The sequence below is a fragment of the Lycorma delicatula genome, chromosome 12, assembly GCF_047948215.1.
Source record: "Lycorma delicatula isolate Av1 chromosome 12, ASM4794821v1, whole genome shotgun sequence".
Lineage (NCBI taxonomy): Eukaryota > Metazoa > Arthropoda > Insecta > Hemiptera > Fulgoridae > Lycorma > Lycorma delicatula.
This window is the reverse complement of record NC_134466.1, coordinates 72,226,569-72,294,169: the sequence shown is the minus strand read 5'-3', so window position 1 is coordinate 72,294,169 and position 67,601 is coordinate 72,226,569. Positions and strand designations below refer to the sequence as shown.

Genomic DNA, 67,601 nt, shown 5'->3' with positions numbered 1-67,601 from the left:
TTAAGTCTACTGTAATGGTATTCATTTCATATTTAGTGCCCATCTAAACTTTCTAGCATTTGCATCTATAATAATTTTGTAATTTTCAGAAATCATGAAATTGATGTTGAGTAATTGAAACAGAAAAATCAGTTTTAGATAAAAAGTTAAATATATCTTCAGAAACCTTTGTAAGTAAATAAAGAAATCAGAAAACTTTTTTATGGAAATTACATTATAGTTTTCTGGGTAAAAGCTGAATATAACAACAGTTACATATATTCCTGCTTTAACATGGATATAGTTATCCTGAAATTTGGGAAAAATCTTACTGTAAATGCTTTGTATCAATCATAATGTGATCTTAAATAGAGGTGACTGCAAAATTTCTTTTGCAGCCTCTGTGTATGTATAAAATGATGTGTTACAAAAAAATTACCGAGTTACGATGGAATTGAATTTTTAAGGCTTACTGGGATTCAAGGAAGGGTTCCAATTAAAAAAAGACAGTTCTTTGCGTTCTGCATTCAAGTAAGACCAAAAGAAAAACGTAGAGGTATAGATTGTACAAAACCAAAAGAAAACTCTTTTTTTACAGTTTAAACATAAGTGATGTAAAAGAAAGGGCGTGTAAAGTGATGTTTTTAAACATATTATCTATATATATTACAGTCATAGTTAATGCAATTTAAAAACAAGAACCTGGAGGGATCACAGAAATAGACAAAAGAGGATGGCATACACTTGTCACGGAAAAATCCGAAGAAATAATTCAAAATGTTCTTCAAAACATGTTATCCCAAAATATGAGAGATACATAAATGTTATTCCAAAACACGAGAGCCACTATTCACACTTAAAAACTGAGAAACAGTTTTTAATTCCTGATATAGATGTAGAGAAATTGCACTCATCGTATCAAGAATTCTGTACTGAAAGTAAAATAAAGAAAATGTGGCAAACATATATATATATATTTAGCAAAAAATTCAACTTGTCATTTAAGCAGCACAAACAGATACCTGTGATTCATTTATAGCAAAAGTAAAGGGTGAATTAACTTCAGATAGTAAAAAATCTATCCAAAGTAATTTTAATTGCACCTTAAGGACCACAGAAGCGGTATGAACAAAAAAAGTAAAGACGCTCAAAATGCAAAGAACAGCCATACAGTAAAGTGTTGACAGCCGATTTACAAAAATGTTTACCAGTACCACTGTTAACAAACAGCATAAGATTCTACTGCAGGAAGTTGTAGACATTTAATTTCACAATTTATCATTCCAATGATGTGACTTCATTTTGTATGATGTAGGATGAATCTTAGCTTAGGCAGGATTGGTGGAAATGAAATAGCTTCTTGCATTCTAAAATGGACTGAACAAAACATTTCCCATTCAGAAATTGAAGAAATAGTATTACAGTCAGATAGTTGCAGTTGCTACGGCCAGATAAAAAACTGGGCTTTATGTATTCTACTGTACTTTACACAGATATCCACAGAAAAAGCTTATGTCATAATTCCTGTTAAAAGGGAATGTGCACGTGGAAGTGGACATCCGTGCGTCTATAGAATGAAACAAGAAGAACATAATGAATTACTTAAATATATTGACACCTATGGAGTGGCAGCAGCTGCTTCGCCAATGTTCAAAAAAGTATTACATTTGCAATGTGAAATTACACGTTTCAAGAATCTTAAATCGCCGGTAAGACATCTCAGTTTATATACAGAAATGTTTTTAATAAGCAGCCAATACTCTTGTCACAATTTGTTCACGTTAAAGTTTAGCAAGAAAGTATTAGTGAATTATTATATAAATATGAAATTGATGTGGACAAAGAATTTCTTTCAGTTAATTTACGATTAAATTTGACAAAGAATGACATCAAGTTTTCAGATGTACTTGATGTCATTAATAGTCGGCCCAAAAACGATATCAAGATTAAAATACATAGACCTGTTAAGTCTACTTTAAGTATTCGTTCATCAGATTGACAAATAATAATAATGTTTTATCAAAACATATGTAACTGCAGTGAAGTAAACCTGAAGAAGAAAGTGATGAAGACTATAGGAAACAATTATTTTCAATGAAAAATTTACTTTAGAATATTAGTTTTATTAATAAATTGTATTTGAATATGTGGTAGATTTTCTGCTATTTAATCATTTTTTATTATTAATTTTGAATTTTTGTGCATTTTTATCACGCAGTAGATAATAATGGTACTGAAGAAATGATTATATTTTTTAGTTCTTGTAAAATTTTTTTGAGAGTTCGTAACTATATTATGTTTTACTACACTTTTTTGTATGAGCAAAATAATTTTATAATAGTTTTTTAATTATCTGTTTCTTTTCATTGTAACAGTGTTACAATATTGTAAAATCTTTTTATTGCAGTTTTTTTTGTTTCTTGGCTGAAACAATCATGAGGTTGAGTTGGACTGATATTATCTTTTATGAATGGTGTTTTTTAATAAAATATTTTTTTGCAAAATAAAGTTTAATTTTCATCAGACTCGTACTGCTTTTCTTTCACAAACCACTGGACATGATGTTAGAATTCATTTTAAAAAAAAATGTTAAGTATGTAGAGGTAGAGACACCATGTCCATTTTTTTTTTTCAGTATAAAACAAAATTTAATAAGTGTGCAATAGTATCTATTAAAGTAGACCTAAATAAGGTATTTTAGTAGAAAAAGTTATGGAAGGATAGTGATGAGCAAAGTAAATTAGAAAAAGCGAATTTCAAAACTTCCAACTGCTCTATTATAAAAATGGAGATGGTGTCATACACCTGTGGGCTATAGAAATGATAGATAATAACAGTGGATAGTTATGTAGAAAAGGGTGTGAATAATGGTTCAGTTTTGGGTTAAAACCTAAGAAAAAATTTTCTCATTTTTGTTCATAGGATAAAATGAAGACATTTTAGGATGAAAATAAGGTATTTGAGGAAGTAAATAAAGAATGAATGTGAGTTTCATGTGTTTTTTATCTAAAAATTTGAATAAAAACTATCAAAAACTGTGTTGTAACTGTAAAGAAAATTACTGTAAAAGAAAAAAAATGGCTTTGCAAAACACAATATTTTAGATTTGGCTTATAAAAACTACAGTAAATTGCCTGTAAAATTTTTAGGGAATTTATAACTGGTAAATAAATTTTATTATAAACTAAATACTGCAATATATATTTAAAACAGAAACAGAATCACTTCATTAATGGAAAATATTTTAAACAATAATCAGTTTTATTACAGAAAAGTAAAAGGGAAAGCTCTAAATCAAACTGTTTAATAGTATTATTTAAATATCGCTAGTTATGTAAAAAAATATTAAAAAAACAAAATTTTAATATTTATAAATAATTTTGAAAAAATAAATTACTACTTGACAAATTTAAAATTGCTCCGTTTCTTCGCACAGTAGAATATTATGTGTCAAAATTAGTCGGGTCTGATGTTTCAATAAATTCAAGTTTTTATCGTTCAGTGGTCTAAAATTAAATAGATTTTATTAGAAATTAATAGAAGTGAATTCAAACAAATATTGTTAGTCAATTTAATGAAGTTAATGTACTTATATTTTCCATGTAAAATATTTAATTTCTGACAACCGTTTGTATTCTATAACAGATTGGTGAGAAATTACTAGATATTCAGTTTCATATTTTAGGCATATCCCATATGAAACAATCATCTTAATAATTAATAACTTAATTTTTACATGCAGAGAACCGTTTTTCAATTATTATTGTTTATAGCATTACTGACAAAAACAAGTGGAGGAGACTGAGACCTCGTTCTCATTTTTTATTAAACTGCATCGTATGCACAATAACAATTAAAGTGGTAATGTTGGTTCAGCTGCTGCACCGTGCATTTTCTTTTTGGTTCTGCAATTAGTACATTTACAATCCTGCTTCTTAAGTGGAACCATAAGCGTTTCATAATAAGCACATGCTTAAGGGGTTCTTATGCAAATCCCGTAAGTCAATCCATAGCAAAAGTAGATAAGAAATAATATTATAGTTCATTAATAGCAGAACATATCTGCCAACATTTCATAGTCCATAAAAACAAACGATAAACAAATAAAAAACTATAAACAAACAGACAATTAAAAAAAAAATAATCAAGCAATAGCTAGTTGAACAAAGAACGAAACGGTTTGTGGCTAGCAATAAACAAAAATAACATCATAGATTTGTGATTTAATTGAAAACTGTCATATAGTAGTCCCTAAATCTAAGACATATTGATGTTTCAATGTTCGGACGTCCTCGCTTTTATCAACAAGGTTGATCGCAAAGTGTTTGACATGGTTTTCTTAACATCGGTATTTAACACTGTACTGATTCACAAACCAGCGGAAGTTCTGGATATTCATTATCTCATCGCTTTGCATGAACCGTGGTGTCCCTGTGATTATTATTGTTACCGTGTTTTGGAAGCGTAGTATTATATCTACGTTACTGTTACTTTCATTCCCGCACAACTACACACCGTAAGTCCAGATCGGTTGTCCAGTCCAGTTACTGCACACTCTGTGGGATCAAGACACCACGTGTAGACAGTCCAATGTCATTTGCAGCTCCAGTGAGACTACTATGCGGTCTTTGTTAACGGCAAGGATAGCAGTGTCATCGGCAAATGCAGTGACGATGAACCTTCGGGTTGAAAGATCCGCTGTGAATATTGAATATAGCACAGGACCTAGAACAGAGCCCTGAGGAACAGTCGAACTAATGTTGAAAAAAACCTTGATAGCTAACCATCTTACCCGAGAGAAACGTTCCTAATGATAATTCCGTAAGGCAAGGTAGTAGAGTCGAAGTTTTAATTTATAGAACAAGGCAAGCAATTGTACCTTGAGAAAGCGCTATTGTATAGCTAAGAATGCCGCCGAGCAGAATTGTCTTTTCTCCAGACATTCACCGATGACAATGATTCTGTGAGATTGTTCGACGGTGGAGCGGCTGTAGAAGCAAAATTGGTGTTACCTCCCCCACCCGCCAAATCTGGTTTAGGCTTAGGGTGAGAGGCCGATTTGACTGAAAGAAGAAACCTCTTGTTAAGGCTTCCCTGGTTTCCAGATCATTACCACCTGAAATACCTTACATTCCGCTGGGAAGTAAGACGGTATTCAAGAGATCCTTAATGTTCGTGATGTCATTAAGGGGTAGCATAACAAGCATTTTATACGTCGCTAAATGAAACCGAGACTTTCTTCAGTCGCTTTCAACCGAAGGTCTTAAGGATCTCGACAAGGATGTTACATCCTTGTCGAGATCAGCTTACTGACTGATTTTGGTCTCTCTAAGAAGTTTGTGTTATCCTCATCGCTATGAGCCTCTTCATCGTGTAGTCGAGAAGTTTCGCCTATATTTGAAGCAAACTGGTTTTCCCTTTGTCATTCCACATCCATTACGCCCCTGCAGTACAGGTAGCATCGTAGCCCCATCGTGACTTTCCATAAGATGCCACCACCCCTATTAAATTGTTAACGATTATTTTTTTTACGATCTCCGATCGTAAAAAAAATTATTATAAATAATAATTCAATAACAAAAAAATTATGAAAAAAAATCAGAAGTTAACTTTTCATTTTAAAAAATGTTTATATGTAATTTAATAGGCGTACAAGGAAGTCATGTGAACCCAGATCAGATTATTTTGCGAAATAGTAACAAACTCAGATTTTACATATATAATACATATTTTACATATATATACATATGAAGCTATCAGATGTTACAAATAATTATAAAAAATATTTTATATAAATACTAGCTGACTCGGCAATGCTTCGCCATTGCTAGATTTGAAAAAAAAAATATATATATATATATATTAAATGAACACAAATGAAAGTTGATAAAACATTACGGACTTCACAAAATGTAACCTTCCCCCTAATATACTCGTATATTCTGAATATAAGCCAAATCGGACCGTAAATACAATTTTCCAAAATATCTTGACCCCCAACGCCATTTAGCGGATTTTACTAAAATATTAAGTTTTTGTTTTGAACAAAATTACGTTTTATTTTTGAAATAAACAAATAGCCGAGTTTGGGAGAAAATTTATGTTGTAATTACAGTTAATATTTAATTCCATGAAATATTAACTGTATTTATTGTTAATTCTAGTATCAAATTAAGTACAGGGTCCGGCATATAAACCTGACGATTTTTGAGGGATAATAAGTAAACTGTATTTCGTAGTTAAAACATTTAATATATCAAATTAAAGATCAATTTATAGTGAATTACTTACATAGATTTTTTTATTTGAATATTATGTCGGCCAAATGTTTTCCATTATTCTAAAATTTGACATTGTTCGCTCAATCATCGCTTGTGGAACCGCTTTAATTTCTCGTCGAGTGGCCTCCTTGAGTTCTGCAATCGACTGTGGTCGACTGCTGAAGACTTTATGTAACAGCCAGATCAGGCGAACGCGCTGGCCAAGGAATGTCGCCAAATCGGGAAATCAAACGTCCAGGAAAGGTTTCTCGCAGAACATCCGTTGCGATTCTCGCCGTACGGGCGGTGGCACCGTCCTGTTGAAACCAAATTTCATGTCCTTGAAAATCATTCGGTTTCGGTCGCAGAAATTCATACTTTTTTGATTAAAATTCTCAATTTGATGTAATTCTTATTTTTTTACTTTTTAGAGGGTTTTTCTACTTTCTTTCCTTCTAACATTAATAAATGTTAATATTAATATTAGTTAAAAGCTTTTTTAAAAAATAATTTTTTCTACGTATCAAATATATTTTTTCTGTTTTTTTTTTGTTTTTGTTATTGAATTATTATTTATCGTAAAACTTTTTTTACAATCGGAGGTTAACAATTATAAATAAATCGATATATTTCATTTTAAAAAAATGTTAAAAAAGGAGATGAAGTCGGATTTGAAACGATGTGCCTTCCCCTTGTAAGATTCAAATATTTGAATAATTAAAATTTTATTTGGTCATAACTGGAATCGATGAAAATAAGTACCGCTTACGATATATTATTGAAAAGCTCTCGATGAGGGCTTATTATTATAGTTAAAAGTCCAAAATCCAATTTTTTGGATTTGGGCTTTTTTGAACATTTTTGGTCAAGTCGATTGCAATCGAAAGGGGAGATACACAACTAGATTTTACAACAGTCCTAAATCCAAAATTTCAACATCCTACTGCTAGTAGTTTTTGATTTACGCGAGATACATTCGTACGTACAGACCTCACGCCGAAACTAGTCAAAATGGATATTTCCGTTGAAATTTGAAAACCGAACTTTTTCGCGATCGCTTTATTTCCTTTACTTCGTACAAGGAAGTAAAAAACAATAATCGAATGAATTCCCCAAAGATAGAAATACGTTAGTCAAATTTGAAGAAAATCAGTTCGGTGTATACCGAAACATATACACTCGTTTTTGACATGATCACCGTGCTTCCTCTTTAATATATCTATACATTTATACACGTATATCTTTATTCGCCGAGAAAATAAAATTGTAACCGCTCGATGTATATACTAGATATTGTGACATTGAATTAATTAATCTGCTATGCGAGCGTAGCAGGTTAATTAAAAAAAATGCAACTGAAGTTACCAAGAAAACAGATTCTGCACATTAAATCAACTATGACGTCAAAACTTATGAAAAGTGCCGATTCATTACTACAGTTAGCTGTTTCTAGTAAAAATAAGCTTCCGATGCGTATATACTCCTTCTAAGAAATTGTGATTGCGGATTTTTGGAAAAAAATAATATTTTCTATTTAAGAAAATTTTCGCGTAATTATACCGTTAATTATTTTTCGATATTAAATATTATTTACGTAAACTCGTGAGGCAAGAAAAGAGATTATGTTAAAACTACAAATAATTATTATTGTCATTTTTGGTTTTACTTTTGTGAAAATAAATTCATTACATAATCTGTTAAATTGTGTAAGAGTAAAGAATGAAATAAGTTTAACGTTCAATATCAGTGGTTTTAACAACATTTACGGGGACTTTAAATACGGTGAAGGTCAAATTATCCCTGCTTATGCACCAGCAACACCCTTCACGTATATTGAATTCATAAGTCCCGATATAGACGCTGCTTATGAGGTAGATATATAATTATTTTTTCAGCAAAATTTATCGTAATTTTATTTTTATTAAATTTAAATATTAAAAAATAATTAATCTATTAATGCAATCAATTTTTTTTAAAATTGTTAAAGTTTTTAAAATTTGTTTTTCTAAAATTAAATTAGATAATGAAAAGAACAATCTATTAATATATTTCAGTTATAATATTTATTAAATAAAAAAAAATCAATTTCTGCGGAATAACTGGATGCCGTTATTAACATTTACGTTTTGGGGTCAAACTACGAGCGATATCTTTAAAGTAAAGACTGCTGGGAAATTTCTCTTCGTAAGGTTGGCGAACCTGCATCGTTCATAACTACGCTAGTAATGTACACACTGCATGATTGTCTGTAAGTTGTCGCGTTGTACTATCTTTGATTACGTGCGAGTTATTACGTTATAAATTGAATAGGAAAATCCATGTTGCAGTCGACTGTGAAATACGTGGAGTCATACGTTTTCTAAACCACCAAAACGTTAAAGCCGGCTGAGATTCATAGGCAGTTGGTAATGTAATAAATGAAAGAAACGTCCGAAAATGGAATGAAAGGTTTAGAAACAACAGAATTAATGTGCACGATAAAGAATGTTCGGGAAGGCCCTCGATATTCACCGAGGACTTTTTGAAACGCGTCGATAATGAAATCACAAAAGATCGTCGCTCAACGATTTCCGACCTGGCCCTTCTTTTTCGTGGCGTTTCAAGAGCTGTTATCGGTTCCGTTGTTCACAACTGTTTAGGCTTCAGAAAGGTTTGTGCACGTCGGGTGTCGCATGTCTTAACGGAACGTCACAAAAAATCCAAACGGGATCAACTTTGGTATTTTTGATGCGCTACACAGAAAAAGGTGATGAGTTCCTTAATTCGATCGGCGATAAAACGTGGATCGCATATTACACGCCAGAGAGAAAACGACAGTCAAGTGAATGACGTCATCCTCGATCACCAACCAGACCGACAAAGGTCAAGCCACAGCCATTTGGACTCTGATGGCCACAGTCTTTTGGGATCGGTTTGGCATACTGCTGGTCGATTTCACGCCACGTGGAACGACTATAAATGCAGAAGCCTGCGGCGAAACTCTACGTAAGTTACGGGACGCCATTCAAAATCGGCGACGTGGGCGGCTGACCGACAGCGTCGTCCTGCTGCACGATAATGCACGTCCACACGTTGCGTGTCCGACACGTGATTTACTGAGAACATTTTGATCACATCGTATTGTCCGGACTTGCTCCTTTTGATTACGTTTGGGAAATTGAAAGAACTTTTAGAGGTAAGCGATTCGCGGGTGACGATGAACTTAAAAATGCTGTTAATCAGTGGCTAAATGGACTGGCGACAGAAGAATACGACGTGGGTATATTGAAGCCGGTGTATCGCTACGATAAATGTCTTAATTAATGTGGAGATTATATAAAGAATTAGTATAATGTATGTAGTTTAAGATAAATAAAAAATATTTATAAAATTTTCAGAATTAATTTTTTTTACAATTAATCGATCTTTACTTTAGAGATAACCTGTCATAGTTTATCTATAACAAAGTATGTATGTACCTATGTGTGTCGCACTGCTTTTGACCTTGTATCTCAGCATTGATAAAACAGATTTTCTTCAAATTTGGCTCAAATATTTCTATGTATGGGTCATGCATCCTATAATTTTTTTTTCAAAATTTGGAAGCGGTTGGGGGATATTGCAAAAAACCAATTTCGATCATCTTTAGATGCATTTTAAAAAAACTTTATTAAAGCCAATTTCTTACATACAATATAATATATATAATCGTGACATATTGTCACGATTTTTACTTCGTACAAGGAAGTATTGAGATCGCGAAAAAGTTTGGTCTTCAGATTTCATCTCCTTTTTTCTTTTTTTTAACTTTCGTTTTACTTCCTTGTACGAAGTAAAGGAAGTATTGTAATGGCGAAAAATTTCGATTTTCAGATTTCAACGGAGATATCCATTTTGACTAATTTCAGCGTGACGTCTGTGCGTATATATATATATATATATATCGCATAACTCAAAAACGGTTACCCGTAGGATGTTAAAATTATGGATTTAGGATACTGTTGTAACATCTAGTTGTGCACCTCCCTTTTTGATTGCAATCAAAATTAAAATTAGATTTTAATTAATGAAATATTTGGATCTTAAAGTAAAGGCACATCGGTGCGCATTTAACCTTTTAATTTTTCTTTTTTTATTTAAAAATATTGATTTACTAACCTTTTTTAATATTAACCTGTGATTGTAAAAAAAATGATTAAAAAAATATTCAATAATAACAATAAAAAAAAAATATGAAAAAAATATTTAATAGGCATTACATACAGGGTAGGATCAAAAAGTAGTAGGACTGAATTAATTAAAATTTTTTTTTCCTGAACTAATCGGTACAAAGGGACTACACCTTAGTAGTCCTCGAAATAGCACCCTTGTGCTTCGACACAACGCGTATAACGCGATTCCCAGTGCGCTTACGCCTTATGGAACTCGCTTTCCGGGATCCCCTTCAGAGATGCTGTCACGGCCTCTCGGACGTCTTCTACGGAACTGTATCGGTTTCCCGTGAGGTCCCGTTTGAGCCGAGGAAAGAGGAACAAGTCCGGCAGTGCCAGATCTGGACTGTAGGAGAGGTGAGGCAACGCGGCAACTCTGTGCTTGGCCAGAAACTCCCTCAGTAGCAGCGCCGTGTGGCACGTCGCGTTGTCGTGGTGAAGCTTCCAAGAATCGGCGATGTCTGGCAGCACGCCGAGGACGCGTTTGCGCAACCTGTTAAGCACGTTCGTGTAAAACCGGCATTCACAGTCTGTCGAGGGGGTACGAACTTCGGACATATTTTTATCGATCCTTGAAGTTGACGGGCGACCGGCGCGCCGGTCGTCTTCGACGAGCTCCCGCCCCTCCCGGAACAGTTTATGTCACTCGAACGCTGTTGAGCGGCTCATGGCAGCATCCCTGAGGCGTCCTTAATCGTTCTGAAGGTCTCCGTCACGGTTTTTCCGAGTTTGACGCAGAATTTGATGGCGTAGCGCCGCTCGAGATTTTTATCCATCTCGGATCCCGACGAAACTTCTTAACAGAGGTTCACGGAAATGGACGTGCTTACTCTCCGCTAGCCCGCAGGCGACTGAAAAAAATATCGGTCTCTTCGGAAGGCTTCCCGCTAACACGCTCAGGCGGTCCGACTTCCTTCCACCGCTCCATTCGCGCTATATAAATTCAGTCCTACTACTTTTTGATCCTACGCTGTATGTGTATACGGAATAAATTTGGTGAAACATCTGATTATTTAATATTAATTGAAAATTATAATTTATAATCGTATCGATTTTGTATTTTTTTTTCTTAGCAAATTCTTATAAAAATTGTATATTGCTTTTAAAAAACCATTTTATTTAATTATTTGATAAAAAAATAAAATACATTTTTGAATTTTATTCAATTTAAAGCGGTCGTTGAACATTCTTTTAGCTTGTGCGTAATACGCACAAGATTTCCGTATAAATAAAAGTTAATAATAATTGAACTATTCTGTTTAGTGAACTCTTATACTCTATACGGTTAAAAATATTAATTTTGACCTTACGGTGTAGAATAACCGGTTTTTATTATCGGATTATTTGGTAAACGATTTATTTAAAGAGAAATCAATGGACTTTTACTCTAAACTAATATTTCATTTAAAATTGTTGAATTAATAATCGTATAAATATTTCAGCGATCGTGTAACCGTCCACTTTTATTTCAGAATTGAAGGATCGTATCTCGCTTTCAATTTAAATATGTTTAAATGAAGTTCAACAAAAAATGTGTATATGTCATTTAATAGGCGTACAAGGAAGTCATGTAGTGCCCGCATCAGATTTTTTATATTATCGTAATTGATTTAAGCGAGACGTTTTTAGTACTTACACTAAAAGAAGTAGTTTTGAGAATGGAGATACTCCGAATCGTATCGACTACCAACGTTAGAGTGACAATGCTAGGACGCGCGGAAGACAACGCTCAAATCTATTACAATATATACGTATAAATGATAGAAATTTTTTTTTTTAACTCCCTTCTGTTTAAATATTTTTGGATGTTTAAATTTCATATATACAGCTATAAAGAAATGTTTAAATCTTTTTAAAATTATGAACACCGGACCTAACATGCAGGACAATTTCTGAAGTTTTTTTTCTTATTTTGCCCTTTATTGAAGGGGGTGTTAGATATAGCAAAAAATTTACTTGAGCGAATTTGTTAAGCTTGAATAGTTTTATATATAGATTAATACATAATTTTTTTACTTTTATATTCAGATTATACGTAATAATATAATGTAATAAAAGCTGTGTACGTGGTTGTACGACTGACAGGCGTTGCCGAGAAAATGAGCAATCATTAGCATAATTTTTGAAGTGCGTTGCAGGAATTCATTTGAAATAAATATATAACTGGGCGGGCTATATTTTAGCGATAAAATTTCCCTTTTTTTTTCATAACAAATTTATTTTCCGACGTTTATTTTACATTTTTTACGACGTGAAGATTTTTTCTGTATTTTTTAAATATCTTGTCAAAAAATATATAAGCAAATTTTCCACTGATATTTGGCCTCAAGAATTTCCATTCTGATACTTTTTGACGTGACAACGTCTTATAAATCGATGGACGCCGGCAGCACGCACGAAAAAGCACGACTCATCGTCCCGTTCCGAGCGTGCAAGAGAGAGGCACGATCGGCCTAAGCGTTCGGTTTGTGCCGCATCTATCTCTCTTCCGCTCGATTGGCCCGTGCGTCCGAGTAGAAGATAGACAGCGGCAGCACACAACTTGCATCTACACGTGAACTGTTTTCGTCGACTGTTAATAAAGTAAAGTGAAAAGTTAATGTGGTTTTCATTATTTATTACACAACAATTGCGGCAATAAAGGAAAACAATTCTTACATTTTAAATATCTAATTAGCGATATAATGTCACGTATTTATTTTTATTATTAAAAAAAAGTAGCATCGGTCGGCGAGTGCAGTAATAATAGGTTATGTTACAATCGACTAAAAAATTAGGAATGATTCATATAAACAACGGTATGAAAAGTTAACTGCTTTTCTTTATTATTCGATGGAAAAAATGATTGTGCGTAAAGGATCGTTATCGATGTAAGATTAAAAATTAATTTTTAAACATGTGTTTACTTCATAAGAATAACAAGTTTTTTTTGCGACATTGCAATCAAATGTCTTTGAAAGACGTTGTCACGCTCAAATCTCGTGCGAAACGTAGTTCCACACAAACCAATTTTTTAAAGGATTTTTACTTCCTTGTACAAGGTAAAAGATATATTCTGATCGCGAAAAATTTAGGTTTTCAGATTTCAACGTAAATATCCATTTTGACGACCCTGAATCCATCTTGACTAGTTTTGGCGTGACGTCTCTACGTACGTACGTATGTATCTCGCATAGCTCAAAAACGATTAGCCGTAGGATGTTGAAATTTTGGATTTAGGACTGTTGTAACATCTAGTTGTTCACCTCCCCTTTTGATTGCAATCGACTGAATCAAACGTAACCAAAAATGCCGAAAATAAAAAAAAATATGTGGATTTTGAACTTTTTCTTAACTTCAGTAATAAACCCTCATCGGGAGCTTTTCAACGATATATCGTAAGTGGTACTTATTTTCATCGGTTCCAGAGTTATAACCGAATAAATGTTTTATTAATGAATAATTTGCTCTTACAAGGGGAAGGTACATCGGTTAGAATCCGACTTTTAGCATTTTTTTTTTTTTTTTTTAATTAAATATATTGATATATTAATAATTATTAACATGTGATTATAAAAAACCTGTACGATAAATAATAATAAAAAAAATATCAGAATTATTAATTAAATAAAATTTTATATACTTTTCACGTTAAAATATTATGTAATTGTAATTTAATATGCGTACAAGGAAGATGTGGTGCCTTCATCAGATTTTTTTTTGATTTTTTATTTATTTATTTTGTTATATTTCAAACAAGCCTCTGATGAAATGACATTCAATTTTGAATCTAAACTGTGTAATTTATGATATGAATTTTACTGAAATGGAATTGTTTCATAAAATCTTTTGTTTGCTTCCGCTTTCAGAAACGAAAAACTACTTTATTCATGTTAAATATATGGATAAAGACCAAAGGTGTAATATGTTATATAGTTTGTTCTTTAGTGAATTTAAACGTAAGTATGTAATGTCATTCTGTACTTTTATAAAATCTTTCTACAATCACAGCGTTAATTTATATTTTTATTCTAATTATTAAATTACTCGTAAAGCTAGATTAAATAAGTAAATATAGAATCCAGTACATTTCTATGAAATGTTGTTGAAAGTTTTATTGCTTTTATTATTAAAAAGCACGATTTATATTAGGTATTTTAGTCTATTGTTGTCACGCGAGAGGTTTCACAAACTTTTCGTGAAACGAGTTTTTGTTGTGCGTTACAAAAAACGAGTGATACTAATTATGTGCAACGTTGTGCAATCAAGTTTTGTGTTGCTACTGTAACGTTTTCAAAATTGAAAAGGGCGTATGGAGATGACTTTCTCTGTCAAAAACTGCAGCCGTCACTGATACCATCGAAAACGTTCACCAAATGGTACCGGACGACCGGGGTTAGAGAGGTAGCAAAGGGTATGGGCATATCTAAACGACGTATTTGTCATATATTAACTGAAAAATTGAATACGCGAAGCTATCTGCGCGTTGGGTGCCGCGTTTGCTCGCTTTGGGCCAAAAACGCAAACGAATGAACATTTCCAAGGCTCTGCCGGAACAGTTTCAGCAAAACGAGTCAGATTTTTTCCTTCGACTCAGAACTGTAGATGAAACGTGGATCCACCGCTACACTCCTGAGGCGAAACAACATTCAAAACAGTGGACTCCAAAGGGTGAACTTGCTCCGAAAAAAGCGAAGACGGTTCCATCGGCCGGGAAGGTGATGGCGACTGTTTTTGGGATGGGAGAGTAACGGAATTTTGTTTATCGATTATCTTCAGAAAGGTAAAACAATAACGGGGCAGTATTACGCATATTTAATTGACAAGCTGAAGGCAGATATTGAAGAAGAAAGTGCTTTGTCATCAGGACAATGGGCCTGCGCTCACACTTCGACATTCGCCATAGCTAAAATTCACAAATCGGATTTTGAATCGGTCGACTACTCCCCGTATTCACTAGATCTGGCCCCAAGTGACTTTTTCTTGTTTCGCTTGGAGGAAAGAGATTTTCATCGGACGAGAAGGTTATCGCATATGTAAACGCCTATTTTGTGGAGAAAGACGCTAGCTGTAAAACGGTGTAATAACCTACAGTCTTTGCGGTTCGCATTTTGTAATTTGATAATTTTTCAAGATATAGACACCGTTTTTTGTATTTTACTTCCTTGTAGTTTATCTAATCGAAAAATGATAGCTGTAAGAATTATTGTTACTGTAAACATTTTGTCGATTAAAATATATACATTTTTCATATTTCGTATTATTTTTACCGGTTATAAATTTTTTTTTCAGATTGATCAGCTGAAAGAAGGATTCTCCTATTACGACATACTCCAACAAAATAAACTTATACGTAAGTTTATTGAATATAGTTACGTCTTATTCAGTATTATATATTATTAAAATATCTAAATAATAAATTTAGTAATTATTGTATTTATTTAAATAATCAAAACATTACTGTTAATTAGTCGAGGTTAGCGATCGAAACGAGCGTAGGTTAAGTTTGGTCGATTCTATTTATAATGCTTATATTTTTAATATGCAAAATATGTTAATATTGAGAATGTTTAAAACACTATGTTAGTGTGTTATCGGGTTATTTCTCCAACCCGGTTATTGTTAATATCAATATTTCCTGCTATACTGAGTTAATTTCAGGTGAAAAAAAATTGCAAAAAAGGGGGGGTTCCCCCCCTTTTTTGCAATTTTTTTTCCCAGTTTACAATTACCCAGTTTTGGGTTAGCTATTTTTTTCTCTATAACAATTATAATTACAATCAACTCTCCTGCGGAGCCATAAGTAAGTTTCCTAACAAAAGCACGTGACGAGAAGGTCCTTAAGGAACCCCCAAAATAAATAAACAAAAAACAGAATTTTATTTATTTAATAAATAAATAAACAGTTGCAAGCAAACTTAAAAATATGAAATTTCAAGCTCGATCGTAAGTCACAAACCGTTAATTTCAGCGCCGTATAGTCCACAAAACAAACATTAATAACAAATAAAAAAAGAAAAGGAAGAAGTAACAAGAAATTGTATACGGCATCACTAAACCGGACGGCGTTAGATTCCAAACTGTTACGCAGACCCTAAGTCGGGTACTTGGGTTCGTTTCAACCGTCGGACGTCACTGCTGTTATCGAGCAGATTAATTGCAAAGCAGTTTACATGATTCTGAAGCCTCTGCAAGTATTTGACATTGCGCTGTTGTGCGATCTCACGAACCGATGGGAGCTCCAGATAATCCTGAATCTCATCGTTCCGCGTGAACCACGGAGCTTCGGCAATTACCCTCGCTACTTTGTTCTGACATCGTCGTGTAATTTCCACATTACTAGTACTAGCCTTTCCCCGCAATTCCACACCGTACGTCCAGATCGGCCTTGTAAATTAAGATCTTGTTGGATAGCGTGAGGCCTGCGTTCCTCCGTACCAGCCGATGAAGTTCCCTGTACGTTGCGTTTAGCTGTTTGCTCAGCGTAAACACGTGTCATGTGAGGATCGGGTTAGCTTGAGAAAAAATTTCGTAATAATTTCTGATGAAAAAATAAAACTACAATGTAAATAAAGAGTGAATGGAATAATTTTATATGTTTTAGATGTAAATTATAAGAGATAAATATGAAAAATTAAAAAACACGACTGCCAAAAACAACATTGCTCCTTAATATAGTATAATTAAAGAGCGACCGGGATCAAAATTTTGTTATAGGATCATTTTTAAAAATTTTTTAAATCTTTATATATAGTCGAAGAGACCACCGGCGGCATCACGCATTTAAATTTGTTCAGCGACTGAGCTGGTTCGGTGGTCAAACACAGATACATATACCCTAAATACATTACAATCCTTTATGGGCAGTCGTGTAAAAACTGAATAAAAACGTTCAACCTGTATATCTATAGCAAATTATAGAGATAACAGTACGTATAATAATTTTCAAAAAAACGTTTTAACAGAAAAAAAAATCCTTCGCAAAATACAATTTTTTAGATTTGTGTTGTAAAAGCTTCGATAAATTTTGTAAACAACGAATGATTTTAAAAAAAACATTTTAAATAATTTAAAACTGGGAAAATCTATGTTTTGCGTTATAAACTAATTCCCGCGTTATATATTTAAATCAACAACAGTATCGATTATTGGAAAATATTTTAAAATAAAAATCAGTTTTATTGCGTATAAGAAGAAAGGAAAGCTAAATCAAATTATTTAAATATACTTTGCGCTATGTTAAAAAAAATATTAAGAAACGAAATTTTAATGTTTTTGAAATAATTTTAAAAAAATTAATTGCTATTTGATGAAATTAAAATACCTCTGTTTCTTCGTGCAGTACAGTATTTCGTGTCAAAATTAGTCGAATTGATTTTTGAATAAATTTAAGATTTTATCGTTCAGCGATCGAAAATTAAATAGATTATATTAGAAATGAATTCACACAACTATTACAGTCAATTTAACGATGTCGATTTACTCGGATTTTCTGTCAAAAATATTTTATATCGGAACAACCATTTTTTATATTTTATAATAGATTTGTGAAAAATTACTAAACATTCAGTTGTAAGACCTCTATTTTCATCGACATTTTAGGCAAAACACATATGAAACAATCATATTCATCTTAATTTAAGTTCCTACTATTTCAGTATAGATTATTTTTAGATGCACATCCTGATCCCGTAGCAGAATGACAGTTGCGGTCGCCCCCCCCCCCCCACCGTAACAAGCCATTATGTGTTTTACCGGAGGTCATCTTCAAAACCTCGGCAAAAGGTACCTCTTAGCCACGTTCTTGCCTCAGTCAGGATTTCACCGATGCGAATACATGTTACATTCCCATCGATGTACTAATATCTCTAAAAAACAAAAAAACTAAAAAAACACATCTTACGTTAGTCTTGAACAAGACTGAGAAAACAAAGTAAGGAACAAAATAGGAAATGGACTGAAATGCACTATCTACCCGAAGGTAAAAGAAGTAGGTTCAACGCGCAGTTACAGTAAAACAAACCGACAACAAAAAATTTGCATATACAAAACAAGAACGCGAGAAAGCCCAGGCGGCCTAAATCCCCTTTATATCCCTTTCTTTTGCCAAATAGTGCGGGAAATTCTCAACTATTATCCATTCGGTCTGGTTTCGCCAATCGACGTGGAGATCCAACGCCGACTCGATAGTATCGAGCCGACAGATAGTCTCCGTGCGTATCGATTCGTATTTTGATCAAACGTACAGAACATGATGGACATCATCTAATTGTCCGCATTGCGGACACGCATCAGGCCGAAAACCAGGAGGAGCTGACCGTGAGACTTCGTTTCTCGTTTTTTATTTCGCCGCGTCGCACACGCATTAGCAGTGTTGGTTGAGCCGTTACGCCGTACGCAGTCGCAATTTTAAAGCTACGTATATTGATGATCGAAAAATATATCAAAAAAGAAAAATAGATCTTTTTTTGGTAGAAAGTTTAATTTGAAAAGATGCAAGCGGTCTCCGAATTCGTTTACACCAACGGTTTATCCGCAATGGAATATCATTAAGTAACATAATCTGGTTGTTAGCAAATTAAAATTTACAAAACGCAACCTCTTAAAACGGCCAGTTTGTTGTAACGGTGAAACATTCTAGTCCTATGTTATTTCCAGGTAATAAAGATATTCATGCAAAATTTCAGCTCAATCAGTTGAATAGTTTTTTGTGTGAGAGTAACTAACTCGCAGAAACCACAAGATTATATATATATATATATACACAAGGGTTATTTTTTTTCAAGGTCCGATCGGTCACGAAATTAAAACCGCAGTGAAAATAAAAAAGTTTTTATTTGTAACAAGTATTTATATAGTTATGCTATATCTCTACATAGCCGCCACTCCGATTTAGACATCTGTCGTAGTGCGGTACCAACTTTCCAATACCTTCATCGTAGAACGGAGCCGCCTGTGTTTTCAGCCGTGTTTCTACGCCGGTCTGCAGCTCGATGTCTGTCAAAATGTTGTCCTCCTAGCCGGCGTTTCATGTGAGCAAAGAGGTGAAAATCGGATGGAGCCAAGTCCGGGCGTATGGTGGCTGATCAAACGCTTCCCGACGAAAACGCTGCAGTAGCTTCTTTGTTACAGCTGCAGTGTGCGGCCGAGCATTGTCATGGAGAAAGATAATGGCTGATGACAACATTCCTCTCGGCTTATTCTGATCGCCCTTCGTAGACGTTGAAGAGTCACGCAGTATGAGGCTGCAGTGATGGTCGTGCCGCGTTCCATGAATTCCACCAAGACAACTCCATTCCGGTCCCAGAACACAGTAGCCATATACGCTTTCTGTTGGGGAAGGTTCGCTTGAACTTCTTCGGTTAACTGGGAGAATGAGAATGCATCCGCTGTTTGGATTTTTCTTTTGTTTCTTCAGTTTCGAAATGGACCCGTGTCTCGTCCCCTGTGACAATTTTGTTCAAAAACTCTTTTCCTTCATTGCGATAGCGCTGGAGAAACGTTAGGGAGGCGTCCATTCTCAGTTTTGTAATGGTCGGACGGCATCTTGGGAACCCATCTCGCACACAGTTTGCGGTCCTGAAGTCTCTCACTCGCAACGGTGTAGAGAGCCGACCTTGAAATTTCAGGAAACGAATCGCTCGATACAGAAATTGTGAACCGACGATTTTCTCGAATCGCCTCATCCACTCGCTCAACGAGATCATCGGTTAACACTCGCTTCCTTCCCTGACCGCCTGCATCATGAACATCTGTACGCCCTACTTTAAAGTTCCTGCACCATTGCCGCACTTTGCTGTCACTCGTTGAAGTTTCACCGTACATATTACTTATTCGTCGATGAATTTCAGCCGCTTTACACCCCTCAGCCTGAAGAAATCGAATTATCGCACGCACTTCACACTTGGCGGGAGATGCTGTTGTTATAGACATGTTTACGTGCTAGCTGCGTGTTCAGAACTAAACGAAGTGACGCGGCGTGATTTAAGGCCATACTAGAGACGCTGCGCAACACCTATGCGCAAAGGTTCATCCGATTTTTGCACGGGTTTTTATTTCGCGACCGATCGGACCTTGAAAAAAAATAACCCTCGTGTGTATATATATATATATATATATATATATATATATATATATATATATAATTTATATGAAGATATCAATTTTTAAAAAATCATTATGCTTATGTATTTATATTTTACATTAAAATTTAATTATCAACTTTTGCTATAATTTACAGCATATTATGTTGGTTTTCTATCGACAAGTATGACTGGCAAAATGTATATTTATGCCACAATATATCGTCAAAAAAGAGAAATTTTTAGATCAACCGATTTTGATAGTAGTAATTACAGAATACTGAACAGCGTAAGACATGTAAAAAAGATTTTGGACGTTAAGGGAAATGTTGGTGTTTTTAAATTTTTTGAAGCATATCTTGAAATGAAGAATTAAAAAAATGTCATAGTATCACAAAAAATAACTATTTATTTTATTGTTAATTTAATCAAAATTGTTATGAAGGGAAATTAATAAAATGACACTAATTATTATTATCTTTTTTTTTTAAACACTCCGCATCTTTTCCTATCCGTTTTCTAAAAATAATTTCTGAAAAGCCAGAATGAAATGAAAAGAAAAATATTAAATGAAATTATAAAGAATCATCATCAAATATTTATATCGATCCTAATAAAAATTTAGAAAAAACTATATTCATTCACTTAAAGGTACGATAGAAAATCTAATTTAATTATAAAATACTAAATAAAAGATTACAATTAAAATCCTGTCCGAAAAATTATGTATCTATATATCTTTCAAAATGCTGCTTAACGTGAAATAACAGTTTTTACATATTACACAACGGCACCCGCTGCTGTTACACTCTCAAAATTACGAGGATTAGATAAAAAAAGTTCACTTTCGGTACGCCGGAGGCGGAAGTAGATTTTACCGGTGCTAAGTAGGGGATGCTGGCTTCTCTTTAGCGAAGGGCAGCCATCAGGATCATCTCGGTTTACCGCATAATACCTGGAAAAGCGGTGGAAGTGATATCTGTATCTGGATAGCGTCGGGGTGCCCCGGCTTGATCGAATTAAGGGCCCGACAATTAACTAGAGTATACGAGGGTATGCCTAAAGAAGAATCAAAACGTCAATTGTTGGATCGACGGCAGGTATCGTGGGACGAAGCGACCGCAGAAGCGTGGACTAAGAGGCTTATTCCACGAATACACCCGTGGATAGGGAGGAAACACGGGGAAGCAGACTACTTTCTGACCCGGTTCCTCTCGGGTCATGGGGAATTTACGTTTTACCTCCGTCGTTTCGATATCTGTACTGTGAACAAGAAGACGCGACAGAACACACCTTCTATGCGTGCGTCAGGTGAACCGACATGAGTAGGAGGTGTGGAACGGAAGAATTAACGCCAGACACAACGATCGATTTTATCCTTCAGGGACCCAGAGAGTGGGAGGCAGTACGTCGACTAGTGGCAGGCAGAGAACGGGAAGATGAATATTGAAATCGTAAAGTCTAGAAGCTGTTCCGTGTCCAGCAATAGTAATAAATAGCATAACTAGACTAGGATATAGATATAATAATGTACTTAGGTTTAACGTAATTTAATTTATAAGTGGCGCAGAAGAGAATGTAAATAAATGACAAATTGTAGAGAAGAGTTTAGGAGAGAAAACTTCAAAGGATAAAATTTAACAAAGACAAAACTTAACGAGGATAAAAAACAAATTAAAATAATAAAAATTTCAAATTCACTCGATACGAAAACGGTTGCATTTGAAAAAAGTTTCACATATTTAGCGTACGACAAGCCCCATCTTCTTACAATTCAAGTCCGCATTGCGGACACATTCCTGAGACCACCAGGTGAAAAGGTATTGGTATTTTGCTCAACCTTCTTGGTTTGAAGCGGAAATAAATTTGCCGTTTTGTGAGCTAACAATAAAAAAGAGAAAGAAATGACATGGAGTTCATCGATTTATTAAATAACTTGCGTTTAGGCGAAGTTACAACCGGCCGAAGGAAGGAGGATACCTTCAACAGACGAATTTGCAATTGAAAATGCTGTAAGAATATTCCCGACTATTAAACTAATCGATGAATATAATCGTAATATAATACATCCATTTCAGATCGGTTAGTTAACTACGGGAATCGTAAAGAAATTCAAACGGGCTGCCCTACAAAGGGGTGAGTTACCAAAAGCCGAGTAAATAAAATTCGATGACGAAACGGTTGTTACAAAAATGAAAGATCATTGCGGTTGTGTAGCTATTACAACGTTTCAAGTTGCTAAAGGATGTACGCTACCTTTCATTTTAAGCCGGGATGTAACGGCAGACAAACCACAAGGTACAGCATTAAATAGAGCTGTAGTAAGTTTGGGGAAAAGGGTATTTGCAAAAGGACAAATTTATATCGCTCTAAGTCGAGTCCGAAGTTTAGACGGTTTAGTTTTTACCTGCCCAAACCGAAGACCATATAGCATCATCTAATGCGCGACGCATACATATACAATATAAGGATTCCCTCCGATCCGCCGGACGGTAAAAAAATGTTTTGTCAATTTTCAATCCCGTTTTTTATGACCCATTTTCAGCATCATGGTACCACCGCAAAAAGCAGCTGCGTCGATCGCAACAAGATTTATTTCTATAGAATTAATATTAAAAACATTATGCGCGAACAAACATAAAAAATACACACGTCTGACATTCTTCGTTCTATTTCATAATAAATATTTTACCTACTTTTTGAATCGGCGGTCAACACAATCACGGTGACAGTTTATTTTGTATTGTTCTCTTCTATTGCGTGTCCTCTTTTTAACTAGTCATGCATCAAAAATCTTAACTAGAATTTTATACAGAAGAATTGAGAGGAGAGTGGAAGAAGTGTTAGGAGAAGACCAATTTGGTTTCAGGAAAAGTATAGGGACAATGGAAGCAATTTTAGGCCTCAGATTAATAGTAGAAGGAAGATTAAAGAAAAACAAACCAACATACTTGGCGTTTATAGACCTAGAAAAGGCTTTCGATAACGTAGATTGGAATAAAATGTTCAGCATTTTAAAAAAATTAGGGTTCAAATACAGAGATAGAAGAACAATTGCTAACATGTACAGGAACCAAACAGCAACACTAACAATTGAAGAACATAAGAAAGAAGCCCTAATAAGAAAGGGAGTCCGACAAGGATGTTCCCTATCTCCGTTACTTTTTAATCTTTACATGGAACTAGCAGTTAATGATGTTAAAGAACAATTTAGATTCGGAGTAACAGTACAAGGTGAAAAGATAAAGATGCTACGATTTGCTGATGATATAGTAATTCTAGCCGAGAATAAAAAGGATTTAGAAGAAACAATGAACGGCATAGATGAAGTCCTACGCAAGAACTATCGCATGAAAATAAACAAGAACAAAACAAAAGTAATGAAATGTAGTAGAAATAACAAAGATGGACCGCTGAATGTGAAAATAGGAGGAGAAAAGATTACGGAGGTAGAAGAATTTTGTTATTTGGGAAGTAAAATTACTAAAGATGGACGAAGCAGGAGCGATATAAAATGCCGAATAGCACAAGCTAAACGAGCCTTCAGTAAGAAATATAATTTGTTTACATCAAAAATTAATTTAAATCTCAGGAAAAGATTTTTGAAAGTGTATGTTTGGAGTGTCGCTTTATATGGAAGTGAAACTTGGACGATCGAACTATCTGAGAAGAAAAGATTAGAAGCTTTTGAAATGTGGTGCTATAGGAGAATGTTAAAAATCAGACGGGTGGATAAAGTGACAAATGAAGAGGTATTGCGGCAAATAGATGAAGAAAGAAGCGTTTGGAAAAATATAGTTAAAAGAAGAGACAGACTTATAGGCCACATACTAAGGCATCCTGGAATAGTCGCTTTAATATTGGAAGGACAGGTAGAAGGGAAAAATTGTGTAGGCAGGCCACGTTTGGAGTATGTAAAACAAATTTTTGGGGATGTAGGATGTAGAGGGTATACTGAAATGAAAACGACTAGCACTAGATAGGGAATCTTGGAGAGCTGCATCAAACCAGTCAAATGACTGAAGACAAAAAAAAAAAAAAATTACGTCAAAATTTTCAGAATAAATGCCCTAAAGTTTTGACGATAAAATTTCCGAATTTATTAGTCGTTTTGACAAAGTTATTGTACTTTAAATCTAAAAAAATTCACCAAAATTTTTCTATTTTACGTTGGATATTTTTTTATCGTGAAAACTACATTAAATACAATTCTGGGACCTGTTTTATTCTTTTTCTCAAGCCAAAAAAAATCTAGTTTATCTCTTATATAACGCCTTAAAATTCAGTACGACCTCATTTCACCGGCGTTAACCGAAATCCATGCGAAAATTTTCGCTAGCCGTAACCGTGTAACAAAGCTTATTTAGACATACGTCTGTAAACATTTTCCTTATTTCAAATTATTTCTCGATTCTACAGAACGGCTTTGCATTTATGTGTAACGTTTCGTTTCGATCCTCTGTTTCAAACAAGGACACGACTTCCAACGTCGTAAAAAGAAACTGACTGATCGTCCTTTGTCTAAAAGAGGTCTGGAGAATAAATCATAAAATCATTTTACTAAAAACACTTATAGCCTATAAAAACGTAATAGCCTACAGGTACTTTTTAAAAATCTGGTTTCATGATTTTTCCTCCCTTTTTGCTGTACTACTTATGAACCACCAGCTGCTTAGTAATTAAAAAAAGTTCGGTCGATGTTATGTGAATGTTGCACCTTACAATCAACTTCATACTTGCAACTTGATCGTCTGGAAATTATTAGTTATTAGTACTTGAAACCTTAAAAAGACTTTTCGCAAGCAGGATAAAAGTAAAAGTTATTTATTTGTTTATATTTTTCAATTTTATAAATTTCTTAAACGTTAATCTATACTTGGTTAGACATATACGCTGTTGGCCTTCGTGGTTCGAGTGGCAGCGGCATGCTCGAGCGAGCATTGCTCGAGTCGCTTTTCATCCGGATTTCCTTAGGTTCGATTCTCGATTAGGCATAATTTTTTTTCATCTTAAAAATATTGTGTAATGCGTGTAAGTTTTTTATGATGTTTACAAACATAACTCGATTTTTTTTAGTAAAATAAAATTATAAATGTTCAGTAAAATTAAAAAAAATTATTTTCTTACGAATACGTAATTACTTTTAAACAAAGTAAGATGTTGTAAAATTAAATTGCATTCTTTTACGAGACAATTATTACAGAGGGAAAAAAATTTATCATTTAAAATAATTATTCCAGTACCTAAATAAATTTTGGTCATACAGTTAAGTACAAGTACTGGTTTTTATTAATAAAAATGCATTTTAAATTTAAAATTGTTTTTTACCCTTCAACATAACCTATATCAATATAGGTTATCAACTTGCATTACTCTGCATGAATTTAAACTATTACGATAGCGAAACTGAAAGAAAGAAATATATGTAAAACTAATGAACTGAACTATTTATTTGTAAATGTTACAATAAAAAATTATTTCATATTACATTAGGGAGAAGCAATACTTATCTCTTACATTAGATTGGGAAAATAAGTTTGTTTCGATAAGATAAATTTTTATTAATTAAAAGTAATCATTGGGAAAGTGATTTTCCTTGCGTTAATGTTTTTCATTATAGTAGAAAAAATTATCTGTTATCTAAACATAACTTTTTTAAAATCTTATCTTCTGAAATACATATTAAGCCGATAATTATATAACCGATAACTGATTAATCATCGGTAAAAAACTTTTAATCTGATAAATGAGAACTATTTTTTTTCTTTTTTTTAGAAAAGATCATAATGCCTCTATTATTTCTATTTTAAGCTACTTATTTAACCTCAAAGTAATCAGAAAAAAATGAATTGCTAAGTCACTTAATTTTACATATACATATATAAGAAAAGTAAAAGAATTTTGAACAAAGATTGCAAATTTTCCGCTTCAGACTATACTAAACAAGATATTCAGCACGTATGAGCTTGCAAATACTCTTCAGATATTTATTTTTTTTTAAATGGCGGCTCAACCAACGGTCACTGCCACTTACCGATGCAGTGTGACTGCAACCTGTCTTTTTTTTCTTTTCTAAAAAGAAGAAAAAATTCTTAAGTGTGAAACAAAGTACCCTTCTACTAGGTAACCTAGGTTACCTAGTTACCAACAAACTGAATTATCAAGTACCTTCCAAGGGTTACCTAGGTAACCTTCTGTGATGATGTTTGTCTGATAACGCTAAGAAACAGGCAAAATATATTTTTACCTTCACAAAGAACAGGTAACCAGCTATAACTACTATTTTTAAGATGGAGGCTGACTATTTGAAACTAACACAGACAAAACTGTTGATCTGAAAAGAAATTAAAATAAGAAATAGTACTGCATATCCCTTAATAATGTAATTTTTCCAAGAAAAACTTATTTATTTTTCGTTCGTTGTGATATCATGATTTCATTTTTTTAGAATAAAGATTATCACCCAATAGAATGCAGCAAGACAGCTGCAATTCTTTTAACTATGAAAACCTTAGACTACAATGCAGATATATTTTATTTTGTTTACATGAAAAACCGGTCATCTTTGGTGATTTCTTAGGACCTCCACCGGTACAAGCTGGACATTTAGGGGAAATTAGATAAGATATTAACTCAAATTCAACCGACTGCTCGCACTACTACTCGAACAAAACTACTGTGACAAGGTTCTAGCTCTCTTACATCTTTTATTAAGAATGAGTTTGAAAGAGGAAAACCACAACAGCGTTCACTGAACTCACAGCGATTTATAATAGATCCCTTAGAGAAAAAGCCATAGGGAGAAAACTCCTGGCCTTCTCTAGGGGTCTGTTTTGCACTCCTTTTGATGATCAGTGTATATATGGGTGACATCCATGCTGTCCGATACAGCGATGTTGTTTTAACTTATGAACACAAGGACTGCCGACAAACTAAAGTCGCATTTCCTTAAAGACTATTTTAGAATCTTAAAGTTCAGACATCTTGATCATATACATCTCTGACATAGGTCGTACATTTTGTAACTCGATATATTTTTTTTTATAGTTCCCAACATTTAGGAACCTGCTATATACCTCCCGTATTCATACCTACATCTCCTAGTCGGTTTTAAGTCCTTTTCAACCTACTTAATTTTTTTACAATTTCCTTAATCTCATACTTGATTTTAGCTGGTCCGGCGATCTTCTTCCCTCCAATGTATCCCTCAATACTTCTATTAGTCTTAATTCATTATTATAGTCTAAATCCCGTATTTTATTCTTTATTCCTTATTTATTGCTTTTACCATAGTTATAATATCATACAACCATCTTAGTCGTTGGTTTTCTTCTCCTCCATACTCCCCCCTCTTCAATGGGATTCCTTATTTTTTCTTAATAGTATATTTTCAAAAACTACTAGATGTTTTTCATTAGTCTGATTTGATCCACGTTTCACCGCTATACATCAAAACAGGTCGATTAATAGTTCTTTACGGCTTTACATGAAAACTTCATAGACATCAGCTTTTCGCATGCACCCAGGCATCTACTGGTGTTTGCTAACCTTGACTGAATCTCATCTTCCAAATTTGAATCGATGTATTTTCTGCTAATCGAGTGTACGGCAAGCTTAAGTACATCGCATTTAAAACTTAGTATAATAAGCTGGAAATATTGTAATCTGTGGAATATTGAGACTATTAGGGCACCCAGCATGAGATCACGTATTAGAAAAGTTCCTCCAGTGAGAGGATTCAATTAGCCATTGTCAATCTTCTCATTTATTGTTAGAGGATTGAAGCTATTTTCAACATAGCAACCATTCAATAATGGTGACTATTTTTGGAAATAATTCTCATTTTTTTAAGTAGAATCATAAACTTACCTTTGAGTTGGTGCGGTTGTTACCCTCATTTGTTAGTTTTGGGAATTATTTGTAATATATATTTTTATACATGAAAATTTACATAAATTTTATTTTATAAAAGTAATGGTTATAACGTGACTGTTATTTTTTTTTTTAATAAAGTAGATACTAAAATTTTACAGGTTAATTTTTTTTAAATGTATGAGAAAATCAGTGGTTCCCCAACAAACTATTCCTGAAAGTACAGTGGGTGGTTGAGCAACTTGTAACAGAATATTAATCAGTTGTGTGTGTGTTGCGTGCGGACACACACACACATTGTTACATATATTTAACAATGAATTTATTTTTTCAGGAGTAATTTTTAGTTTGGTAAACATGAAATTGTATAAAATGTTTAAATTTAATGTGTAGTTAAGCTATTTATTTTTTTTATTACTGAAAATTGGAAACTACAGGTTAATGTGAAGTTCTCACATTTTGGTTAATTTAGTGTTTTTTAAATGCTCAAATATTTTTAACCTCAAATAATTTGTTCTATATTATTAAATAATGATATAAAATTAATATTTATTAATATTTTTTTATTATCTACATTAAAACAAATCATCCTGTTTTTTTTTTTTTTGCTGATTAGTTACTAAAGACGATATGGTCTAAGTTGAATCGAACCAGACACCTTTGATGTAACAGGCAAGCTCGCTACTTTTTGTGACACTAGAGTGGTGACATAACATTTTTATTTTTAATTTTACTATTTCGTTTTTTAAAACTGTTGTTTTTATATCAAAAGAAATAATAGGAATATTTAATAAAAAAGTAATAATATATATATATATATATATATAAGGCGCTTACTAGTGTTTAGTTTTATGTCCAAGTGCAATTACAAAATATGCGTGAGTGTAAATTATATCTATAAATTGGATATTAGGTAAAACGAAATAATCGAAAATCTTATCGTTACAGTTTGGGTACCGTTGGTTACGTTCCTTTGTTAACGTGTATATAGTTTAAGCGAAAATTTGGTTTCAATTATTATTTTATATAATTATGTTTTAAAATCTATAAAAAATTAATATTGAACTGTCGGTCGGTCGATTGTTATTATGAGAGGTGAAACAGTTAAATGTAGAAAATACATTTTAGTGGGCGCGCTTATTTTCATAATTTATTTTGCTGTAGCGGTTGAAGAGATTTGTTGTTTGTCTTGACGTGACGCAACGATAGTTGCAGGGGTGGGGAGCGACAGAGAAATTTCGTAACGACAGTGAACGAAGGTTATGTAATTCAACGGTCAGTTTCGGGTAGATTTGAAAGGATGTATATGTTACGATACGCAGTTCAATTTGGATCCAGGTGCCTTTTTCTTTCATTTTCCTGTTTAGCCTCCGGGAATTACCGTTCAGATATTACTTCAGAGGATGATATGTACTAGTGTAAATGAAGTGTAATCTTGTACAGTTTCAGTTCTACCGTTTCTGACATGTCTAGTTAATTGTAATCCAATCAACAAAGAACACCGTTATCCACGATCTAATATGTATCCTCGTGTCTGTGGTCACTCTTGTTTTAACTATTATTATTTCTTATACGTTGTTTGTTTTAGTTAGATGACCGAATTATTGATCGAGATAAGTTTTTTATATTAATATTATTTTAACATAGCTTAAAATTAGTGTTAGTATTTTTTTTCCCTGTTGTAGCCGTACTTATCTCGTAATGCATCTTAGAATACAATTTGCAGTCTGTTACTTTTACAAAATAAATGAATAACTATTTATTTCTTAATATCATATCCAAACATTTCTAACATTGTTTTTATAATGCTTGGTATTTATAATACCAGCAAAATGATATCCCAAAAATAAACAAACAGAAATGAAACAAGTTAAATGCTTGGTTATAAATTTTAGGTTAATCGGCCAGTAAATTAATTGACCAAGGAAATAAAATTATTGCACAATCGAACTAGAAATGTTATTAATTGCACACATAATCCTTATAAAAAAAAAAAGTAAATTTAGACTCAATTTGATTCCCACAGAGTTCAATTTTTCTAATGTAATTTTTGTCTATAAATAAGTCGATTAAACATATTAAAGAAAGAAAACAGATTGATGTATTGAAAGTCTGGGGTTCGATTCTCGGTTAAAAATACTTGTTTTGCCTATTAAAAAGGGACTGACAAGTTGAAAGTCGCGATTTCGATTCTCTGTTTCAGCACAAAATCACAAATTTAATGTTAAAATAAATATTAAATAACGTTAAACAACAGACTTGATCTTCTCTCAGAACACAAGTTTTACTTTATTTAACACAGTTTCATTCAAAAATACTATGTATTACTGATAAAAAACAATATTAAAAAAAAATTGAGAGATACGCTCAACGGTCTCGGGTTCGATTCCCGGCTTAGATAGTAAGTAGTTCAATTCGTAATGTATATGCGAGTATCACTATTAAAAAAAAACGTAAGTTTTTTGGGTTCGACTCTCATAACATAATCACATTTCAAAACACAATCGCATTTGTAATATTTATAAAATACTTCGTTTAGATTCAATTTAGTCTCCATACAGTTAAATTTATTTATTTAAACCAAATTAAAAAAAAAAAACTTATATATTGAAGAGATAAGGTTCGATATTATCGGCTTCGACGCCAGCTTACATTATGCTGTTTATACGTGTATTTAAAAGATAAAATAAATAAAGAAAAATTATAAAGAAAACAAAAAAAAACAGAGGGTGGAGAAAGAAATGAACCGAACGGTTTTATTTTATTTAGTTTTATAAATTATTATTATTGTTAAAACGTGCTTTACGGAAATGCATGTATGGAACGGCAATTGTAGTTTAACCTTGAAACAGTTGTACCTCTCATAGCAACGGGAATTGTATACAGTGCGTCGGCGAGCAGTTCCGTCGATGATTGCATTATGATTTACAACATTATCTCCCACTAAATTAAACGATATTTATAACCAGTTCTTTTTTTTATTAGTTTATTTTACTCGCATTGACACAACATACAAAGTATCTATTTTTTTTTCGTTTCCTCAGGGCCATCCGTTTTATGTATTGCTTCACAGGATGCGATGAAATAAAAATGTTGTAGCATGTGAAAATACCATGCCTGACCGGTATTCGAACCCGGGACCTCCGAATAAAAGGCCGAGACATGTGTGCCTGATATTGTGTGTGCGCGCGCGTGCCCTCCATTATTCCTTAATTACACAACAGACCCAAAACTTAACAAAATATTTTTTGTAAATCATGGATCCATTCTTTTGATTTCATTGACCCAAAAAATGTACGGGAAGAATATTTTTTTTACAGAAAATTTACCGCGTTAGAATTTTCAGGTCAATTGATACGTTTAACTAAGTCAACATATAATACGTATTATAATGGCAACAGGACACGATTTTCTCATACTTTTTTACTGTTACCGTTCTGGTTAACAAAAAAATGTAAATTTCATTTTACTTTATCCAAACTTCGCACGGGCGTTGGTCAATGTTCAACCCTGCGGCATATTATGCCTAATCATATCGTGGATAAATAACAATTTTTTTTTTGTCTTCAGTCATTTGACTGGTTTTATGCAGTTCTCCAAGATTCGCTATCTGCGCTAGTCGTTTCATTTCGATATATCCCCTACATCCTACATCCCTAACAATTTTTTTTTTACATATTCCAAACGTCGCCTGCCTACACAATTTTTTCCTTCTATCTGTCCCTCCAATATTAAAGCGACTATTCCAGGATGCCATAATATGTGGCCTATAAGTCTGTGCCTTCTGTTAGCCATATTTTTCCAAACGATTCTTTCTTCATCTATTTGCCTCATCACCTCTTCGTCACTTTATCCACCCGTCTGATTTTTAACATTCTCCTATAGCACCGCATTTCAAAAGCTTCTAACCTTTTCTTCTCAGGTACTCCGATCGTCCAAGTTTCACTTCCATATAAAACGACGCTCCAAACATATACTTTCAAAGATCTTTTCCTGACATTTAAATTAATTTTTGATGTAAACAAATTATATTTCTTACTGAAGGCTCGTTTCGTCTGTGCTATTCGGCATTTTATATCGCTCCTGCTTCGTCCATCTTTAGTAATTCTACTTCCCAAGTAACAAAATTCTTCTACCTCCGTAATCTTTTGTCCTTCTATTTTCACATTCAGCGGTCCATCTTTGTGATTTCTACTACATTTCATTACTTTCATTTTGTTCTTGTTTATTTTCATGCGGTAGTTCTTGCGTAGGACTTCATCCGTGCCGTTCATTGTTTCTTCTAAACCCTTTTTACTCACGGCTAGAATTACTATATCATCAGCAAATCGTAGCATCTTTATCTTTTCACCTTGTACTGTTACTCCGAATCTAAATTGTTATTTAACATCATTAACTGCTAGTTCTATGTAAAATATAACAATAAAAAATAATAAAATTTAAGTACGATTTTTTAATTTCAATGAAATGAAAATAATAAAAAAAAATTATATTCACCAGACCCCGTAAAATACTATTGATGGAGACGATCATTAATTTTGAAAGTTTAATTCATTTTTATTAAAATGCCTATAAAACTTTTACGACTTCCAAATTACTTTCATGTAATCTTTATTTTTATGAAGTAGCATCCTAAGAGGATAAATGTAGAAAAAACCTTTTGTGAACGGAACAGTCAAGGAATCGATAACTATTTAAATTAACGGGTTCGCTAATCGACTTTATTTTTGTTACGAGTTAATAATTAGTAGATGAATAAGACATAATGAAAAAATGTAGGCCTATACCTAGCGCAAATATAACACAATAATATTTCCTTAATGATTCTGAGCAAACGCGTACGACGGAAAGAATTGTAGCGTCAACGGAAAGTTCTGGGTTTAATCCCAGCAAGATTTGGTATTTTTCATACGCTACAAATCTGTGAATGAAGAAGAAAAAAGCGATTAAGTCAAATGCTAGCGCATTACGTCATTATTTATCATCGGTTGTAAAATTACATAACTAATAACTTCGTTATAAATTCACGTTTGTTTAAAGCTGAGTCTTGGTTCAACAAAAGATATTTTTTTCAGTAATTTAATAATTATTTTTCTCTTAAATTTGTCACCGCTTTTACGTCGCAAAATCTTTGAGATGTGAAACTCCGAATAATGGGCGTTTTAATAAACATTAATCTCAGCTTATATTTTATTTGAATCTGAATTAATTTCTGAATCTTCTAACGAGAAATCTCTCAGATAATTCGAATACTTAAACCGAGTAACAATTTATGTAAATTTTACGGATAAATGAAACACAAGTCCGGTTAACTGAGAGGTCCGATATATAAAATCTGTAATTATTTTACTAACTGTACTGTACGACATAAGAATTAAAATAAAAAAAGCGATTAATTATCCAACCTCCAGTGTTTGATGTTTCCCACTGTGCCTGCCGTTGTTCAAGCATCTGTCTTTTAACTTCACTTCTAGGTATCCCAGAGTTAACTCGTCGGAGCATCAGAACCCAAGCCCGACAGGGGGTATTCCCGCTATGACCGCTACAGACACAATTCGTATCGCAACTCTCCTCTGCAGGACAGATACCTTATTTAGGTTGTTCTTATCAAAGGCCTCGGCCCAGGCCGGGGGACCGCGTATAAAATAATTGTCTTTGCGGCTGACAAAATCAGTCTCCTTTTCGACAAACATGGACCCCTGTGTCTGGTCATTGGCCTGCTCAGCTTACCGATCACAACCTCGGCTCGCTGCGTTACTCTGTTCAAGTGTTCCGTACGGTTTGCAACCGTACGCCTAGATATTTAATACATCTAGACGTAGGGATTATAATGTCACCTACTTCTGACTCGTATTTCTCTGATTCTTCTCCTTTCTGTTAAGGTGACCGCCGATGACTCGGGCGCTAATGTCAATCCTCTTCTTCAAGCCACCTTTGAATACTATCGACCGCGGCTGCTGCACAACGCTCTACTTCTTGTTCCGTCTTGTCGGCGACCAGTAGAGCCAGGTCGTCGGCATAAGCTGTCAGTTCGGCGTCCCCTTCAAATTCCAGTCTCAGTACTCCGAGGAGTGGCCCAAGAACCGTTTACAATTTCATTGTAATTTTTTTTTTTGATATTATGCCTTTTGTTAGATTATTCTTTATTTTTTTACGATTTATTGATTGTTATCTTATGGATTTATTAACATTTATTGCCTTTCTAAATCAAATATTTTTTAAATATCACGACCGATTTTTATTTTGTCGATAGTTATATCATTCACTTCATAATATATTTTTCCTTTTTTAATAAAACTAGTATAATGACCTTCACGAATCGAAGATCCGTAATGTAATATTCCACTTATAATCATCTATTTTTATCGTTAAATTCGATTTTACCAATGGAATATATTTCTGTTTTATTTATTCCTTTTTTAATAAAACTAGTGTAATCTCTTGTAAATTAATACTTTTATTTTTTTTTTAAAGAAGTGATGCGAATTAAAAAAAATATTTCATTTTCTGTACTTTCTTTATATAAGAGCATTTACTATAAAAACAAGCTGTAGTATATTTTCTTTAAAATTTTATTATTTTAAGTCCTTTATAAAGTTTTTGTACGCTATATAGTACTATCAAGTACTGCTATGTAGCGGCGCGATTCGTTGTCACGTTAAAAAAAATGAATAAAATTACATATTCCAATCCCGCGGTTCATCAAACGGCAAAAAAAGTTGTCTAACAAAATTCGAGGCATATTTAAAAGTTTTCTTTATTATAAATCTAATTAAACTGAAATATAATGCTTTCGTGTTTATTTTTTAATTTTTTCCCCGATTTTCATTTCACTTTTACGTTAGTTCGTGTTTAGAACTGTAAACGTATTTCGTTGACTTTTCTGTCTGCGAACCCTTACCGGCCAAGTTCTTCCGTGATTATATTATAGTAGCGTATGTTATAATTAGAATATTGATTTTACAAAGACTTCTTTTCTTCATAAATCGTAAAAAAATAAGTTCTTAATAACATTTTAAAGAACGTTAAAAGTATTACGATAATGCAGAACTTTATTCCCGAATAATATTAGAGCTTTATTAAAAGTAGAGATTCCCACACATCTAACGTTTTTCGTTCTATTTCATAATAAATATTTTACTTACTTTTTGAGTCGTCTGTCGGCGTAATCACGGTGACAGTTTATTTTGAATTGTTGTCTGCTATTGTGCGTCCTCTTTTTTACATTTAGCCTAAGGAACGACGGTAAGGTATTACTTTTTTATTGTAAGTATGCAAACGGTGATTACCGTTTCTGATTCCGTTGTGTTTCTGATTAGAAACACATCGATTGGAACATTTACGATGTGGCCGTTGAACGGTCTTTAATGGATCGGTAAGGACAAACATTTAGCAACTGTAGCCGATAAAATATATTTATTGGTTAAGTAAAAAGTTCAATACTTAGAGCATTTTATTCTGAGAAATTCGATGTAATTAAATTGATAAATGTAATTTTAATTTAAATGTAATTTGATAAAAATTAAAATCGATAAAAATCGTGTTGGCGATTGTAAAAGTTATTCTACTTTAAACCTAAAAAAATTCACCGAATTTTTCTATTTTACGTCGGATATTTGGATATCATGAAATCTACGGGAAATAGCGATTCTGGGATCCGGTTTATTCTTTTTTTCAAGCCAGAAAACATAGTTTATCTCTTATATAACGCCTTAAAATTCAGTACGATCTCATTTCACCGGCGTTAACCGAAATCCATGCGAAATCTTTCGCTAGCCGTAATTATGCGACAAAGCTTTATTCGGTTATATGCCTGTAAACATTTTCCGGTACTTACGTATTAACGCCACCGCAGATACAGCTTTGTTTAATAACAAAGTAGTCGATCGGATTTCGGTGGAAAATGAACAGGCTCTTTATTAATTTTAATAAACGGTTATTTATATTATAAATATAATTTAACCAAACTTAACTACGCTCGCTTCGCTCGCTAACCTTGACTAATTAACACCGTAATAAAGAGACAGTTTTGAATCTATGTTAAACTCTATAGCGGCTCATTTTCCACCGAAATCCGATCGACTACTTTGTTGTTAAATAAAAATGTAGCTGCGGTGGCGTTAATACGTAAGTACCCGTTTTCCTTATTTCACGCTCTAAAGAATCTGTTCCCAAATTAATTACTCTTTCTACTGAATTGCTTCACCGATCCTATCTTTCAGCCCGCGCAAACAAGGACACTACTTCCAACGTTGTAAAAAACGAAAAAAATGGACTGTCCTTTGTCTAAATAATAGGTCTGGAGAATAAATCGTAAAATCATTTTACGCCGGAAATAGCCTAACGTATATTTTTAAAATTTGCAAGTAGGATAAAAGTATATTTTTCAATTTAATTTCTTAAGCGTTACATTTAATCTATATTTGGTTAGACTGCAGTACACTGCACTTCAAAAAACCATTTTAGTTGAAAATAATTTTCAGTTTAGTTTTATTTTAAACAAAATATTTATTTTATTAATTTTTTTCTCTTTGTTTACAGATAAGAATGATTTTTATTGACCTTGAAATGGAAATAAATAAAAAACCTATAACAAAATGGTAAGGTATTTATGAATTCTATTTTCACTTAATTTTATTTAAATTGCTGCTTAATCCACGGTAAGTTTTAACTGATAAGTTTTAACTTACTGATGGTAAGTTATCTTGCAAATACATATTATGAATACATAAACAAGATAACATGTTATGAAATTAATTTAAATTGTATTATTACAATTTTGTCATGCAGTAAGTAAAAGTGCTACTGTAGTAAATTTAGGGTATAATTAAAAATGCATTTTAATAACTGTAATATTGTTTTAGCTTTTAACATAACCTTAGTATCACTTGCATTGCACTGTGTGAATTTAAGCTAAGACAGCTAAACCAAAACAAAGAAATATATGTAAAGTTAAATTATATGAAACTATTTTTTTTAACATTTTTGGAAAAAAATATTTCAAAGTAATCTGAAAAAAGATAAATAAAAAAAATAAAATTTCCCACTTTAGACTATACTAAACAAGATATATATGACCTTGCAAATACTCGTCAGATATTTGGATTTTTTGGTTGGTTTCAGTAGTTGGTTGAGTTAATGTGAAACAAAGTACGGCGGTAACTATTTTATTTGTCTGATAATGGTTAAGAAACAGGCAAAATACACAACTATAACTATTTTTAAGTTGGAGGCTGACTATTTGAAACTAACGCTTACAATTAAAACAAACTGGCTTAATATGGACAGAGCATTGACCAGGCTAGCTATGAATGTAATATTCATGAGTTATGCATTTGTGTATTTAGTATTATCGTTATGCAATTATTCCTAATTGTAATTTTACAATTCATCTTTAACTGCAGTTATACTCAAGAAATAGTATTACATATCCCTTAACAATATCATTTTTCTATGAATAAGTTATTTTTCTTCAGTTGTGATATCATAAATGCATTTTTTAGAATGAAGATTATCGCCTGGTAGTGCTGCAACAATTTGCTTGTTGCTAGCAACTAGCAATTCTTTTGACTATGAAAACCTTAAAAGTTTTTAAGACGATGTAAATATTTTATTTTGCTTACATGGTTATCAAAATAAGATCTTTGGACATTTAGGAAAAAATGATTAATTTATAAATTGGAATGTACAAAAAATAAAAAAAGTAAGATTCACCAACCCTTCAAACCATTTGCACTCTTACTCAAACAAAACTGCTGTTACTAGGTTCTAGCTCTTTTTAAGAATGGGTTTGACAAGAGAAACCCACAGCAGCATTCATTGACCTCACAGCAGTTTGTAATACATCCCCTAGGGAAAAGTCATAGGGGAATGCCCCTAGGCTTCTCTAGGGATCTGTTCTTGCATCCCTTTTGATGATCAGTGTATATATGGATAGCATCCTGCTGTCCAATGCAGCGATATTGCTTTTACTTAACAGCTAATCTATCATAACAGTTGATTATACAACTTCACTATTAACATATGAAAACATTGTAGACATCAGCTTTTTGTATGCAACCAGGCATCTAATAGCATCGGCTAACCTTGACTGAATATCATCTTCCAAATTTGTGTCGATGTACAGAATGTATAGCGAAGCTTAAGTACATTGCATTTAAAACTTGGCAAATATTGTACATCTATAAAGTGGCTGTTCTATCTACTTTATAGATTGCTTTTGCGTTCAGTTTCAACTGTGATTGTGTGGCCTACAGACTACACAAGATAGACTGGTTGTGTAGACTTAATTTGCAAATTACTTACAATATTGTTCATTTAGATGTAAGAAAATCAGGGAACTGATGAGGGAGAAGGTGGTAGTGTTCATGTATTTAGGTATTGTACACCTGTGGGTTGTGGTACGTATGTGCGTCACGGCAGTAGGTTTAAGGCATTTTGTTGCATTGACAGCATCTAATTTTATAGCATTATTTGTCTATTTAATGTAACATCAATTTTAATAAACCCCAAGCTGACATGGCAGATCGGATACAGTGTGTATTTTATTATCTTGAAAGGCACAGATGTCCTGTTTTCAATAAACAGTTTTCTAGGTAATGCTACCTAGTAGCATAACTGATCACCTTATGCTTAGATTGTTCTAAAATATACCAGCTGTTCTGTTAATTGAATTTTACTGGTCTAACATTCACTGTATGTAAAAACTTTGATCAGCTAAAACTTATTTAGATGCAAATTGGTGGTAGAGACCTGGTGAATATTTATTTGCTTCATATTCTCTTATTCATTTGATTCAGGTAAATCATTTTATTAGGACAATCTGCTTTTGTAGTCAAATCTGCAACATTTTTATATGCTGTGAAATCTAGTGTTTCAATTATCTCTTTGATTCAGCGGGTCATATGTCTGTAACTGTCTGTTCTTTGTATTCTAAGTGCAAGTACTAGTAGAAGTTAGTTGCTTTTATATAGATTCGAATACCTAGACACAGTAGGTACTGATGTAGTTTGGCGGTTCTGTTTCAGTTAATTCTCATTGGGCCATGGGGGGGTTGCTTATTGTTTTACTGGTAAGAGTGCAGCATACACATATAACCAAACATACCCGTACCAAACTATATAACCTGTCATATATGTTCAGATAAGCATATTATTGTTACTTTTTCCAGCTTAACTATTGTTCTGTAGCTCTTAACTTGAATGCCGGGATTAAATTCAATTTGGGCTGGTTAAGAATTCCGGGATTATATGAAATTTGGGGCAGTTAAGAATGCTGGGATTAAATACGATTCAAGGCAGTTAAAATTTTACTGAAAACTAAACCTTAGTAGGGAGAAACAAACTAATTAAAATTTCCAATTAATCTGATGTAGAATTTTGTGTATAAATAAATTTAGTCGCCATTAAATTGATACATAACTAACCATATATACATTTTTTTTAATATAATATAAAATAAAATAAATATAAAATATCTAATTATAAATAAATCGCCTATTTTATGTTTATAAATAAATCTCCTGTATTTGTTTCACCTAAAACAGTAAAATTTTTGATAAAATATAAATTTTAAATTTATGTAATATATAATAAAATAATTTTTTAAACATAAATTAAAGGAAACAAAAGATATATAAGAATTAGAAAATTTTGTTTATTAATAAACTTATTTAATTGTAGGTGATTTTTAATACACCAGATTTGTTAATCACTTTACCAAGTTTGGTAAATTGAAGTTTCATGTGGCAGCAAGAAAATCTGCATAGAATTAAGATGTGAATCTGAAATGAAGATTTTGTGAAGTAGGAAAGGATAGAAATTTGTGGTAAAATTTAAACTTTCTTTACACAAAGATATCCATCCTTATGTAAATGGATGTGCAGAAAATAGTAGAAAACTCTAAATATTGGATTGTATAGAACTTGATAGGATTTTAACTTTTTCTAATTTAATATTACTTTGATTATAATTTTACTTTGGTTTCTCCCCTTGACCTTTTATTAGGGTTCTGTTTGTTTCCTTTGACTTTTAAATTCAGCAGCATGCTGTATACTGATACAGCTCTAACTTCCCATCAGAAAATCATGTTGATTTCAATCTGTAATGAACTATTTTATATCGTTTTCTCTTAAAATGCTTATTAATTTATCATAGTTTTATTATGCATGCCTATATATTGCAATGTCATCTGAAAAGCTATTTAGGTATCTTGAAAAAAGATCACCTTTAAGAGGTTTGCATGATCAAAGTTTATCAATCATATTTTTTTAATCAATGTATAGCCACATCTATTCCTCTCAAGACAAGGTCTTATCTGATTTGTTGAAGCCGAATTTTTTTTATTAGAGAATTCAACAAAACCACTGTACGGTATGTATGTGAATTCATTCACACCGCTATGTATATGCATCATTTAATTTAATATAAGTATAATTAATTTGTAAAATTTTTTTCAAGTGAATTCAACAAAACTGTATTTTTATGTACTGAATTTTGTTTTTGGTAAAATTAAGTTAAGGGAGAAGTGGGTATCTAGTTTTTTAATTTAGTTTTTTAAATTTGTATTTGTTTTTAATGCTCATATTACAACAGATATTTTATAATCTGGTGAATATAATTTTTGTAACTGTTTAGAATGTTTAAAATATTTTCATAATGTAACATTTTTATTTATGGTTAATCATATACCACCAATAAAAAGAAGAAAAATTTTCATTTGTAATTATTATGGTATGATATTGTTGATTTTATATTTGTTTAAAAAATATAGAAAATATTGTAAAGTAAAAAATCTTAGTACCTGACTGCATTTTCTTTAAATTTGGCTCAAATATTTTTTTTTTATGTATGGGGCAAATTTTTTTTCAAATATGAAGTGTAGGATATCGAGAAAAAAGTTTTGTTAGGTAAAAATTTACTTACATGGCACATATAAATAAACCAAAAGATAATGCTTTGTTCTTTTGCTTCTCCCTTTGGATTAACTATAAGAAGTGATTAGAATTTTTTAAGTTGACCTAAGTGGTGAAAAGTTATTTGAAATTTTAAGTCAAACTGTATATGATACATTTTTGGTTAAGCTATAAAAATATTATTAATAAAAATATAATAATGTAATAATTTTGAACAAAGCTCTACATTTCTTAAAAAAGTGTACACTGTATATATATATTGTTTTTGCAATAGTAAAACAGTAAATGTAAAATTGTATAAATTTAATGTGCAGTTAAGCTATTATTTTATTTATTGCTGAAAATTTGAAAGTATAGGTTAAGTTTTCTCAAGTTTTGGTTAATTAATATTTTTAAATGCTCAAATACTTTGTTCTAACTATTAAACCGTGATTACAATTTGTAATTTGTACATTGTCTAAATTTTTGTTAAAAAACAATAAACAGATCTCATGAACCTCCAGCTCCAAAATTTGGCTCAAATATATTTTTTTTTTTTTTTTTGTCTTCAGTCATTTGACTGGTTTGATGCAGCTCTCCAAGATTCCCTATCTAGTGCTAGTCGTTTCATTTCGGTATACCCCCTACATCCTACATCCCTAACAATTTGTTTTACGTGGCCTGCCACACATGGCCTGCCTACACAATTTTTTCCTTCTACCTGTCCTTCCAATATTAAAGCGACTATTCCAGGATGCCTTAGTATGTGGTCTATAAGTCTGTCTCTTCTTTTAACTATATTTTTCCAAATGCTTCTTTCTTCATCTATTTGCCGCAATACCTCCTCATTTGTCACTTTATCCACCCATCTGATTTTTAACATTCTCCTATAGCACCACATTTCAAAAGCTTCTAACCTTTTCTTCTCAGATACTCCGATTGTCCAAGTTTCACTTCCATATAAAGCGACACTCCAAACATACACTTTCAAAAATCTTTTCCTGACATTTAAATTCATTTTTGATGTAAACAACTTATATTTCTTACTGAAGGCTCGTTTAGCTTGTGCTATTCGGCATTTTATATCGCTCCTGCTTCGTCCATCTTTAGTAATTCTACTTCCCAAATAACAAAATTCTTCTACCTCCATAATCATTTCTCCTCCTATTTTTACATTCAGTGGTCCATCTTTGTTATTTCTACTACATTTCATTACTTTTGTTTTGTTCTTGTTTATTTTCATGCGATAGTTCTTGCGTAGGACTTCATCTATGCCGTTCATTGTTTCTTCTAAATCCTTTTTATTCTCGGCTAGAATTACTATATCATCAGCAAATCGTAGCATCTTTATCTTTTCACCTTGTACTGTTACTCCGAATCTAAATTGTTCTTTAACATCATTAACTGCTAGTTCCATGTAAAGATTAAAAAGTAACGGAGATAGAGAACATCCTTGTCGGACTCCCTTTCTTATTATGGCTTCTTTCTTATGTTCTTCAATTGCTACTGTTGCTGTTTGGTTCCTGTACATGTTAGCAATTGTTCTTCTATCTCTGTATTTGAACCCTAATTTTTTTAAAATGCTGAACATTTTATTCCAGTCTACGTTATCGAATGCCTTTTCTAGGTCTATAAACGCCAAGTATGTTGGTTTGTTTTTCTTTAATCTTCCTTCTACTATTAATCTGAGGCCTAAAATTGCTTCCCTTGTCCCTATACTTTTCCTGAAACCAAATTGGTCTTCTCCTAACACTTCCTCCACTCTCCTCTCAATTCTTCTGTATAGAATTCTAGTTAAGATTTTTGATGCATGACTAGTTAAACTAATTGTTCTGTATTCTTCACATTTATCTGCCCCTGATATCTTTGGTATCATTACTATAACACTTTTTTTGAAGTCTGACGGAAATTCCCCTTTTTCATAAATATTACACACCAGTTTGTATAATCTATCAATCGCCTCCTCCCCTGCACTGCGCAGTAATTCTACAGGTATTCCGTCTATTCCAGGAGCCTTTCTGCCATTTAAATCTTTTCATGCTCTCTTAAATTCAGATCTCAGTATTGTTTCTCCCATTTCATCCTCCTCAACTTCCTCTTCTTCCTCCATAAAACCATTTTCTAATTCATTTCCTCCGTATAACTCTTCAATATATTCCACCCATCTATCGACTTTACCTTTCGTATTATATATAGGTGTACCATCTTTGTTTAACACATTATTAAATTTTAATTTATGTACCCCAAAATTTTCCTTAACTTTACTGTATGCTCCGTCTATTTTACCAATGTTCATTTCTCTTTCCACTTCTGAACACTTTTCTTTAATCCACTCTTCTTTCGCTAGTTTGCACTTCCTGTTTATAGGATTTCTTAATTGCCGATAGTTCCTTTTACTTTCTTCATCACTAGCATTCTTATATTTTCTACGTTCATCCATCAGCTGCAATATATCGTCTGAAACCCAAGGTTTTCTACCAGTTCTCTTTATTCCGCCTAAGTTCGCTTCTGCTGATTTAAGAATTTCCTTTTTAACATTCTCCCATTCTTCTTCTACATTTTCTATCTTATCTTTTTTACTCAGACCTCTAGCGATGTCCTCCTCAAAAATCTTCTTTACCTCCTCTTCCTCAAGCTTCTCTAAATTCCACCGATTCATCTGACACCTTTTCTTCAGGTTTTTAAACCCCAATCTACATTTCATTATCACCAAATTATGGTCGCTATCAATGTCTGCTCCAGGGTAAGTTTTGCAGTCCACGAGTTGATTTCTAAATCTTTGCTTAACCATGATATAATCTATCTGATACCTTGCAGTATCGCCTGGCTTTTTCCAAGTGTATATTCTTCTATTATGATTTTTAAATTGGGTGTTGGCAATTACTAAATTATACTTCGTGCAAAACTCTATAAGTCGGTCCCCTCTTTCATTCCTTTTGCCCAGCCCGTATTCACCAACTATATTTCCTTCCTTGCCTTTTCCAATGCTTGCATTCCAATCTCCAACTATTATTAAATTTTCATCTCCTTTTACGTGTTTAATTGCTTCATCAATCTCTTCGTATACACATTCTACCTCATCATCATCATGGGCGCTTGTAGGCATATAGACGTTAACAATCGTTGTCGGTTTAGGTTTTGAATTTATCCTTATTACAATGACTCTATCGCTATGCGTCTTGAAATACTCCACTCTCCTCCCTATTTTCTTGTTCATCACGAAACCTACTCCTGCCTGCCCATTATTTGACGCTGAGTTAATTACTCTAAAGTCACCCGACCAAAAGTCGCCTTCCTCTTCCCACCGAACCTCACTAATTCCTACTATATCCACGTTTACCCTATCCATTTCCCTTTTTAAATTCTCTAGCCTACCAACCTTTTTTAAGCTTCTAACATTCCACGCTCCGACACGTAGAATGTTATTTTTTACTTTTCTGGTGACCCCTTCCTTAGTAGTCCCCACCCGGAGATCCGAACGGGGGACTATTTTACCTCCGGAATATTTTACCAAGGAAGGCGCCTCCATTATTGCTTTTGAAAATGCAGAGCCACATTTTCTTGGAAAAAAAAAAACAGCTGTAGTTTTCCATTGCTTTCAGCTGCGCAGTACTCAGAGGACTGAGTGATGTTGATACGGCCGTTTAAGTCATCCTGACTCACGCCCCTAACAACTACTGAAAGAGCTGCTGCCCTCTTTCAGGAATCATTCCTTAGTCTGGCTCTCAACAGATACCTCTCCGATATGGTTGCACCTTCGGTCCAGCTACTCTGTATCCCTGAGCACTCAAGCCCCCTCACCAACGGCAAGGTCTCATGATTCATAGAGGAGGCTCAAATATATAGGGCACTGATATTAATTTTTTTCAAAATACATTGGATGTAGGATATCAAGAAAAAACAGTAGTTATTTTGATTTTCTCTGTAGCCACTTCAAGAAAATTTTAAACATTTTCTTGAAAAATGGGTCAAGAAAATTTCTTTGATGACCCCTTCATCAAAGGGTATGATAAATTTAACCTATATATAGTAGAGAAATGAGTACATAATCTGTGTATTGTCTGCAAATAGTAATTACTGTAATTTATTACTGCTGTATAAATATTTTTTATCGGTCACACGCGATTAACAAATTCATATTTATTAACCGGCGAAGAGAGACCAATGTGCGGCTTTGTTATAAAACACTTACAATTAAGCATCTAATAGAAGAGTGTACAATATATGAGGACCTCAGAAAGAGGTTCCGCCTAAGAAATGACATTGTTGCTGATCTGGATAATGGAAATGAAGAAAAGATAGTTGCTTATTTACACACCAGTGGACTTCTTAGAAGTCTGTAAAAAGTGGAAAAAAAAATTTAAAGCTGTTAGACTCTCTAAGAGGTAGTTTCATTTAAATATGGGAGTCTCGAAGCGTGGCACGTATAGTGACGGGAGGTAGCCCTCTTGCCTAGGCCACCCTGGCTCGTCTGCATTCAAGAGCAGTGAGTCGGGGTGTGTCCAATGATGGCATGGGGGACCCTCAAGGGTGGACTGAGGGTGCGAGGCTATGGATAAGCGCAATGGATGCCTGTAGCCTGTTTATAGAGTCAACTGCCACGGCATCCTGGCGCGACTGATATACAGCTTAACGGCGGTAGAAGATAATGGTATTGATAACTTGTATTTTTAATTTCAAATTTTAATATTGGGGCCCTTTACATCCCATAAGTGTTGTTTTGTTTTGTTGTGTTTTAATGTTTCTGTGTAGCTTGTGCTTTTAAATAAAATGTAAGGGCCCTTTACACCATTACATATGACGATCCTGATGGTGATACTAATTTCTTTCTAAGAACGTGATGAGGGCTAATGACCTTAGTAGTCGATGCCCGTAAAAATACAAAAAAAAAAATATTTTTAAGGTTAGGTTAATTCAATTTAGTAGAAATATTTTACTATAATTTTGTCATTGTAAAGGTCACGGGTAATTAATTTTGTATAGTTTTTATATGTATCAATTAAGTAATATCGGTTCTATAAGCATTTTATTTATTAGGTTGTATATTAAGTAGGTAATATTTTATTTATACATGGCGCTAATGTATTTCTAATTAAATTGTGCTGTATCATGTTGTATAGTATTCAATATGTAAAAAGTAAACCTCTAATATCAGAAAAATACAGCTGGTAAAGAAAACAGCTTCGAATAACTTATCGTAACTAGAGCTCAACTGCTGCTAACATGCCTAAGCTGCACTCATCTCTTCTAATGGAAATTTTGCATCTGAAGCAAAAATTAAGACCGCCAGGAACTGGTGATAAAAAATCCTATCTAGTAATTGTTGTAGCAAGACGAAAGCAATGAAAAGAAAATGTAACAAACCAATTAACCGCTTCAGTGTCTTTACTACAGGTCACAAAAATCAAGGCTGACAATTCAAAGATCCAAAATAAATGCTAGGCCACAATGACCCGCTACAGCTAAATTTAAAACTCTTGATGATTTTGAAGAGACTCTCCACTTGGGACATCTGATCCAAAAAAAAAGTTTTAAATCCAAAACCTCTAATATCAGAAATACAGCTGACAAAGAAAAAACAGCTTCAAATAACTATCAAAAATAGAGCTCAACTGCTGCTAACATGACTAAGCTGCATGGAAATTTTGCATCTGAAAGAAAAATTAAGACTGCCAGGAACTGCTGATAAATAAACCCTATCTAGTAATTGTCGTAGCAAGATGAAAACAAACAATGGAAATAAAATGAAACAAACCTCACCAAAAAATATGCAAAAATTAACAGAAGCAATGTAAATATCAAAAAATTAACTGCTCCAGAAAACAAAAGAAAAGGAAGGAGGCAATAACAGTAAAAGAAGGTAAGAGTGGCAGTCACATTTCCTAATAGCTGCAGAACAGTCTCATAGTTATGTGATCATAATCTGTAGAACTGGGTATGCACAAATTTTGGACAAAAAACACTGATATAATACTTGGATAATTACAGTACACAAGACACACAAAACAAACATACCGTGCAACACCTGACGGCTATTCTAAAGGAATAGCTTCTTTGTTTACCAGAAGGTAAATAAAACCTCTTGACGACCTTGGCTATATTTTTGAATACCAATGCTTTCAATGCAATCTGCCTGTAAAAAATTCTCTAAAGAAAAATTATTTGGAAGAAACCGCATTAAGGTGCACTAATAGTAGGTAACATAGAAAGAGAAATTGACAAAAAGGAACTAACAGCTTCACACAAAAAGAAGCATCCCTCATTTGAGGGTTGCAAACAAAGAATCTTTGCTGGCTTATACAACTTGCAGAGCAGAGAAGTGCAATTAATACTAGTATGTCAAGTATACTCCGAAAGTGGTCCTACTACAGATGCAAAAAGCTGCATTCTCATAATTTTTTCAAAATATTAGAAAAAAATTTCTGTTCTGTAAAATAGTACTAACTGCCTGCTAAAAACTACTTGCTTACTACTTGCGGAACTTGCTGAAAACTACTTGCTTGCTGATCAACACCACTTCTAAGGTAGATTGAGCTTATATATACAGTAAACTGTAGTCATGATAAAAGGACGCAATGTTAAGTTTATTCCTGGACCATAGCAAGAACTTTACCTGGACCCCCGAGGCCTGCTGAAACCGGTTTGGTTCTGTTTTTTTTTACTTTCGTATAAGAATGATGAAAAGTTACTAAAAAAGCATTAGTTTTTAAATTTTTAGGCAATATTTTAGGCATTATGTATAATTTTATCATTATTGTAAGTAATGAATAATATTCTTACCCGATTAGAGAATGATTTTTTGTAGTATGGAAGAGGCAAACCTTAGCAATTAAGGCAAGAGTTGCTACCACTCTGCCGTAATCAGTAGTACATACGATCTACAAATTGTTTAAAATACCCAATAAGTAAAGAGAATTTATTGATTTTATTGTAATTGACTTATTGGTGGAAAAATTGTTGAATTTTCATTATTTATGCATATTTTTGGGTTTATATATTACTGTAGTACAGTGTAATTTTTTTTAGATTGTAATTCGACCTGTCAGATTAGTAGTTGTAAAATTCTATATGTAACTATTTTGTATATAACTGGCACGGGTGGAATTGCATTTAAACAGCACTGCATAATAAAACTTTAAAGAATTTTTAATTCTTTATCGTGTACCACACCACCTTGCAGCAGTCACAATCTTGCATCTTCATCAATTTTTTTTTTTATTTTTCCCTCTCCAAGAGTTTTTACATCTCACCAAGTTCAGCAACAATGAGTGGAATACAGTATTAGAATGGTTGAGACACTAAGGTGAACAATTCTTCTCTACTGAAATAAAACAGCTTACAGAAAGATGGGACAAGTGCCTAAGTGTAGCCGGGGGTTATGATGAAAAGTAGCATTAGTTTCATTGTCATTGAATGAATAATAATTTTTTTTATCATTAGTTAAAAAATGTCCAAGAAAATTTTTTCCAAACAGAAACAGACCAGTAAGTGAATTTTATTTTTTTTGTTTGCTGGGTCTGAAAATTAAATCAGGTTTTTCTCCGTCATTCGTACCATCTTTGTTATACACCATTCAAAAAAAGCTAAACTATATGAAAATTTAAAGATGAAGGTTTTTAGGTAGGATATAATAAATTTTCTAATGTGTTACATATAATTTCGATACTCTTTTTTACTTTGCTTCTTAAGTAAAAAAAAAAAAAAATTGTAGAACATAACTATAACAGATAAAAGATACCGAACATTAACTGGAATCAGTGAACTAATAAATTACTTCTTTCTTTTGTCTATGAAAAAGTGAACCTTTCCAGGAAGCTGGAACTGTTCGAATAGGTAAATCGTCTTCATGAGCAATTGGTCTCATAGATGAAGAATTTGGGTACACGATATTACTTTTATTTTTTGAAAAAAAACCAGTCATAATTGTTAAACAGAAGTAGCAGCCGTCATGATTGGTTTGCACCAGACCATAAGTATAGCAAAAGGCAAATGCTTCTTTTTCTCTTGCAACTATTGCATGAGCTTAACATAATAACACCTAATACACATTTATGTGGTGGTCAGTATTTATCTTGATTTTCAAGCAGACAACCAAAATAAAGCCCATAAGCAATTTTCATCGATTTTAAAATTGGCCTACGCCGAGTTTGTAGTGAACTCATCACAAACACAGCCAAAAAACAATAGGAGAATTTTTACAAAAACACGTTTGTTGTCTCATTATGTAGTTGATGTAAAAAATAATTTTACATTTGATTAGTCTGTGAAAATAAACTGAAATTGATTAACTGGAAAAACTAATGGACAGCAACTAATTCAACTCATACAATTTAATACGTATTATTAGTTTGTTCAAAGAAAGAAATATTATTCCAAGATTATTCATTACTTAAATTTTGGTTGTGGATGATGTCCTACTTTTGATACAGCTTTTATTTATTCTGCAATTAGTCACAATCTTTGTAATATCAGTATTTTTATGACATAATCCAAAAGATAATGGATTGTTTCTATTATGCATCAAAAATAAAATAATAGGGATATTTATTTCTGAATCTCCCAATTTCTAATTAAAGCGGTTGATAATCGTAGTTGTTGATATAAAGATATTAATAAAAAATTAATTTAGACCTCTTCACAAATCTGCAAGTGAAGTGAAATTCTGCCTATTTGCTACGCCTACAAATATAGTGTTTCTGGTATTTCTTACTCAACTGTGGAGGAAAAAGGAGTAAGTTATGAAAACTTAGAAAGATTAATGAAAAGTATATTTTAGAACAAAAGTTCTTATCTTTTCTTAAAGAATTTAAAAATTATTTTGACATTCAATTTCAATATAGTAACAGTGGCTTTTTTCTGCAGTTACTGGCTCTCAAAAAGGTAGGATATTTTTTCAACACTGAAGTTTTTTTTAACATTATTGTGGTATGTTAATTATTTCATAATTTGAATTAACTACAATACTGAAAAAGTGACTTGAAAGAAAGAGGAATTTACATTAAAATTGGTTTTCTTTTAGAGAACAGTACAGTTACCTCGCATTGTTTCACAGCAAAACAACTGTACAGACAAATACAATGCCTGCACTATATTCCATGCTTATGTGACAACTGAACTCTTTTGTAACAAAATAATGGTAGGTTCCCACTTATTTTAATAAAAATTCCTCTTGTTGTTTTTCCATCCTGTGGTTAATGGAAATTATTAAGGTATGTTTATTTATGGGTGTAAAAGAAGCAAATTTTTAAAAGCTTTTATTTAACTCACTTTAGAAATAATCAAATCTTGCAACTGCTATATCTTTTGATCTATCATATGAAAATCAATGACATTTGGTACACGAATGTAACGTCAATGACAATACAGCACTATGGTGACAGAATTTGATATAACCCGCCCCCCACGCGCTACCCCTACGCCAAATTCATGCATTTAGTTGAAAATTTTCATTTCTCATGAACTATCATACGAAAATGATTGAAATTTGGTACACGTATGTAACTTCGATGTGTAAAAATAAATATTTTTACTTTTTTTTAGTCTTAAAAAAAATACAAAAAAACAAAAAAATTACAAAAATATAATTGATTACATATAAAAAATTATTTTTAAAAAAAGTTTTTAGATAACTAATATTAATATTAACATTAATAAAAAAAAGGCAACAAATTAGAAAAACCCTCTAAATAGTAAAAAATAAGAATTAAATCAAATTGAGAGTTTTAAACAAAAAAAATATAATATATTAACAAATTTAAAAATGCACTGAAAAGTAAAAAATAAATTATATAAATATGTAATAAATTACCAATAAATAAATGTAATAATTATTAAATTTTAAAATGAAACGTAATGAAAATATTTAGTTAAATAAAAGCGTGGCACAGTTTTTATAACAATGTTTTCGAATAAGTATTTATAGACATTTTTTATATTTTAAAATATATTTTTTGTTTAATGAGGTTGTTTAGTATATGTATATACTTATAAAATAACTCAAGTTTTAATTCTTTGATGGTTCAAAGTTGCACCGAGATGACCTTTAAGGGTTAATAAGATTAAAGATTAAAATTAAATTTAGAAATCTTGCACAAAGTTATTACATTTTGACGGTAATCTGAAAAATTATTAATTATTGTCATTATTATAAATGTAATCGTAATTATGAATTCGTTAAATAAAAATTCATAATTAATTAAAATGAAACTTTTAGCGGAAAGAGTGCGTTCAATTTGGCTTAGATTACAAGCAGAATTCGAAGATGAACTTCAGCTATGTGAGAACACGTACAAAGAAAGCGAGTGGATGCATTTTCCCAGACTGTTACTTGTAGCTAGTTAGTCTCAACTGAAGAGGTTCCAGCAGACCTTTCCGCCTCCTTGCGTTGTTATTGAAAATGAAAATGAAAATTAATTGTTGTAAAAATTAATGTTGTGTTGTTTTAAATAAATTATAAAACTGCGCCAAACTTTTATTTAACTAAATATTTTCATTACTTTTAATTTTAAAATTTAATAATTACATATATTTATTTTTTATTTATTAGATATTTATATAATTTATTTTTTTACTTTTTAGAGGGTTTTTCTAAATTTTTCCTTTTTTTATTAATGTTAATATTAATATTAGCTAAATAAAAGCTTTTTTAAAAAATATTTTTTTATTTTTTCCAGAAGACAAAATAACAAAAAAAAAAAAAAAAAATTGTTAAACATTGAAATTAATATATATAATTTTTTTTTTGTATTTAACTTAAAAACAGGTGAAAATTGAGTATTTTTAACGGATAGTTTAGTTTAATTTATGCATTTTTTCAAATATTTATATTATTTTTATTAGATGGTTTTTAAGATATATCTTTACTAATATGAGCTTTTTTACTTTCATATTAACTTACTTATATAATTACATATTTACTTTTATATATAGTTCTTTAAATTTCAAGTAATTAATTTTAACTTATATATTTATTTATTTAAATTTTTAATTTACAGGAAGAATTTTGAATAGATTTTCAAAAGATATGGGCTCAATTGATGAAATGCTTCCGATTGGTTTTATTTTTTGTGTTCAGGTAACATTTATATTTATTACAGATTTTATTATTTTATAATTTCCTAGTTTTTTTTTATTGTTTTATAGAGTTTCCCAGTCATGACATATAAATTATCTGAGATATAAAAGGCACCAGTCAAAGCTACTTTTTCTGATCTTAATGATATACATTATATAACTCATATCAAGTCAAATACAACAATTTATTTTATCATGCTTGTTTCACTTAATATCTTGATATGGTGTATATAATATATTTATTATATATTAATTTGTGTTATGTGATATAATGTATCACGTTTTGAGATATGTATATATATTTATTGGTTTTCAAATTTAGTATATTTGTAAATTTCATGCAATTCAATTTATTGAGATCTTGAGATTACTTAAATAATGGTTTTTGAATCCAAAGATTTAAAAATATTTTTCATCTCTCATCACTGTTTCCCTTTGCATAAAAATTTTGATGTGATACCACATGATGGTCCTGGTATGCCTATTAAATTACACATACACATTTTTTGCTACATTCCGTTAAAACTTATTTCATTTGAAAGTCCAATGTGATCCTCAATTGTTTAATAAAGTGGATAGTTACACAGAAAAATGGCTCTAAAAATTTCCGTGGCATTTTATATTACTTTATATGTTAATTTTCTTTCATGTCACTCAAATGCATATGTGGTGTAAGTGAGAATCTGTTGGATCTGTAACCAAGCGCACATCGGTTCAAATCCGACCTGATATACATATATTTTAATTAAAATAAAAGTGCATAAAATTTTATTTCACTAATAACTTCTTATTTTTTTCATATTGTTATTATTGAATTATTATTAATTGTTATTTTTTTTTACAATCAGAAGTTAATAATTACTAATAAATCAACATATTTAAATTAAAAAAGAAAAAGTTAAAAAAGATATATATGAATATGAAGCTGGATTCGAACCGATGTGCCTCCCCTTCTAAGATCCAAATATTTCATTAATTATAATTTCATTTGGCTATAACTCTGGAACCAATGAAAATAAGTACCACTTATGATATATCGCTGAAAAGCTCTCAACAAGGACTTATTACTACATTTAAGAAAAAGTCCAAAATCCAATTTTTTCAAAATTAAACCCCCCATGTTACTTAGAGGTCTGATGTATACACATTTTGGCCCAGTTGATTGCAATCAAAAGGGGTGGTGCACAACTAGATGTTACAACAGTTCTAATTACAAAATTTCAACATTCTATAGCTGATCGTTTTTGAGTTATGCGAAATAAATACGTACGTACATACAGATGTCATGCCAAAACTAGTCAAAATGGATATCTACATTGAAATCTGAAATTTTTTGTGATTACAATATTTCCTTTACTTCGTACAAGGAAGTAAAAATGGCTGATTCACCATCAAGATAAAAATGAACTTTCAGTTCTGTAGAGGTCTAGAAACTTGATGTTTCTAGACCTCTGAAGCACAATCACAGATTGTGCTTCATCAACACTTTTGACCATTTTTAAATTTGTCTACCTGTATATAAAAATGCTCCTTGTTCATGTAGTTCTGATCCGTGTTGAGCATTAATTCAGTGACAGTATCGGCTGTTTTGACATCTTCAGATAAAAAACAAACAAATAACTCTTCTAAGGTGTCATTTGGTAATAGGCATCCTACTTACAATGGTACTGAAAATAAACAAATATGGATTACAATAATTATTGAGCATATCACAAACCTGTATTATTGTTGACCTCTATGTGTTTGACTAGTCAAACTTGTTCCCTTCCCTGCTCGTGGACTTATCAAATGACCCTTGCATGATGATAGTGGAAGATATGTAAGGACATACTTTGGAAGGTTAGACGTAACAATCATACGCATGCAGTAAAGCATTGCAAACTGTAAAATATTGTCTTATCTTATTATTATTTAAGCATTGCATTGGTTTTTTTCTGAATTTTGGTTTTATTGAATTTGTATAAGCGGGGTTATACTGTACTGTCTGATTTAATAAATTCCCTAGAACTTTCAGTTTCATTGTTTAAATTTAAATTATGCTTTTACGGTTTTATTACATTTTTTCCAGGAACGGTGTAATTAATGCTGCATAACACAAGTTAAGTTTTTCATATGGAAAAATGATGCAGTAGAATAGCAGTTGACTTATATATGAGTATCAGCATTTAAAATATTTGTCATATTTCTTTGCCGTACTTCACTTAACTAAAATTAAGAAAACTTAAATGTCTTTATCTAAATAGCTTCACTCATTGATGAATGAACAGTATCGATTTTGTCATACTTTGTTATTATGGCATTTTTTGTAAGCAAGGTAACCACCCATCTGCTTACCATGGATGCATCAGTGCACATTGAAAATTGTTTGCTGCATTAAACACGTTGTATTATTTTAATATAAAACATAAACTAGCCACAGTGGACTCAATCCCTTTCATGTAACATAATAATATATTTTTCTGGTTAAAACCTTTTTACTTCCTTGTACGAAGTATTGTGATCGTGAAAAATTTCAGATTTCAACGTGAATATCCATTTTGACCATCCCTGAATCCATTTTTAGTAGTTTTTTGGCATGACATCTGTATGTACGTATATATCTATCCTGCATTACTCAAAAACAATTAGCCGTAGTATGCTGAAATTTTGGATTTAGGACTATTGTAACATCAAGTTCTGCACCTCCCCTTTTGATTGCAATCAACTAAACTATAAGTATTCAAAAAAGCCCAAAATCCAAAAAAAATTTGATTTTTGATTTTTTCTTAATTGAAGTAATAAGCCCTCATTGAGAGCTTTTCAACAATATATCATAAGAAGTACTCATTGGTTCCAAAATTATAGCCAAATAAAATTTTAATTAATGAAATATTTGGTTCTTATAAGGGAAGGCACATCGGTTCAAATCAGACTTCATCTCAGTTTTTATTTTTTAACTTTTTTTTTTTAATCTAAATATATTGATTTAATAATTATTAATCCGTGATTGTAAACAAATTTTTACAATGTTATCAGTGAAATAGAATTTTATGTACTTTTAAAGATGTGTATATGTAAATTAACTGGCATTATTACATATGTGTATACGTAATAGATTTGGTAAAATAGATTTGTAATTTAATTATTTAATGTTAATTGAAAATTATAACTTCGGATCATATTATGTTTGGATCTTCTAGGTTAATTTCTGTTTAATTTTATTTAATTATTTTGGAATTTCTGTTTAATTTTATCTACATTAAAGTTAACTACAGAGTGACTGAAAGGTATACCCTCACAAGAACAATATATACACTGAAGTATACATGCTCATTCTTTAATAAATTGCTAAAAGTTCTTTTCTTTTAGTTCATTACTATGATATTGTCAGACAATATTCTCCCTAAGTTGGAGTTGATCATCATTTCGTTTATTTGTTTTTTTTTCCAATCATTTAATTGCTCGTTGGTTTGATATAATTATGATTTTAACTTGTGTTCTTCAAATTTTCTCTCTCTTTATATTCATCATCCTCTCTTAATCTTTTTATTCTTTCTTTGGTTTTAACATTTACCTCCTCTTTATATTTGTCATATTCTCTTAATTTTTTTTATTCTTCCCTTGTTCTTAACATTTTCTTCCCCTTCATATTCATCTTCTTGTCGTTTTTTGAGATATATTTCATGTTATCTTTATTTTTACAGTATGATTCTTCTCTTTTCATTTTTGATTATTCACCAAATAAGCCAATAATAAAAACTAAATATTTTACACCATTAGGTCGAAATTAAAATTTGTAACCAGTCACTAAACAGAATAGTTTATTTATTATTAACTGTTGTTTATACGACACATCAGAAATTTAAAACTTTTCTTAATCAGCAACTCGCAAAGATATGAATAATATTGATCTTGTAATGCTAGAAAACACATATGACAGTGCAAATGTGTTTTTATATTTTTAAAAAATTAACTGTACTATAATTAAATTTCTAAATTCTTTATAAAATATGATTGTGTTTTTACTTATTTTTAATTTTTTTTTTTATTTATTTACAGATTGGCTTAAGATTAATTAGTGTAATTACAGTTATTTCAATTGTCAATTATCTATTACTAGTGCCTACAGTCTTCATTGCTATTCTGTTTTATTATTTACGAGCTTTCTACTTGGTAACATCTCGCAGCATTAAGAGACTAGAAGGAGTTAGTAAGCACACTTCTCCCTTTAAAATTTTAATTAGATATAAGTTTTTATTTAAAAGTTTTTAGACATAAGTTTTTCAGTTTGTATCCCCCTTTTTATTCATTATCATCATTTAATTGTTTTTGCAAAGATTTTGCTTCATCGTAATATTTATTAGAGAAGGATTAAAAACATAATTTAAGTTACAGATACGTATGTCTATTACTGAAGTAAACTTAATTAGTTTTCTGCTGTTTTCATCTGTTACCCTGTTATGAGACCATTGTTTTGATACTATATTTGAAAACATTCTTAAGATAAATTATTAATTTTTGAATCTAAATAAAATTTTCTGTAGTCCAATCATACTTTCAAATTGTTCTTGCTTCATTAATTATACTTTTTTCATTGTTCGGTGCTCTCCTGTCATAATGTGGCCACTCAAAATTTTACTTCAAGATTAATATTATTAGTCAAAGTAAGGTAAAACTTCCCCTAAATTTGACACTGAAATTTATTGCTTTTTAATTCTGCAAAAATGAATAATTATGAATTTTTTGTAAATTAATGTGGTACCACATTCAGTTTTGTAATGTACACTTTTCTTTTGTCATATTTTACATTTATAACTACAGACCTAACATTAAAAAAAAAAAAAATTAACGTTAAAGTTTGTGAAGAATAAACGGAAGGAAGTTTAAATTTGCCTTCTATTTCTATAAATAAAGAAGAATGTAATACACAAAAATAATAAATTTTAATAATAATACAAGATTGTGAGATATTCACTTCTGGCACCAAAATGAATTTTATAGCTGTAGTATTTTTCAGAAAGGGTTGTTGTTTCTGATTTGATACCACATGAGTCTACAAAGTAATTTGCAATTAATGTCACATGGTAGCTCTTGATTTTTATTCATGACAGCGGATCCCCCTTTTTTTCGATCATTTGTGATGAGCACTCAAATCAGGACCTTCAAAATTTTAATGTGATTCACTTTTAAATGTGTTAATCTGACATCCTTTATCTATTTGTTATTTGTGTGCCCCAGTTTTCCAATATTATGGTTGACCCTTCCTCTCAATTCTTCTCAAAGCAACCATACTGAATGAAAACGTTTATTGTATATATTTTTCACTTCTCACATTACAGTAGAAAAATTTATTTTCATTATGATGGTGTTTCTGTAACTTGCAAAAAAATTTTTTAAATTTTATTTTGCATGATCAAAATGTATGAATTTGAAAACTAATCGCTGTCAAATACTGGGATATTAAATAGCTTAGTTACTTATAATATGGAGCTCAAATCCACAAAATTCAGAGTGACTCTGTTCCACTTCAAATCCAAAAGCACCCGCTGTTTTACCTACATATATAAAAATGAATGTTTGTTTGTTTGTCCCATATGCGTTACTATACCATTCATCTGATTGCGATGAAACTTTGGTGAGTTGTTGTGCACACACCTGCAAATGCTTCTGAATTAGTTTGGACCTGCTAGGTGGCACTGAATTGAGATATTTAGAAAAACTGTATTTATGGACCGACTGACTTGGCTCGTATTCAGACTATGTTAGTTATGTGAAAAAAAAATTTTTCCAAAAACTATATCCACTAGGTGGCGTCGATGTCGAGATATTTACAAAACAAGCAAATATATAAACAGACTTTCTTCTTGTATATATATATATATATAAAAGGCAATGTTTATATATATAAAGTTCGCTATAGACTAAAAAACTACTGGACCGCATTTACGCACAGGTTTTTGCAAAATGGTCTTGTTGTCCAGAGAAGGTTTTATGTTATCCTTGTTCTGACCAGTAGAAAGAAAGGGGTATTTTGAACCGACTGTTAAGTTTAGAGAGTAATTTGAATTAAATCAGATAGGTAGTGCTGTTTTGACAACTGGATTTATTTACATTCTGACTTTTATAAAGTGAAAGGTTAAATTTTGTGCAGTTACATATGTTCAGTTTTTTAATATTTTATCAAATTTACAATTGTGTATATATATATATATATATATATATATATAGGATGTGTATATATAGTATGTGTATATACACATACTCAAATCTAGCAACAGGAAAGCATTGCTGGGTATGCTAGTTATATATAAATATGTTAAAATGAATTCTATACACTTGATATGTTTTCTGTATTTGAAATCTCAGATTTAAATTCTTGCGTTTTACATTATGTATGAGATGTTTAGTGATTTTTTACATTAATATATTATATATTTATTATAATATATAATAGATTATATATTTTTTACTAATATATTTTTATAGTGGTATAATTCATGTTAATTTTTTATATTTTTAAATATTTGAGAATACTATTTATAAAATTGTAAGATATGACATTTTGTGTAAAAATGAAAGTCTATTTGGTTTATTATAAAATAAAATCGTATAAACTAAATCATAATAAAATAATATTTACTGTTATGGTTAAGTTTATTGTAGCAATATGTAAAATTTATGTCTGGTAAAAGTATTTACACGTATTTATTGTGATTTAGTTATAACATAATTTTGCTATTTCTAACATAGTTGAGTCTAAAACCAAATGAACAGTGTTATTTTTAAAAATAAATAGACCAGTTTAAAATTGAGTTGATTATTTTCAAATTGACTTAACATATAAATGTAAATATATTTGAGTGAAATGTGAGTAACTAAGAATGAAATTACGAGTGACCAATAGCATGGATAATTAATAACTCCAATGAGCAGATAGCCAACAGTAATGTTGAGGGGATCAGAATTAAAAAAATAATTTCTTGATAAAATGAGTAAATCTGACCTATGTTACGTCTGTTAATTTAAGCAGCAACATTGTATAAGGTTTATGTAATTAATCTTTTCTCATATAAACTTTACTTTTATCAATTTAAATCAATGGAAAGGCTTTTATTTTCATTAATGTATTTGTATTTATTAAAAAATTAAGATTTTTAATTTATTTTTTCAGCTCGTAGTCCTGTTTTTTCTCATCTTAATGCCTCAATTCAGGGTTTAACAACAATTAGGGCATTTAAAGCACAAAGTATTTTGGAAAAAAAATTTGATAATCATCAGGTATGTTATAAGATTTTAATAAGTAATTGCTAATACATTGTTGTTTTTTAGTTATATTTTGCAGCTTATTAAAAAATATAAATTTCTGTAATATCCAATATTATGATGAATGCACTCCACTATTCTTTAGTATTCTGCCAGTTACATTAGAAATTACATTAATATTTATATAGCAATACATGTAGGGTATTTATGAGGGCTATTAAAAATTTAATTTCCATTAAGCTGTAGAGAATAAACTAATTGCCATAACAACACCAGTATATGCCGTAACTACTAATGAATGCATAATGTCGACATTCTTATTACAAGCCCATTTGCCATCATTTTGTTCAGTGATAGTAAACAAGAATCACTGACCAAGGAGGCTGTCATTTTTACTCATGTCTACTATTAAATGCATTGTGTTTCATTTTCTAATTTGAAGAATACAGTCCCAACACCCTACATTGACGATCAGTGGATGTGTGTATGTAATGTGTATGGTAATAATCTTTATGAGTGTCTGATGGATTGATATTGTGAGTATAAATAACCAGACAATAACCTTTAACAAGAATAAAATGTAATTTTTAACATACTGCTTTTTAATCCGGTGTTAGATAAATTTATGAAAACCTTTTGCAAAAAGAATAATAGTTATATATGAAGAGGAATTAAAGGAGATAAAATAAATATAAGCTTTTTTGTCAGATCTTTTTACAGTCTCTGAAGATGTAAATATTTTACAGAAATAGCATTTTTTGTGAAACCAAAACAAAAATTTTTGTAAACGTGCATTTTTGGCATTAGAGTGAAGTTAAACACATTCACTGCTAATGACCCGATCGGGCTCATGACAAACAGTACCTTACATGCAGATTACTTATTTTCAGATCATGGCGGATTAATCTTGTCAATGTACATGACCCAGATTAAGGTCACTGGTTAGTATGTAGTTTAATTCTGTCAGTGTGATCTCAGCTTTGGTGTGAGGTGATTCTCATGACGTCAGCAGTTTAAGTTTATAACAATGGTTGTGTAAGATTCATCATTTCAAACATTTTATTAGTAGCCAAGACCTTCAGTGAAGTTTTTATTCATTATGTCGTGCTTTTTTTGTTTAATTTCTTTGTATAAGGTGTTGTTCAAAAGTAAGGGTCGATCAGTAACAAAATGAGAACAGATGAAAAAATGAAAAATTTATTATTGGTTTCAAATACATGCATATGTACTTTATTTATTTTTTTACGTTATCATCATTTCATTCCAAACGCTTTTGATATCATGAAACAAGCGTCTTCAAACCCATCACATAAAATTTTGCTACTGGGATTATAGCCGCTTTTGCTTAGAGATCTTGAACTATTCACATTCCTTGAATCATTGAGATGCAAGCCAGTTTTTGAGGTGTAGATGGAGATGGTAGTCACTGGATGTGTGATCAGTAGTGTAAGGGGATGATCGAAAATATACCATCTGAATTTTTGAATTTTTTCTATTGTGCATGCAAAATCGTATCTGGATATCTGTTATTATGAAGAGCAATTCCTGGTCTTAGTATTTATTGCCATCGGTTTTGAATGGTACAATGCAGTTTAAAAAATGTTTCACAATATACTTGTGATGTGATGGGAGTTCCAGGTTTCATGAAATCAATCAAAAGCACACCTTTTTGGTCCCGGAATATAGTTGCCATGATTTTCCTTTGAAACTGAGCTTGTTTGAATTTTTTCAATTTAGGTGAACCGGAATGACACCACTGCATCAATTTTAGTTTCGTCTCAGCATTTTCATACAAAGAGTCCATATTTTGTCACAAGTGACAGTATGGGAAAAAATTTATCTCCCTTGTGGAGTTATCAGCAGTATAACAAACCAACTTTTCTTTAAGATTTTATTTTTTCACACACTGCAAAAGATACAGAGTCAAAATTTGAGCAGTTTCACCTGACACTTCATTAAAATGTAATAGTTTAACTTGAATTCCCTCCTCTAGATTGAAATATCTTACAAGTTTTAATTAACTTCTTTTTGAGCTATCCACCATACTGTTACGTAATTAATGTTTTCAAAGAACACAACACATCAAATATAAATGACGAAGTAACATTAACAATAATTACCTCGGTTTTTGGGTCATATAACTTTTTAACCAATTTAGATGTGCAGTCTGATGTTTTGAAACGGAGCTTGTGTCTAGCAGTGTGGTATTAAAATGTAGCTTCTTTAGCAGCATACTCCAGATCACTGTTATTGTTATTCACATCTTTGGCTTTAAAAAATTTCTTGTTTGCTGAAGCAGTAGCATTAATAGTACAACTATATTTAGCTGTTTTCACGTGGTCTTCAATATCACCCTTTCCTTTACGTGCAGCAGAAAATTCTCCAGTACATAGTGTGCAATAAATACATTCATTGTTACTGTCATTACACAATTTAAAAAAGTTGTATTCTTGTTCCAGGTTAACATTAAACACGCATTTTCTTTTGTTCATTGCTAAACGATGAGACAAAGAACTTATAGAGGTAAATAATCAAAAATGTGTTGACGAGTTATTTCACACATGAAAACAACATAAACACAATACCCCTGTTGTGTTACCAAATGACTAAGTAAAAAGTTGTGGCGAGACCGGTAGCCATGCCTCTATCAAAATCGACATCAGTGCTTGCTCCAATGTTGACTGAGAGATGCACAACTGAAAGAGAATGTTTAAAAATCCAATGTCAAACATGTTGGTCTAAAATTAAAAAAAATTTTCAAATCCCGGACAGCAGTAAAAAACTAGGACTGTCCAGGCTAATCCCAGAAATATGGTAAGCCTAACTAATAACAAAGTTCATTATTAATAAGACGTATGACAAAATTAGATGTGGTTTTATTTTAAGATAATTTATAATATTCATTCCAAAATCAGTAAATTATAATTGCTTAATGAAATAATAAAATATCTCTTTATGAATAATGGAAAATATAATTACCAAAGATTTTTTCAGAAGTATAATTCATCCTTTCCTTACTGGTATCATGAACATCTGATAATATTTTGAAAGTCATAAGTAATTTATTTATAAAAATATATGAGCTTCTTTTTGTTTTAGGAATTTGATCATCCACACATCCTTTTGAAGAATAAAGAAGGGTTCCTTTACAGAATGGTAGAACAAACAGGGAAAGCTACAGCTGAAACTTTACTTAATGTTGCAGCTGCTGTAAGTAAAATTTATTGAAATTAGTTGTTATTGTTAGTAATCTTTTTTTTTTGGCTGTCAGGTTAGTTTTATGCAGCTATGAAGTAATGCAGTTAGACAAGCTGTGTACATATAAATATAGATGTGTTTATTTCAGTTTATGTTAGCTTCTGAAATAGCATTACCACTTATTGTTACATAGATAAGCGTAGAATAAACAAGTAGTTGCATACAAGTAATTTAAACGTAATTATGAAAGTACAGTAAATGATTTAATTTGTTTCTGAAGAGAGATTGTGAATATATAGCTTGCATTCACAGTCAAATAATTAAATACAGTCTTCTGTATTTAATTACATGGTAGTTGGATTCTATCTTTCTACATTGTATAAAAACACGGTGACATGGTCTATTGTGTCTTTAAATTCAAGCATGCTTTCTTTTTCTCCAGGTGTATATAAGCACGATAGGATATAATTACAGTTGAAGTTTTCTTATGTACATTAAGAAACAAAAAAGCTGAATATTTTCCTGCTTCTATTATTATAACTAACAAATAAAGATAATCTCTAGTGGCTGAAACATCTACACTTGTAGCTTTGGCCTGTTTGTTTATGTTGTGTAGTGCATCTGATCTTCACAGTGATCAGTCTTTTTATTAATGTATGAAATATTGATAATTCCTTTATCGATTCAGTTGTCATTTAAATAATACAAAACTGATTGTATTTGGTAGTTAACCAATTCTATTATTCTATTGAGACTTGCACGTTATCATTTTCTTTAACAGCATCTATAGCACATCTTATTCTTTCAAATAAGTATTCGTATTTTTGTTATACATCTTATTTTTTAATATAATAATTTATATTTACAATTGCACTTAAGTTGCGTTTTTAACTACTTTTTTTTTCACTTACTTTATTTCATTTTAATATTAAAATTTCAAATTTTCTTCTTAAATAATTGTTATGCATATGTCATTACGTTATACATTCACACATTACATTTTATACTAAGAAATTTATTCAGTATGAACATTTTGCATATATAAAAGTTGGCTCTACTGAAATAGGGCGTTACAATAATTATGTTAGTATTAAATGACAGTGTTTATAAATGTTGTGTGAAAATTTATTTGAGAGGCCTATATCCATTATATTATATTACTACAATACATCAAACACAGTAATAGTAATTACCTTCCTTCAATTTTTTGAAGTGATTGCTGGTTTAAACAAAGGATATTGAGTAATTACACTCATTAAATTATTTTTAATGCGATTTATTTAATTTTATTATCTTACAAAATAAGTAAATTATTTATCAAAAGCAATAATTCTGATTCTACTACAAAATTTACAATAATTTATAAACTTTGTATAAATAGTATTTATTTTTCCTGTTTACAAAAGGGAAACTAGCATATAGTTTTATCACTGAATAATAATACCTTGTCCCCTCTCTTCATAGTGAACTAAAATAACAGAACACTGAACAGACACTGTCAACATTTTTGTTCCAAATAGATACTTGTGAAGCACGTTTTCCCATTCATCGGCCCTTGACAGTATTTATATAATCCAGGCATAGGGCTTTTCCTGACATAACATCATCCGATCCATCCTCGTTGTAGATGCAATTGTAATGGTCTCAAAACATCTATTGTCCAAAACTTCTACACTGTCCTAGAAATTCTTACTTGTTTCTCTTTGTTATTGTTTCTGACTTTTTGTTTTTTTAAATTTATTTCTATTTTACATTCTTAATTTATCCTCTCTTCCCTAATCCTTATACTTCACATTACTAAAAACATTTCTGTGCATCACAATATTTAATATACTATAAATCGATAGTGTATTCTGACTCGTGTAAAAAAGTACTGTATTAGGATATAGAATACCCAAAAAGTGAAATTTCAAAGCTATTTTGAAATGTAAGGGTATTCATTGGAAGGAAGAGGCAAGTTTTGATTAGAGGGAAGTAAAGATAATATTTTGTAGTCTTTTACATGAATACACAGATATCCCTTTTTATGTATGACCTATTAATTATTTACTTTTAGGAAATTAAGGGGTTATTATGAATTGGTTGTTACAGTGAGTAGTCATAAATTGAGGATCTACTATAACTTGATGATTTTATTCATAATATTAGTAGTTCAGAAAAAAGTGATAACTTGGGTATGGGCAGTGAATGTGATTATGGAAGTAGTGATGAACAGGTGTAACTTTTTCGAGCTGTTGGTGTTTGGAATCAATATAATACAGAATTTGTAAGAAATAACACCTTTTCTTTTGTGTTTACTCATAATAGCATTGTTTGCTAATGTAAACAACCTTTTGGGACTCAATATAGCTCTGCTTCATAGTACGTATGTGCTCGCAATGGGTTCCAAGACTGCTTTCTGAAGAGCACAAAAAAAAGGAGAATGGCTATTGCTTTAACATTTTTGACCCGATACAATGAGGAAGGAGATGAACTTTTGGACCATATTATGGTCTACAGGGACAAAACACTAGTTTCTCACATCACTCCAGCATCAAAACAGCAGTCAATGTAACTGCAACACTCATCATCTCCATTTAAGCGAAAGCCAAACAATATCAAAATGCAAGATTATGGCAACTGTATTTTGGGATAAACATGGTGTCCTGTTAGTCGATTTTACGGCCAAAGAGATCACAATAAACTCAGCTGCGTACTGCAAGACTTTGACAAAGCTTCAGCGTGCCATACAGAATAAGCAACGTGGTCTACTGACATCTGGAGTTATGTTGCTGCATGACAAAGCACGACCCAATTCTGTTGCATAAACTCTAATCGGACCTTTTAGGTGGGAGAAAATGGATCACCCGTCATACAGCCTGGACCTTGACTGAGTGATTACCACCTATTCTGCTAGCTGAAGCAGTTTCTCACAGCAGTCGGCGGTTTGACACCAATGAAGAAGTGAAAAGAGTTGAAGACTGGTTGTCTTCACAGGCAGCTTATTTCTATGACATGTATATAAACAATTTAGTAAAACGCTGTGATAAATGATTATACAAGGTAATGTAGAAAAACATCATCATAAAGTATAAAGAGTAAAATAAAAAAAAACGTTTTTGAGAATATCTTTACTAGTTTTGTTTGTATTAAAAATGAACCTTACTTAAAAAATAGACCTCATATATGTCTGAGCACCCAGAAAAAAATTTATCAGAAAAAATCGAAATTAAATGTTTTTCAGAAGATAATTTAATAAAAGGAAATTTCTTGAGACAAAAAAGGTAAAACAAAGCAAACAGGAGTGGCTTAAATGTTAACATTAACTTTCATCTTAACTTTTTTTTATTTCACTCTTTACGCTTTATGCTACTTTTCTACATAGTTACCTTGTTTAAACATTTATCATAGCATCTTACTAAATTGTTTATTTGTTTATGCAGATGTCATAGAAATCAGCCACCTGTGAAGACAACCAGTTTTCATCCGTGTCAAACTGCTGATGCAAGGGTGATGCATTTTGTAATTATATTGTTACTGGTGAAAAAACACAATCCAATTTAGAAATAGTCAAAGTAAATTATCCACCAGATAACGCAGTGGGATCATTCAGGAACTTCTTCAACATCAATAAAAGTCAAGAAAACTAAGGTTTTCATTAGTTACATAACAGAGCCATGTTTCATCCCAAACAAAATACTATTAAATATTTTTTTGCTGTCTTACATATATTACTCTGTAGGACATTTGCTTTTTCACATCCTTTTCAGAGAACGGTCAAGGAAACCATGCGACAGAAATTTTCTTTTACCCACAGTGTTCACTGACAATATGGGTAAGAAAAATCTTGAAAAGTGAGGGGTGAGTGTTTTATCAACAGTAAATTGTATATCATTGTTAATTTCATTTTTGATTGTTTGCTTTAATTTTTCAGTAACAAAAGAAGGCTATCCAAAATAATTTTCATCATGGATATTTGACCTTTGTTTATGAAAAATGGTACATTACTTTTCCATACTTCATCTATCATCATTCACATTTCTTATTTAGTTATAAAATTCTAAATGATTCATTTAAAAACGATTTTTTTTAATATCACACTATAGGATTTTTTACTTTTACACACTTTTGAAACGCTCAGAAAAACACTATAAGTCAATTTTAGTCATGAAACACGGTTCACACTGAGGTAGTACATTTAAGAACTTAACTTGTGAGAAGACACCTGTACGAGTGTTATATGAAAACATTCTTTGCTTTATGCGTAAACCTCATATATGTAACAGTTTATCTTTCTTTTTGCTTATGTTAAATTTTTTTCAGAACTACAAACCGTATATAGATGATCCTGAAGTTTCTTCGTAGAAAAAAATAAAAATGATACGTAAAACTTGTATATATTATTTTTATATCTACTTATTGTTTTAAATGCATTCCTCTGAAATGATGGAAGAATTAAATACTGTAATTAAAAATAGTGAAAATATTACTTAATATGTTTTTCTATTTATTGTACTTTAAGTACTTAAAAGAAAATTATTGGCTTAATTACTGTTTATTGAAAATCTTTGTTAAAATGTATGTATTACTTGTTATTAAACTTTTAGTAAGAAAAAAAAATGTGTAATTATTATCCTGTGATATTGCATGTTAAGAATAAGTATTGTTTCTTAAATGTATTTTATATGTACATTGTATCTGCTGCCAGATCTACAGAATCCAGATAAGGCATAAAAGCTTGGCACAAAATTTAAAAGAAGCACTGCATAAAGAATTCATTACTACAAAGATATGTACTGCAGTCATGAATTCTTCTTTCACAGACGCTACTATCCAATATGAATATAATACCCAT

At 31.6% G+C, this 67,601-nt stretch overlaps 2 protein-coding genes across 6 annotated transcripts; both read left to right on the top strand.

Moving 5' to 3' along the window:
- The first annotated feature begins 7,596 nt into the window (after positions 1 to 7,596).
- Positions 7,597 to 20,965, top strand: LOC142332973 (uncharacterized). 2 transcript variants are annotated; one of them, XM_075379722.1, is made up of 4 exons: positions 7,598 to 8,110; positions 14,278 to 14,367; positions 15,701 to 15,761; positions 20,649 to 20,965. In XM_075379722.1, the coding sequence occupies exons 1-4, from the start codon at positions 7,862 to 7,864 to the stop codon at positions 20,864 to 20,866; spliced, it is 618 nt and encodes a 205-aa protein (XP_075235837.1). In that variant the 5' UTR covers positions 7,598 to 7,861; the 3' UTR covers positions 20,867 to 20,965. The 2 variants fall into 2 exon arrangements, with proteins under 2 accessions (XP_075235838.1, XP_075235837.1); XM_075379723.1 differs by lacking the exon at positions 14,278 to 14,367 and having other exon boundaries at positions 7,597 to 8,110.
- An 8,644-nt stretch (positions 20,966 to 29,609) lies between these two features.
- LOC142333263 (putative multidrug resistance-associated protein lethal(2)03659) lies at positions 29,610 to 67,353 on the top strand. Of its 4 annotated transcripts, none has more exons than XM_075380272.1 (8): positions 29,610 to 29,700; positions 36,904 to 36,962; positions 52,249 to 52,328; positions 56,366 to 56,516; positions 59,478 to 59,584; positions 62,669 to 62,779; positions 66,517 to 66,607; positions 67,070 to 67,353. In XM_075380272.1, the coding sequence occupies exons 3-7, from the start codon at positions 52,278 to 52,280 to the stop codon at positions 66,571 to 66,573; spliced, it is 477 nt and encodes a 158-aa protein (XP_075236387.1). In that variant the 5' UTR covers positions 29,610 to 29,700; positions 36,904 to 36,962; positions 52,249 to 52,277; the 3' UTR covers positions 66,574 to 66,607; positions 67,070 to 67,353. The 4 variants fall into 4 exon arrangements, with proteins under 4 accessions (XP_075236387.1, XP_075236386.1, XP_075236388.1 ...); XM_075380271.1 differs by having other exon boundaries at positions 29,613 to 29,883; positions 36,907 to 36,962; XM_075380273.1 differs by having other exon boundaries at positions 29,613 to 29,883; positions 36,907 to 36,967.
- The last annotated feature ends 248 nt before the right edge of the window (positions 67,354 to 67,601 follow it).

Excerpts from the sequence above, each read along its gene's own strand:
- LOC142332973 (XM_075379722.1), top strand. The coding sequence starts at position 7,862 with ATGTTAAAACTACAAATAATTATTATTGTCATTTTTGGTTTTACTTTT. Across the intron at positions 14,368-15,700 it reads GTTCTTTAGTGAATTTAAAC|ATTGATCAGCTGAAAGAAGG; the intron begins GTAAGTATGTAA and ends TTTTTTTTTCAG. Across the intron at positions 15,762-20,648 it reads CCAACAAAATAAACTTATAC|CATATTATGTTGGTTTTCTA; the intron begins GTAAGTTTATTG and ends TATAATTTACAG.
- LOC142333263 (XM_075380272.1), top strand. The coding sequence starts at position 52,278 with ATGGGCTCAATTGATGAAATGCTTCCGATTGGTTTTATTTTTTGTGTT. Across the intron at positions 52,329-56,365 it reads GTTTTATTTTTTGTGTTCAG|ATTGGCTTAAGATTAATTAG; the intron begins GTAACATTTATA and ends ATTTATTTACAG. Across the intron at positions 59,585-62,668 it reads AAAAATTTGATAATCATCAG|GAATTTGATCATCCACACAT; the intron begins GTATGTTATAAG and ends TTTTTGTTTTAG.